General features: G+C 42.9%; 3 protein-coding genes across 4 annotated transcripts; all 3 read right to left on the bottom strand.

Annotated features, from left to right (window-relative positions):
- Nucleotides 1–37,220: 37,220 nt before the first annotated feature.
- On the bottom strand, nt 37,221–41,323 carry LOC111232664 (transmembrane protein 182-like). 2 transcript variants are annotated; one of them, XM_022760286.1, is made up of 5 exons: nt 40,800–41,321; nt 40,092–40,188; nt 39,863–39,991; nt 39,659–39,796; nt 37,221–37,495 (listed from the first exon to the last, which is right to left on the bottom strand). In XM_022760286.1, exons 1-5 carry the CDS (start codon nt 40,944–40,946, stop codon nt 37,254–37,256), a joined length of 753 nt encoding a protein of 250 aa, XP_022616007.1. In that variant the 5' UTR covers nt 40,947–41,321; the 3' UTR covers nt 37,221–37,253. The 2 variants fall into 2 exon arrangements, with proteins under 2 accessions (XP_022616007.1, XP_022616015.1); XM_022760294.1 differs by lacking the exon at nt 39,659–39,796 and having other exon boundaries at nt 40,800–41,323.
- A 563-nt stretch (nt 41,324–41,886) lies between these two features.
- LOC111232655 (actin-related protein 3) lies at nt 41,887–47,192 on the bottom strand. Its single transcript, XM_022760274.1, has 12 exons — nt 47,013–47,192; nt 46,523–46,578; nt 45,770–45,894; nt 45,557–45,667; nt 44,942–45,037; nt 44,357–44,464; nt 44,123–44,266; nt 43,456–43,629; nt 43,241–43,333; nt 43,026–43,151; nt 42,761–42,844; nt 41,887–42,541 (listed from the first exon to the last, which is right to left on the bottom strand). The coding sequence occupies exons 1-12, from the start codon at nt 47,054–47,056 to the stop codon at nt 42,446–42,448; spliced, it is 1,257 nt and encodes a 418-aa protein (XP_022615995.1). The 5' UTR covers nt 47,057–47,192; the 3' UTR covers nt 41,887–42,445.
- Nucleotides 47,193–50,940: 3,748 nt separating this feature from the next.
- Nucleotides 50,941–59,162, bottom strand: LOC111233262 (ly6/PLAUR domain-containing protein 1-like). The gene is made up of 4 exons (XM_022761041.1): nt 59,006–59,162; nt 55,833–55,967; nt 52,807–53,077; nt 50,941–52,445 (listed from the first exon to the last, which is right to left on the bottom strand). Exons 1-3 carry the CDS (start codon nt 59,118–59,120, stop codon nt 52,830–52,832), a joined length of 498 nt encoding a protein of 165 aa, XP_022616762.1. The 5' UTR covers nt 59,121–59,162; the 3' UTR covers nt 50,941–52,445; nt 52,807–52,829.
- Nucleotides 59,163–71,305: the final 12,143 nt, after the last annotated feature.

The raw sequence follows: 71,305 nt of genomic DNA, 5'->3' as shown, positions 1-71,305 counted from the left end.
TTCGTGTCATCTGATTGGCCGGCTTTCCTCACACTCCACCTTCCAGTTGCCGGCTGTTTCGGACAGCGAAAAATGCGAAAAGGAAGTGCTTTATATCGCAGCGGCCTCGTTTGTCGCAGACGAAACGACGACCCAAATGTATAAGATTAATTAAATGAATCATGAGCAAACACCAAACAAATATCCCACACAGATGAAATTAAATGACATAAATTACACGCCATATTTTATTCATAATCTCGCATAGTAACTAAATTCGCCGGCCCCGGCAAGAATCTGGAGGGAATAATATCATCTATACAATAATTAGACTTCCATCCACTTTCCATTGCCCATTATCCAAATATATGAAATATTCTATGTATTTACGCATCTGAAAATTGTCATCCCGATTCAATATCACGGAGCGTTGAATTTAGCTGAAGAGTCATGCAAGCTCATGAATACCCGAGAATCAAGGGAGAAGATAAAAGGCAGAAAGGAAGAGATTGTTGCTTTCCTTAACAAGTCGCGTGCCAGAACACAGAGGCAAGTACATAAAGTAGCAGGGAGCGCAGCAGGGCTAAAGGGATTTCAAAAAAAAAATAAAAAAAAAAAAAAACTAAAGGAGAATACTTCTAACAGGCTTGGAAGCGGTATTACAAATCAGCGAACGCGATTAACGGATATGGACGCCACACGTGCTTCCAGTAAGGAAGAGGAGAAGAGCTCAGTTGAGGTCGTCTCCTCATGGGCTTTCATGTGGGTAAGTACCATCTTGTCTCCATTACTCTCCTTATGTTACAAGTTTTCCGTATTGGAACACATTTATAGTCAGCGTTTGCACATAACAGTTTTCCACTGTTGAAAAACATTACTCTGGCCCTTCATAATTTTTCTGTTAGCTGCGCGGCGTGTCAAAGTGGAAAAGAACTTTGACTGCCGATAGTGCAGCCGATCGCTCAAGAATGCGCCGGGGCGCACCGGCAGGGTCAGGCTCAGGACCGTTTATTCTCGTTGATTCTAGCTGAAGTAACTCAGTCACTCCGATGAGGCAGAACAACATGCGAGTGGACTTTTCAAACCACATCGGGCGTTGGCGAACAATGCGCTTCCTTTGGAACTTTGGAGTTGGAATCATTTGCGATTGGCAACAGGTCAGCGGCGCTCAATAGGGGCCCGAAATGTTCTGGTTACGAAAATTCATCTGCTCCTTTCACATCAGAGTATCTCCGAGGGGCTCAACAAGGGGAACGGGGGGCAAGTGGTAGATGTGCTTTTGGTTGAGCAGCTCCAAACTAACTATAGTGATCCTGTCAGTTGCTGTGTTTGATGGACATCTGAGCCGACGCACTTGTGAAGAGTATGTGGGGAGGTTGAGGACAAGGGTGGGGCATGAGCGGTGAGGAAGGGGGGGGGACGTGGGGGGGTGCAGGGGGGTGGGTGGGTGCAGCGGGGTGTCAACACAGAGACTGATGAGTGTGCGCTAAAGCACTGTATTGAAAAAAATAAACAAATCAGAAAACAATTAAGTGTGAACTCTCATGGAATATTCATAGGCGAGCGAGCCTTTGCGTGGACAAGCCATCACGCACTCCGTCCACTTTTTTTTTTTTTTTTTTTTTTTTTTGTTCCTCCTCTCCATGTCCTGCACACATGGAGATGTGCCTGCCACTTAAATCAAATTAGTCATTAGCAAATTGAATCAACAATTAGAGCAAAAGAGCTACATGGCATTAGCGTCAGTTCAGTCATATTTGTCAACCTATCAGAGCAACCTCTGGAGTAGCTTTTCCTGCGGTCCAACTCCACTCCGGTGCGTTCAAAGTCAAGGCCCGTAGCTCAGGGCAGAAGGCCCCTGCGTCCCTTTTCTGCCAGGGTCACCTAGCATCACTGCAGCTTGAGCACACTTGTTTTTTTGCCAAACTACATTTGTTTTGTTCGCCGGTTATTTGATGGATCCGGTGGCTGCCCTGATCGCCCCTCTTCCTGCCTCTTCTGGATTATTTGTATCGACATTTCTCACTCCTCTCCACCGCGGCTTTTAGTTAGAGGCTGTCAAAAACATTGCTGGCGGAAATGGAAGTATCCTCATTATGCAAATGCTGGGTTCCACTGATGGCATGTTCTGTTTTATAAATTGCATCCCCTTGTCAGAAGTCAAATTGTATTTGAGTAACTTCAGAGAAATTGTCACTAAGATTTCAATTTGGTTTGCCTGCAATGCCACCATCAATTTAGTCAGAACAAATATAGACATATGTTTATTTTTCTACAAAGAGCAACATGATTGTGTTGTTGTGGGAAGCACTTTTCACAATCATATATTATTATATACAGTTAGTATGTCTTGTGAAAGCTTTTGAATAATGAAAGTTGAATAAATTCATTTGAGATTCCGATTTTTTTTTTTTAATAAAATATGATAAACAGCAGTGGTTAGTGTATATTTTTAAATGATTTTCTGCACACAAACTCACTCCCCTCGAAGAGAGTTGACAGGGCATCCTCCAAGGAAACATTAATAATCATGTCCCATTAGAGGTAACAAGAAAACACATTTAGAAGTGATCCTCTGTAAGCTGCATGAATAAGTGGATAATTGTGAATTTGTTGATGCATCTAATTTGTAAATTTCCTTCAAAACTCAGGATTCCTTGTACTGTATGCATCGCTGCAAATCAGCATCACTATAAAGTTTATCACTTATGAATAAAAACCTCATCACAGTTTTAAACTTCGGGGTAAACAAGGGACTCCTCTTTCCTACATTTCCCCCCAAACAAACTTCATTGTAACTTTTCAAATATGATATCAAATATTAAAACATCCCCTTTTTTCATCATGTGAAGTATTATTCTTTGAAAACCTGATTAATCCAGAAACTAATATTTGAGGAAATGAACTTAGTAACCTTGGTCATATAAAAGAAGTAATGCTGAGCCTGCAGTTTAAAACATATAAAAGCAAATATTGGGTTGCGGGATGTCACAGAGCTTCCAGTGTGCAAACAGCCCTGTCAGCACAGGTCAATAGAAATCTATTTAACAGGATTCGATCTGAAACAAAACTTCTTTAACAAGTTTCCTCTGTGCAAAGAGGAATTATCCAAAAAAAAGCATCAAGGGATTTGACTTCATGGCGTTACAGTGTTTATCTGTTTACGTCCTCGGCAACCTTGAGGGTCTCAAACCCGGGGTTTGCTTCACTTACAGGCCCGATCCAAAGTGAAAGCTACATTCAAGTGCCCTCGAAGTGCAAAAAAGAAAAACATCAAAGTCACACGACAAACTCTCAGTTCACTTCAAATTGGCAAAATACGACTCTGTTGCCTGCTATCCTCCATTGAAAAGTGGGAAAGAAACATGACGCCTTAAATCTCTGACAGCAACAAAAATAAATGGCGTCTGGCTATTACTGTAGACAAGCCAAAAAAAAAAAAAAAAACAGAAAAAAAAAAGAGGAGAAAGCGAGAAAAAACGTCAGGGTCGATTTTAATATTCATGAATTTTCTACCAGCTCAGTTCAGCAGTTTCGATTAAGCATTAATTAGGAGCCAGAGGGGAAACCAAACAAAAATAAGGAGCTGAATGACTAATGAAGGTGGTTGAGATGTGGGTAGACTGCCATGCCACTAATGGCTCGGTGTTATGGGTGCTACATGGGCAGGAGTGCCAGTGGTGTGGGCGGCTAGACGCACCTCTGCCCACACCAGAGATCACACTCTGAGAGAAAAAAAAAAAAAAAACACACACACACACACACACTCTGGCCATGGAAGAATAACATACTCGCCTCCGAACAGTGAGCAACCGCTTGCTTTCTCTCTTGCAGTTCAAAAAAATAAAAAAAATTTCCTACAACCCCTGAATTCATGTAACACTTTCCAAACCAGCTGGACAACATTAAAAACATGCATGTTGTGTTGGGGTCGAGCTGAAAAATGGTTTTTCGCTTTGGAGATACGAGGTTCTCGCATTACACCGGCGACACGTGCAGTTAAGTGTTGTGAGGGAAGTGTGCGCATATTGAGTAGTTACTTCACACCTAGAGTAGTAGAGTGTTTCCTTCAAGCGAAAAAGTCATTAAAAAGTTTGAGGCCGCGTCGATCCTGATCTCATTATGTGTATTTTCAAAATGTTGTGTTTAAACTCGGGTCTGCAGTGAGGTTACAGTTTTAAAGGGTTATCCTCGACGTTTTAGAATTCCATCCTTGTAGTTTAGACCAAAAAAAATATATATAAAAAATATTTTTTTAAAATATATATATATAATTAATAATTTCCAGTGTTTTGTAGCAGAGTAATCACATTTTTACTGCTTATATCCACCAATGTGATGGAACATAAACTCATATTATCTCCTGCAGTAATCATAAAGCAAAATATATATGAGAAATTTAATGACTTTTTATATTTGTGGTTAAACACCCTGTCCTCGTTTAAAGTAAAGTGCTCACAGTGATGCTCGCCTCATACGGCGTAAACTCACATGAACCCTAAATGAGAGGGAAGTCTGTTCAACACATTAAAGCACGTTTATCGTCCACCACATCTGCTTCAGAGGAGTTCTGTTTCTCAGTGTTGCGTGCATGAGAACTGGCTATATTATTACTTTTGGAAATGCTGACGACCCCCCCAAAGAGGAACAATAAAAACTTTAACATGATATTTGTTTGGATGTTGTAGTTTATGTATTTGAATTTTGCTCCTCAAAAATGTGTTGAAGATAAACACAGTCACTCATACAGGATGACTTAGATGCAAATGTGTCAAGTAAAACTCTACATTATAATTCAATAGCTTCAATATGCTACATTGTAAAATACTCTTGTTTTGAAATACTTATCATAACAGCAGGAAACTTACCCAATTCTGTATCGTTTTTATGTATTAAATTGAATTTAATGTATTTGTTATTGGATAAGTCAAGATGGATTCCAAGACACCTGATTTGCACTGAAACACCAGAGAAGCAACATTATTAGCACAGGAATCACAAATCATTTTGTCAATGAAAAGCCATTGCACTGCAGATGACAGGACGCAAGAGAAAATAATGAATAATTTCACATAGAATAAAGAAGATTGTGAAACACATGGAAATTATTAATTAAAGGAAGGATCCACCTCAGCATGTAAAGTAAATAAAATAAAATAAATACTTTTTTTCAGTTGAGTGGTATTTTTGCTTGAATTTGTAGGATTACAACCACAGACTATTACTTTTGAATAAAACATTCTCATAATGTGCATTTCCATCAGGTCAGGTTGTGTTGTGTCTAATCAAAGGTTAGATCAGATTATCATGTAAAAAATTACAATAATGAGAATCTTAAACTATAATACAATGTATTTATTATTATTTTACATTAAGCAAAACTGCCCTTAGGTTTATCTAATATGTCACCACTAATGTGAAGCTTAATTATTAGTGTGCTTCATGCATTTACAAGAACACAATGTATATGTATGACTGTGCAGCAGTTGAATATATTCGTCAAATATGAATAAACAGCATAAATATGAATTTGGCATAAAATTTTCATTCATTATTGTCATGGCTCCAAAATGTCAACCAGGGCACAATTTACATCCTATAAATATTTTCCCCTCAATTATTTGTGTATGCTTATTTCCCTAAAATATCGAGTTAAAGTCAAGCAAAGTGCTGTTAAAATATTATTTTCTGATCGCTTTTATTTTTATTGGCACTTTATGAAAACGCATCAGATCACTGGGGGGGTGGGGTGGGTGGGGGGGGTGTATAATCCCCACAGGAAAACAGAGGAAGAGGACAGAGAAGGAAAAAAAAAAAGGTTATCTTTTCTTTTATCTGTTTGAGAAGGGGCTTTGCAGTCTCCTCTCCCAGTAAAACAAGGATAAAGGGAACAGGGAAAAAAATAAATGATATTGTTACAGAGGTATTATCCTTAAGCCTGCCCATGATATTTGAATTGTATTGGTGAATTGTAATCAGGTGTTTTAGCTTAGTGGTGCTGGTGTCCGTGCTGAACGCCTACCATCTGGTATTGGACGACAGTGTGACAGACAGAGGGCTGGAGAAGGAAGGCGGGGGGGGGGGCTGAGAGAGAGAGAGAGAGGGAGGAAGCCCTTATCCAACTGAAAAGCCTGGTGACTTTAGTCTCCCAATCTCTAAATCTACACATTGTAATGTAAGTCCACAGTCAGGAAGCCCAGAGCAAACAGTGTTTGTATGAGCAGATATAGGCTGGAGATCCCTCCAATCATGAGGAGAAAGTTGGTGACGGTGGGGCTTTGTTCACTCAGGGTATGTAAGGGAAAGAGAGGAAGAGAAACAAAGATAGTGTTGAAATTATAGGATTTTTAGCGATCAGAAAGCCCCCCCCCCCGCCACATTATCCCGTTTTCATTATTTTGCTTTCAAATATTATATAGCTGGAGATAATGTTCTTGGAGATGGTTTGCACATAGCTCACTGGAATGAAGTCAGTGCAGCGGGAATAGGTTGGAGTCACAGTTTGTGCTGCTAATTTCCTGTTAGGAAATTTTGAAAGTGGCGTTAAATATGGCTGGATTAACTGGCTGGGGGGGGGGGTAAAGAGGTGCTTTCATGGCCTTCATTTGCAAATATGTATGTGCAGCATGCAAATGCAATGTAGGTTAAAATCACAGTTAAAAACATCTTAGATATGAGAGGTTTTCAGCTGCACAAGACTCAAGAAAGTTCAAATGCTGCAAATTTGTCTGACTGGATTTTTTAAAAAGTCCATCAAGACCGAGTTCAGCTGTGATGCCTCAACTTGAGACGGCTTGACACAGACCGCAAGAAAAAGTTTTTAAAAAATGCAATAACTTTAAATGAACTCCTTCAAACAAAATCACATTTAACAATGTCTTATTTAAATAAGATCATAAATGCATAGGGAACAAATGAATTCTTGTAAATCGATCTTCATGGCATGTTTAAACTGCAGATATTCAAACAAGGCGGTTGAAATTACTGCACATCCCTTGGATATTCATACGCCCGGCCACGTTGTTCCCCCTTGAGAGAAAGAGTGATAAGACAGACAGAGAGCCTCATTTGTATCGGGGCCCGCTGGTTTGACTCCGTGACCCCGGCCTGTCTGATTGAGAACTCTCGTTTCCGACGACGACGCTCCACAGAGGAGAGTCCTGTTGCAGCGGTTCCCTGCCGGCTGAATCACCGCCTCATCTCTCGGCTGCAGCCGCAGCTCGAGTGCCCTTCAACCGCTTCACTCACCGCCTTTCAAGTGATCGAGCGCTGCCAAAAGACAGATCCAGACCCAGAGTGCCCTTAACTGAGAAAGCGACACATTGGTGTTTTTTTTTTTGGGGGGGGGGGGGGGTTTTGGTCGGTTGCAGGTTGTCATCCATCTGCAGGAAAAAGGCATTTAGTAGTGACAGCTGTGGAGCGAATTCCAGACCTAAAAAGGTATTAAGCATCAGAATTTGTAAAATTACACCACTAGATTTTCACAAGGTCACGCTTAGTTTGTTCTCTCACCCCCCACCCCACCCCCCACCCCCCACCCCCACCATTTTGCAGGCAAACTGACTCACCCGGTGCCTCACTTCCATTTGTTCTTATGTAACTGCACCTGAATTGGACTTCATATGAACATCTTATCTGGTCAGCAAGGGTCAAATACAAAGAACAACACTGATTATCTGGCTGAGAGCGCCCTAACAATTAACAAAGGGAGGTGTGTGTGGATGTGTGTGTTCGGTGGAGGGGTGGGGGGTGAAGTTTTTCTTTTCTTTCCCTCTGCCTTGCCACCTATCACAATTCATTACCACAAATTAGGGTTCAATAAAATTGCTATTCAGAGATAATTAGGAGTTGGGTTTGTGGTGGCAGGGTCGGGGAGGAAGGGTGGGGTGGGGTGGGGTGAGGTGGGGGTGCTGGAGGGTTTGGGGGGCAGAGGAAGGGTGAGGTAAGGAGGGCCGCAGCCAGGGGGGGGGGGGGGGGGGGCCTTTCCAACATGTCATCATGACCCAAACCAACAAACCGAGGGTCTGCAGCTGGGGCAAGTGAAGTGAGACCCTGATCTGCCACCGAACCCCCCCCACACACACACACACACACAAACTCCTCTGTATGATGAGAAGACCCGCACACAAAAAGATCTGCACACACACACACACACACACACACACACACACACACACTCAAACACACTCTGTCTCCCCCGTCCTCTCACCTGCTGAGTTGGGAGCTGCTCCAAATTAAACAAATTATTTCAGGCCTCTCTCTCTCTTTCATTCTCTTCCTCCTTTAGAAAAAAAAAAGTGGAGCAACGGCTCACCGACAAACAGTGATCCCACATAAGGACGGTGGCTAATAAGGTTTTGTGTGTGTGTGTGTGTGTGTGTGTGTGTGTGTGTGTGTAAGTGGCTGCCTAAGTGCAAGAGCCGGGGTTATGCCTGCATATGTTCACCAAGCTGAAGGTTTGTCTTTCATTAATTAACACTTTCCTGACAGCACAAGCCACCAATCTCTGCATCTGAGAAGAAGGAGTGAAATATTTGTGGGGTGACAGAATATGCCTGAGAGCAGTTATATTTAATTAAGACACAGATCTTGCATTTCTTTTGTATCACCATTATTCTTAATTAGTTAGCAATTATTCAAACATTACAATAAATTGGTCATTGTCCTGTTCGAGTAAATAAAAAAAATAAAAAAATTACAATTAATAATTTGTTTTTCCATGTAAGGAGACGAAACGTGAACACAGGAGGTTTTCCATAAATAATGAAAAGACCCGCTGATTGAAAACGTTAAAGTGAACCATTAAAACAAAGCATGTGCAAAGCGCTACTTTAGCGCGCCGCATTCTCAATGTTTCATCCTCTTCTCAAGATTATCCTCTTCAGTCAACAGCTCTTTATTCAACAGTGACGCAGAGGCCAACAATACCATCATGTTTTTAAGATTCAAGTGAATCACTTGCAATAAATAAGAGTGTCGTCCCTTGTCTCCTGTTGTTTCTGGGGTTTTCTCCCTCTCTCTCTCTCTCTCTCTCTCTCTCTCTCTCTCTCTCTCTCTCTCTCTCTCTCTCTCTCTCTCTCTTCCGGAGTGGACAAAGAAGAAGGGTTTAAAGTTTGACATTTTAGTTTAATTTTGGGGGCACAGATAAAGCTTTGAAATTAGAATTATTAATTATGAGAACTGTTTTTTGTTTGTCTGTCGACTGATACATCACTGATTAAACCTGTATCCACTTTTTGACTGATTCATGACGCCGTTGGAGTTGAAAGTTTTACATTTTAGCCTGACATCAGGAGAAGTAAGAAAAATTTTTAACTGACTTTATTCAACAGTAAAGTGAAGAAACAAACTTGGTAACTTGAAATAAAACTGTATCGGAAAAAAAAGGTCTTGTCTTCTTAAAAACGACACTAACAATAATAGATATTGTTCATTTTATTTATTTATTTTATTTGTAATGGACCATGTGCAATATTAAACATAAATGTAACCATTTTGTACTGTACCGGAGTAATTGTGGAGTCCCTTGGCAGCAACAATTAAAACATGAGTGCAGTAAAACATAATGTATCCAGTTAATAGCAAATTCGAAAAAGCTTTTACAGTTTTTTGTGTTGTTATCGGCGCTCACTTCCAGCTACGTCTTTCCTTAAAAACACCTAGAATTAATGGGTTTCCTGCAGCAGATATTTTAACTTCCAACATCCACACAAAAAAAAAAAGATCCAAGGGAACACATTCGGCTAATCTGAGAAATGTGTTGCAAACTTAACCCTAAAGGATAGCACTGAAATAAAAACACTCGAGCCTCGTGGATTATCACTTCAACAAGTTTTCTGTTCACTTTCAGGCAATGCTTTGGCTCCTGTTACTGACATTCAGCTGCTCTGCTGAACCTGCCAACTTTAACTCCACTTGTTCTCTCTTATGGCTGTTTGTACCCTGCATCCTCCTCCACCACCTCCTCCTCCTCCTCCTCCTCCTCCTCCTCTCTCGTCTCCTCCAGCTGTCTGCATGCGACTGGCTGTGGCCCCAGCGCCACTGGAGGGGCCGTGTGAACCGGCCAGTCCGGTCACCTCGCATCAGTGTCGGGCTGGAATGTGCGGTGGCCCTGGCTGGGGACACCACTCTGGGGGTTAGTGGGTGGGGTGGGGGGAGGTTGCGGTGGTGGTTGTTGGCGGCTGAAGCCAGGTGCTCGTTAGGTGTGGAGGGTTTGTGGGCGGCGGTGGAGGGGGGGGGGGGGGTAAATGTTGATGTCACGTCCCTGCCACCCATTGTGGTTGGGGGGGACATGGACACCAAGGGACACAGAGAGCCTGTGGGTGTGCCTCTCCAGAGGTCACCATGCCAGATCAGAATCACACTGTGAGCCTTTACTTATTAAGTGGCTTTCTGTGCGCCCGATGGTTAGCCGGTGCTACGCGACAACCAAGCCCGCTCTCTCACAACAAAAAAAGACCCCGGTAAAGAGACACCGGCCCGCTATTGAGACAGCCACTCTGCCGTTGTGTTTGTCCCTGCTCCTACCAGACCCTGTGAACAAATATGGCACATGATACCAGAGGTGTAGCATTCCTTCCCCCTTCTCTTCTCCACTCCTTGTTGAAAGAAGTCCTTTACACACCAAACAGAGCATCGCAGACTCTCTGATCAGCAATTATGCACTTTAGAGGTATTAAATACTGCTGAGGGGGAGGGGGGGGGGCCTCCAGGGACCACCGGCAGTCCGTAAATACACTTCTCTCTGGAAAATGAAAGGAAGAGACCTGCCATTTGTAGACATTATTCATGCATTAAATGTAATGCCTGGGTAAAACAATTATGTCGCATATATTTCAGCTTTATTTACTTGCTGTATCTTGTCTCGTCGGTGGAGCGGCGTGTGTGCACAGGAGATGACAACTCTCCTAAGTTATTTGCCGTGCATGCGTGCACTCATCTGTGTTTATCGGCTGCCTCTCCTGCTCCGTATCTATATTTATCGCCGGCGCAGGTCAGAGATCACCCATTTCTAAGTGGTGAACTGGCACAAAAGATTATCATCAATTAGTATGCCATAATAACTGGGTTCACTTTCGTACTCGCTGTATGCATTTGTCTTTTAAAGTGATCTAGTTTGGCAATCTAGCCGCCTTTTCTGTAATATATGCTAATGTGAGTAAAAACACTTTGGATTGTCTCTGAGGAATAAGAATCCATATTGGGATTCATACCGGCAGCATATTCCATTTCTGGCGTCGAGAAAAGTTCTTCGGCAGCCAGGAAGTCTCACCAACTTCACATGTATTCTTTTCATATTGTTTCTCAAAGTTGTCTCTGTGAGCAGAGCCTGGTGAATAGCCAGAGAGGCCGTTATTCAAACCGGGGTCCTGACACCGGTTTTTATGGCTGAATCGCATTAACTTGCATGTAACTTGACTTCAGCAGCGAGAAGGAATTGTTAATATTCACCCCGAAACTCAGCGCGGGCCTCTGCCAGCGTTGGCTACTCTCAACGTCCTTTCATATGTTTTTCCATGTAACCCAATTCATTCACCCAGCTGCACTGGACGCACAATAAAGATATCATCTGTTAGAAAAAAAAAGAAAATATGCATATGAAAGGAGAGCTCTTGATTTATAAAGCAATGAAACAAACTGTTGAAACAACTTTTAACATTGTTTGATGATAAATTTATGCTACTGCTGGTTTTCAAAGCGTCATTTTTCTTTTTCCTTGGGCATCCTTTTTTCTTTTTTTTTTCCAGTCCTCTACACATAAAAAGTCAACCGTTTGGCCTCAGTGGGGTCATTGTTGAACATCGCACTGTATTTGTGTTTTCGCTGCACCTTCGCTGGAAGCCATTTGGCAAAGTGAGTGTGTGAAAATTGTCAGCAAAAAGCTGGTCGGTGAGAGGAAGTCGTTCAGCCGGGCAAATCAATGTTCTCGTGCCATGTGGTGCAGCAAAGCATTTTTGAAAAAAAAAAGAAAAAAGAAAAGGAAAACTTTCACAGTGGCGGTTCCAACCCGGTTTCAATCTAACAAGACCATATAAACAGGTTCATGGTGTGAAAATGGCTTGTTGGTCTTTACTTGGACGTAGAACGTATGTGCATTTCGACCATCTGGCGTTTTAGCCGCAGCCGGTCCGGGATGCTCAATTGCAATATTTAAAGAGTTTTGCAAAACGTATTTTAATGCAACAATGTAGAAAGTGAAAAATATTGTCAGAAAAATAAACTTTAATAAAGTGTCAAAAAGTATTGATCATGCAACAGTGTGATTTCAAAACTGTACAAAAGTTCTGCACTGCAGTAAATACGTTTAGTTGTGCTGCTGTTTTCATAAACTTTATTGCGTTTGATCAGTTGGGATTGGTCAGTGCCAGTGCTTTGAGGCTTGTCCCCACCACTAGTCAATATCAACTTGATAAAAAAAAATAACTAGTAAAAGTATAAAACAAACTCCAGTCCAAGATCAAGAAACTATAGCTGGTGAACGAGGCCTCTCTCCGAAGTGCACTCCGCAGTCGGTGCACTCCAGCTGCACAGACGCTTGAAGCACCCTGGGCGAGGGGGCTTAAAGGACGGCGCGAGTGACGCAGCGCCTCGGTGGCAAGGGCCGGTGAGGAGAGGGGAAGTGACAGGAGACAGTTGCTACACACTGTCAGGCTGGCAGTGTCACACCTGGCAGCTGTCAATCACCACGCTCCCGAACACCTCGCTCCCCCGATATCGCCGCGGCCGCTGCCAAACATGCCTTGAGTGGTGTCATCCATCCACAGATGAGCACTGGCTCACTCCGACTGCACCCATCCTGTCACTGCAAGTCAGAGAGAGAGAGAAAAGAGGGGAGAGAAAGAGGGGAGAGGGAGGGAAGCATCCATCTATTTACATATGGAAAGGTCACAAATAGCCTGCAGGCACTGTGCTAATTAGAGAATGTGGCAAAAAAAAAAAAAAAACTCCAAAGATAAATTGAAAGACAAAAATGGAGAGTTATCTAAGTATGCTTGCGTAATGAAAGTGGCGATAAGGTGAATGAAAGGAGAAAGGAAGTGGCTGAACCTTGCAAAAGAAAAATTCTTTACTGAAAGCAGAAACCCGAAACAAAAGGAGCGGTTTTTTTCGTAGCTGCTGCACCATTTTGAAACCGCCTGTCGTCTGAGACTCACGGATACCAACGAGCGGGAACAAGCGGCCCGGCCCTCTCCTGTGGTCCCGCCAATGTAGCCTTAGCTCGGTGGTTAGCACGGGCCTCCACCAGTAGACACTGACCATATGATGGTGTTCAGATGACCGGGCGTGTGTGATCTCCCTTAGCCAGATAAGCGAATCAACCTTTATAATTCATTGTGACAAGCTGACAGGGAAAATGAGTGTAAAATTTTATACTTACATGAATTTTTGTGTCAGATCGCCGTCTGTGCACTTGTTTTTCTGCCTGGCCATAGCCGAGGGCTCCTTTCTCCGCGGGCGTTTCACGGACTTTGTTTCCAGGCCTTCAGACACATCGCCCTTCGCCCTAGTGAATTTGCTGATTAATTTTGGATGCTCCCCTTAATTAACACCCCAAAGGAAAGTGTAGATTTCCGAGCCCGCCTTTGCTGCAGAACAAACAAAAATGAGAGTCTGAAGAAGGATGACCTCAGGGAGACAGACGTGCTGATGTCCAAAATGACATTACAGGAGCAATGTGAAGGCCCCGTGATGCCAGGCCTAGACCTGGACATGGGCGATGCCTCAGGAGCTCCCAGGCCTTTTAATCAGCGGCTGGAAATGAGCTCCCTATTAGTCTCATTTCATTTGCTTTAGCGTCGGTAGAGAAGCAGGCCTTGCATGATGCCACCCGACGCTTGAAACATGCTGTTCCAGTGCCAGTGCTGGTGCCGCCTCCGGCCCACGGTCATTAATTGGTGCCACTCTCTTACTTCCAGTGAAATTGGCAGATGACGGACAGGGGGGCGAAATAAAAATGTGATTTCTTTCTTTTTTTTTTCCCCCTCTTCGCAACATCAGAGTGGATTTCACTAATTGGGTTGAATGGCGCCCATCTCGTCTTGTGACAGCCAAGCAGGATGCATGAGAAGCTGCGGGCAGCTTGGAGAGCTCTCACCCTGCCATGCCAGCTCGGAAGACATGCCGGCAGGAGGAAGGGGGGGGTGGTGGTGGTGGCGAAGTTGCAAAAGACACGCTGAGACAAAAGAGCACAGCTAGAGATCGCACGCTCACTTTTCAGAGACCTTGAACAAACAAACTTGCACTTTGTCTCGCTGAGGGCAAGAGGATACGCACATCATCGCTCAACCAAAGGGAGCAAATCAGCTCACAAAAACACAGGGGGGCAAAGTCCTCAGAGACTCTCTCTGCCTCCTTGGCATGTGCATAGTCAGTACATCACTCATTGGGTAATGAAAAAGGTTGAACTGAACACAAATAGCAATGCAGAAGAAACAGGAATGCGGAAAGAATACAAATGGCGCTACAAATGGACCATTGCAGTGCGTTCGCATTTGTATGTGAAAATTTTCCATTATTCCTCAGTTATTTGAACCTTTGGAGCTTTAATTTTCACTCCCTGGTGTTTTTTTGATTGCAACTCTCCTGTCTAACCAATAGGACGTACAGCATTGAGATCACACAAAAAGGCGTCAGGGAATTTACCCTCAAAACGTATGAAATGTGTATTAAAATGCTGCCCCGTGCAAAGCCCAGTGACTGTCGAAGGTAGACATACAGTTTACATAACTGCAGACTAATACAGTGTCCAATTAGGGCCATTAAAAGCACATCCGATCCGCCCGCCTCCAGTAAAACAGACATGGATGTTTGAGCAGGTCGTCTCAGCTCCACGCTGCACAATTGTCCACTTTGTGTGCGCAAGGGGGGAGGGAGGGGAGAGAAAAAAAAAAAAAAAAAAAAAAAGAATTCCCATTACAAAAGGACAAGAAGTGCAGGTGTAATTGGGATATTTGGGGGTGTCCTGTTTCAGGGCCCATCGGAGCCACGGTGAAATGAAGCCTGTAAGACTAGAGCACAGGAGTGGCAGGAGAAGCTGCCCTCTGCTCTCTCTCTCTCTCTCTCTCTCTCTGTCTCACTTTTACTGCACTCTCCTTCCTCTTGCATCACCCTCCTCGCCTCTTTCCCTCCCTTCTTTACCTCCTCTGCTTTCTTCGCACTCCGTCCATTCTTTAGCTTCCTTTGGCACGTCTTCATTTATCGTTTCTTTCCTCTCTTCCTGTATCCTAACAGGACATGACACCGCAGGCCCATGTGAGGCTCAGCCGCCCCTCTCTTCTACCGGGCAATGATAGCAGCTTGATCGGGCAGGTATAGGTAACAAATGAGATCAATTAACGTGTCCAAGAGGGGCACCTACCCGAGAGTCCGGTTGCACTAAAACAGTCTCCTCATCTTTTGTTTCCCTCTGCGGGATTCCATTTGCAACCTCATCACTTTTCCGGCCTGAACAACGGAGCCGATTGTTCCACCCACCCCACCCCCCGTTTTTTTTAATGGAGAAGGCCCAAGAAAGCCTGGCCTCTTCCCCCTGGCAGCCCCGTGTATCTTTACTATCGCGACTCCGACTCGGGAGAGAGAAGGAGGGGGCAAACCTCACCGAAATGAATCCTCGCTGCCCGCAACCTTCCCACTGCCCCGCCCTCCCGACCTCTCTCTCTCCCTCTCTTTCTCTCGTCACCCCTCTCTTAACTTCACAGGACATCAACGAGCTCGATTTGTAGCAAATTTGTTTCTCCAGCTCCCTTTAATTGAACGACTTTGGCGCTAACAAGGAGCTGATTGAGCTCAATAATGGCACTGTTGAAGGCAGAAATGCCAGAGCAGAGGCCACGGCTGGTGCTCCCCTTAAATACACACTTGCCCTGTATTCCAAACTCACACACACACACACACACACACACACAAACCTGTGGAAAGTGGTGTGACAGATTTGAAGAGAAGACGTGTATGAAAGCTGCGTTTCAAACAGGGAAAATGAATCTTGCAGGTATATCATATGTATCTATGACTTCTGCAAAATAAATGTTGACCCGAATGAGATATCAATTCAATCAGTGTTCCAACAGATGACACAATTTCCCAGAGTTCCTTTCACTCAGCGTACCTATCACTTACTGTCCGTTTACACCTCTCTGTCTCGTCAGGGTTTTACCGTCATTTCCAGATGGAGCTTTTCCCCCGATATTCAACATCCTGTCAGCAGGCAAATTGACGGTCGCTTTTTCGTAAAAAAAAAAAAAAATTCATCTCTGCTAATATTACAAGCAGCTTGATGGAGAGATGGGATAACTAAGTGAAGGTCTGCGGAGAGAAATGACCAGAGGTAGAAGCAGAAATAGGTGCAATTATCATGAGTTAGAGAGACGCGGGGGAGCCGGTTGATGGCAACCATCGAACCCCCTGAGCGTTCGTTTAAATCTGCTTGATGAATGTGATGTGCGCTTCTCGTCTGCCCCCTCCTTCAGTCTGTCCACAGCAGTTAGACAGGATTGTTTACTATAACCTTGTAATCAACCTGGCTTGGTTGACAGCTCACCATTACCCCTGATAACAGGCCTGCTGCAATTTGGTCCCCCTGAAATATATATATTAAAAAAAACACAGACAAACACACACACACACACACATGGAGAAGCTGCTCAGGGCCCTTTCTGATGCCTTATTGATAGAGCACTGGCCCTGTTATCTTTGTGCGTAATTTGTTTTCAAGAACTGTGATTTACATTTCAGTGGGATTACACCTTTTAATGCTACACGCCGGCGAGAAGTGGGCAGCCGCTGAATACTCCACATCTCCAACCACAGGAGGAGGAAGGGGTGGAGGTGTGGGGGGTGGGGGTGTATGTGTGTGGAGAGAGGGGGGTTCAAACGATGCATTTCCAAGTCCTCAAGTGGAGAGGATTACAATTACAATTAAAAATCAAAAGGCCTGTGTGTCCATCAAACGACTGCCCATAACCCTTTGTGTACTTACTGCCAAATAATCATGGCTAGTGGAGGGTTGGCAGATGCAAAACGCTTTCCAGCTTAATTGTGGCGTATTACCGGAGCTTGTTCATCGGGATATTATGCAATAAGTGTTATTTCAGGCAAGAATGCAGGTTCTAAATGGCATGCTAATGTGAGTCCCTTGGCAGCGTGATAAAGAAAATCCATGCATCACCATTAAAAACAGCAGCGGGGCCAGTGGCAAAGTTCAATCATCTTGTTTTGGATATCGCCTTGATGTAGCACAACAAGTTCAGCTCGACTCCAGCTGCCGCAGAGGACGTACACAGGTAGCGCGCGATTTCAGAGAGAAAAACGCTAATGCAGCCGAGTACATGGAACAATATTTGTTTGTGTACCACTTCAGAATATGAAAAATCAAGCCACTGATTTAAGCTTTTGTACCGCCAAAATAAGGTGCAACATTATGTTAAAGTGAGCCATAATTTGTCTGCAGATAACCCCAGCAAACTTTAATTGTGGAAAAAATAAAATAAATAAATACAGAGTGACATGAATCTTCACCATTTTGACTTAGAGTGCAATAAACAGTGTTTGGTTGGTGGAAGCAAGTGGAAAATGGTAATAAAATATGTCTGCACAGAGCCAGCGCCAGCTCACCACCCCCTTACACACACACTTCTTAATCATGTGCATTATTTCAGTCATTCAGATCACAACATTTTACATAATTCTTTGTTTATTCATTTTCTCAGACAGTCAGTGAAATTATGTAAAACACACTCGGTGTGTGTAATAGAATGCAGATTTCATGTTTTTCTAACACATTCGCTTACTTGGAGGCAAAGTGTCCCATTTAAATGAGAATTACACTTAAATGTCACATGGGTTTATCTAAATTTATAAACAGTGCATTTATTATATTAAATCCGGTGAATCCTAAACATGGATTGCGGGAGGTGGAATGAGAGACGTGCTCCAAGGGTTATGACTTACTAATGCCTATTTAAATTGTTAACGCCTTGTTCCTTTTTGTTTTATTTACCCACCATTCTCTCCCCAAGATGACATGGCACCTGAAGAACTGCTCTTTAAGTCTTCCTAGCGAGGCTGCCATTGAAACTGAGAGAAACGTCATTTGCCTTTGTGGAATTAATTCAATCATTAGCTGGCAGTTTGAAACCTGCAGCTCCTTGAAAAGGCTGAGATAATACCATACCTGCCATTCACAGTAGCCCAGCGTCTCCTGATAGCCGGCAATCTGTTGCCTAATAATTTTCAGGCCACATTATAATAACAGGAGTCCTGTCCTCATTTAGAGGTAAAAAAAAAAAAAAAAAAAGTGTGAATGCAGGAGGTAAAGAGCCCCTCAAATGTCTTTTTCCGAATGGCAGCAAAACAAGGAGATTATATGGCAGAGGGAAACTCGTTTACCTCATCAGTGGCCTTTGTACGCCTTGAGTCAGCTTTCTGAGGCGAGGATGTTCGAACTCAGTCATCATTTTCTGTCTGTGCTGAGACACAAAGTAGTCCCTCCTCATCCAAAGCAAAGACAATCCTCCACTTTATTATAGATTTAGATATTAAAAGTGAAAACATGATAGTGATTAAACAAATTCCAAATGTTAACCATGCATTTTTTATGACTGAGCTGTAAAGATAAATTTATCTAAATACTGCAATCAAACGCTACTTTTTTTCCCTTTTTTTTTTTTTAATGCATGCACAAGCGAGTAGCATTTCCCTGTCTCATGCATTTGCGTTGGCGCACGCTGTGCACGCCTTCGATTTCATACACACTCACAGAATTGTTTCCATATGGGACAGCAATATAATGGCAATAGCGTACATTAGATCGCTTCCATACAGATGTTCACCTCAATTTCTGCAGCAGTTTGGTCCATCTGTGTTTACAGTGAGCTGCTTAGCACACGCCTGTGTGAAGGGAGGCATATCAAGCATATGGACATTTTACAAAAGGTTACCCTGCATAAATTAGCTTGAATGGCAATCTGTTGAGGAGAGGTGGCTCACTGTGAGCGCTAGGTGGTTCGGAGTAAAAATGGATAACAAAGGCATCTGCTTTTATAGCCATTTATTATAGTAGCCAACACTAAATGACTGTTGATCCAAAATGAGACATCCACCGTTTCGAGAGTGACAGTTGTATTTATTTATTTATTTATTTTTCATATTGACCAGCAGCTAAAAATGAAACCTCAAACTGTGCATCTGGGACTGTTGCAACAACAACAGATTGTTTTCTTTCCTTCAGAATTTTTAATGTTAAATAATGATTAAAAAAATTTACAGTATTCTTTTTTTTATTTTATTTTTTTACATATTTTGGAGCTAATTGAGATTTATAAAGTTTGCCAAATGTCATTCAAACTCAACTGTCAAAAACAGCAGACTAAATAGAACTAACATTAAGAAAACAGAAAAATATTTGTCTTAATTCATGTACTTTCATTTCAGTACTTCTTTTACATCAGCAGTATTTAATGCTTTACATTAAACATCCCTCTATTGAATGTTTTTTTCCTAAACAACCTTGATTGTGGAGGCAACATATGCACAGCAGGCCGAGCTCTAGATTTTTATCACATCTTAGAGTGACATCTAGTGGCTGTTCATCTCATGACACCCGCGAGCCCATGTGTATCCCACAGTGCACCACAGTTCTGTTCAAAGTTTATTTTTAATGCTTTGAAATCTCAACCAAAACCCAATTTTCTTCCATTTTCCTGCTTACTAATGACAAGTTCCTTAGATGGACAATAATTAAACAGACTAAATTAAGAATTAAAATGAAAAATTAGTATAGATAATAGAGGAAAATACAGACTAAAAATAGGCCAATACTGTGTGCTGAATATACACTGCACAATGGTCGTAGCTGTACATCAGTGCAGTTAGGTGCACATATAGACTAAACCTTGAAATATCAGATTAATCTGATATATATGACAGATGTCACAGGTCTGTGATAAAAAGGCCGGGGTGCGCAGTCAAAGAGACGCGGAGGAGAATCATTGTGTAGGGTGATGGCAGTCGGCAGGAACGACTGTAGCGCACCCTGTAACAGCTGAGCTGAAGTCGTCTCCTACTGAAAGCGCTCTGCTGTTAATGCCTTTCAGATCACAGGCCATGTCTCATGAAGATTATTACAAATGTTTTCTCAAAGAAGCTTCCTCCTTGAGAAATTCTCCCTGAGAAATGTCATTTATATACATTTTTAGGGACCATTTTACCATATTTTCCCCATACACCGTAGCTACAACATCCTCCACTATCTCTATATGCTTTACAACAAATGCTTAGTAACATTTTGTACTTATACTCTTCCCCGATGGGTTTTTTCTTCCTGCTGTATATCCCAAGTGCATCTTCTCCCTCAAAAAGCTGCAGAGTTTCCTCGTGGCACAACGCTCTGTGCAGCAAAGCACAGCTTCAAACTCACTCTGAACAGTATAAGAAGAAATCCCTTTTAAAATCTCAACCCACAAGTGCAGCACCTAAGCATAATGCAAACTGCCCTTTCATACATCCACCAACGCATCTAATACATTCAGTCTAATCTGCCTATGTTTGCTCTCATCTGTGAGTTACCTTCATCAGCGTGTGGGTGGTTGTGATTGATTAACAATAACAGCAGCTGACTAGGCAGGAATAATTCACCAAAAACAAAGCGCTCGTGAATCAAGAAGGCCCACGATGAGAGAAGGAAGGAGGGGGAAACCGCCGCTTCCTATGTTTTCCGAGTGTTCTGATGTCAGCTAATTGAAGCTTTGTCACGCAGATCGGGGCGGGGAGGTTCAAAGGCAAATGGCCGTCCGGCGACAACACACGTTTTTTTTTTTTTCGTTTCAGGAGGCTCGCCACCTTTGATGTGTGCTACTTCTTCTGCAGATGCGGCTTTGATACAAGAGGCCGGCGCGGCTGGTTCGAGAGGGCTTACCGGTCACAACGGGCCTCTGGGAAAAAAAGGAGTGGCCAAGTCACAACAGGAGAGCAGCAAGAACCGGACACTAGAGCGCTCGAGTGGCCGAAATTCATATTCATGCAAAGATCACACAACATCACACGTATACAGTAGCTGCAGAGACAAAGGAGAGGTTTCAGCTGAATGAACCTCATCGTCTGGCGGCCATGTTGGTAGGTGTACGGCGAATATACAATTTTGGATTAGGCTGCACAGACTTGCACAACTTTATAGTTGTTTTGGACGCACTGTTTTTTATTCATCCAGAGAAGTTCTGTTGAGCTGTTACACACATTGACACAAGCTATGCAATACTACCACAGTCTGATCTGATGCAGCTGGGGATTCAGGGCCTAGATAAAGGGCACCTTACTGGTGGTAGAGACGGAAGGGCAAGCATTAACCATTTCTTTCGGTTCATGGTCAATATCTTAATGCCTCAGCTACTCCCCTGCATGCTACTCTCTACATGCTTTACTGTATATGGCTGAGGAAAAGCTTTTAGAGGCCCAAAGGAGTAAAACTCTCTGGTATTTCACACTAACAAAGCAAAGGTTAAAGAAAAGTGTGCAAACGAGCAACCTCTCAGATGTATCAGTAGAATTCTTGAGGGGTCTTGACTCCACTTTGGGAACCACTGGCCTGTTTGTTACCCACTGGAGACCCCTATTGTCATCTCAATGCAAAATGTTCATAGCACTATCTCTCTTTCTCTCTCTCTCACTCTCTCTCTCCATTTCCATGCATTCAGGGTTGGTCTAGCTTTACAGTATCCCTTTCATGCGAACTCAAGGCACTTGTGTGCGGACCCTTTCCTAAAGCATTCACAGGTGATCTGTATTGACCAGAGTTGACTAATGCCAGAGGAAGCAATTGAAAGGGAGAGATAAAGAGGCAGGAAGACAGATGTTCCCCCTGTTACAATTCCTTCTCTTCACCCTCATAAATATGTCTCTGGCAGAACTTCGGCGCTTATAACCGGTGACACCCAGTCGAACACTCCCTTTAGTTCTGCAGCGGAGTGTGTAGCAGCCCTTAACTCACCCTTCCAACGTCTTTTCACGGCCGCTCCTTTTGTTCTTCAACATAAAAGGAGAAAGGTCTACACGGCGATGCAGGGAGACACTTTGAATAACACGCAGATCAATAAAGACCATCTAGCATGGAGATAATGTTGGGGAATCTGGAGTGCAGGTCGTTGAAATGTCATCTATAGTGCTCATAGTGAGAAAGGGTTCATGCTGTAGGTCATCCTCGGCTGATTTTGACCATATACGGGTTGAGGTGTAGTTACGTGAGGTCTCTGATACAAACGTTTGCTTTGATGGCGTTCAAAGCTTGGTAAAAACCTCAAGGGTCGGGAATTGTCTAGTAAGTGGAAGGTTGATGGTTTGAGTCTTGAACCGGTTGTAGAAAAACTTGGATCTGATAAGTGAATACTAGAGCCTTAAAGGTAGGCGCTTAATCCGTAGCTGCTCCCCTAAAGTTGCAGAGACAATGTATATAACATTGCGCAACATGCATTACTATAGGACCACACTAAATTGCAACCATTTGCATCTTTGCAATCAAATCCTGTCGTTATTTTGACTTCACATATTACTTATTATCAGGATGCTGCAGAATCCATTTTTTCCCTCTGGTTGACAAGATCCGATTTGATCTTCAAAGAGGTCCCTGCCCTCAATCATCACACGAATGTAAACAGGATAGTAACATCAACTCGTTTAAAGCTGGAACATTGAATTTCGGATTTTTCTTGCCAGAACCGACATCATAATGTCTCCAATCACTGCTTCTCAAGTACATAATAAAGATTAATCACTGCTTTTTTTTATGATCCAAAGAATTTGAATGTATTATTTGTTTTAGTACTGTTCAGTTGTTGCAACCCAGAGGAAATGTTGCTGTGTGTCTCATCGGTCTTTTCCAGGAGCGTAAAGAATTTAGATCAAATGATGTGCACAGAAAGTGGCGCATTTTACATCTGCAGCAACAGTGACTCCTTTATAGTTAAAAGGATTAAGAAGCGGGCGTTCAGCGTGAGCAGGAGTAGTCAGAAAACGTGCACCACCCACAGAAACTCAAGCCTCAACAGAACATCCAAAGAGGGGGGGAAAGGTGAGAACTGGCAAAGCTTTTTCAATGCCGAGCGAACCGTGGGAAGCGCAGGGTAGTAACCGAAAATGGAGACCGAAAAATTAACAATCTGGCGTGGTGTTATTCCAAATCTAAAAGTCAGATCTCAGCCTGTAGGCCTCATAGAGCGTCTGCTGAGGGCAAGGTCTGCTGAGTGCAGAGGATATCAGTGTTATCGCCTGCTCCTTTCACTCTCCCCATGATGAGCTGTGCTGCCGAGTGTGTTGTTGCCTAATTCCCTCTAACTACAGCCCTGTGTAATCACATACCCCAATTAACCACCTCGGCTCCCCGTTTCCTGCATCGTGCCCGCCGCCCCGTCTTCTCGCCACACCGCGTAATTAGCTTTCATCTGAAAATGAAAAGAAAGGAGCACCTCAGCAATTGTGCAGCCACTTTCTCTTTCTCCCCGTCTCTCCCCGTCTCTCTAGCACTCTACTTCTCATATCATAATGGCCTGCAATTTCAATCAGATGGATTTTTATCGCTGACACTAAGAAGGATTGGCCCTCATCCTAGTCCCTCCTTCCGCCACCCCCAAACAAGCAACCCGCCTCATTTGATAGCTTATGCTTCTGAGACAGCTATCAAGAAGAGTCCTTGTTGTGACTGGGAGGTTTTAGTTTGATATTTACAAAGGATTTAATTCCCTTTTTGTGGATGTGTGTGGCATAATGGAAGGATCAGGTTTGACATGTTCCAACAAGGTGCAGCACTAAATTAATTTACATCCACCTGAATGGGAATAAGACAAAATAAATCCGTAGGAGATTTTTGGTGTTAATCATTTAGTTGGTTGGGTTTAGTGGTGAGATTCCCTGATTCAAAAAAATGCTGATCATTTAGGATGCACTTGTCATTTACTTTATTTTTACTTTTACTCATACACTACGGGTGTAATATTTGATACCATTATCTATTAAAATCTTTTTGGGAAAACTTCAATTTCTGGTTGAATCCAACCCCCCTAAAATCAAGACAGGAGAAGCTCTGTTGAGTTGATCCAAAAGTTAAAATACTCATCTGAGTCGCCTTCAGTTATCACCACGCACTCCGGATATTTAAGCTTTATGAGCGATAGCGAACTGATTTCCAACAGGCGACATACAAGCTGTGCTGCTCTACCTCTTGGTGGAGGTTGTTGGGGCTGTGTGCAGCTTCAGAGGAAGACTGCAGACACCGCTCGGGGCTGAAAAAAGCCCATGTGCATTTTCAGGTAAGAAGAATAATTTACCTGTTTTTGATTTCTTCACAGGTAATTCTCCTAAAAAAGAAAAGAAGAAAAGACACTAAAACTGATCATGAATCAAAGATGATGCAGTAAGTCTTTGTAGTAAAAACTTCTGAAACTTGGTCACAGGGCCTGTAATCAAAGTAAATAAGAGAAGAAGTGAGTATTTGCAGACTGGTACCGGTGTGACAGCACATTAAAGTTTGAGTCAGGAGAGATTTGACAGCACAAATTGCTGTTTACATGCCCCGTATCCTGACCTCTGACCTGACTACGCTCACTTGTGCTGCCGTTTCAGTTGAAAGTTCAACTCGCTCTCGTTGTCATTTTTTACTTCATCTAATCATGTGACAAAGTTCTTCGCAGTTGAAACAAAAAGTTAAGTTTGTCACTTAGTGAGACGGCTCACTGTTACAGCGGGAGGCTCCCCTGCAGATGAACAGAGAGATGATATCATTAAGAACTTATCAGCAGCGTGAATGCTCCTCACAGGTACAGTGGTAATGTGACACGAATACTACACTTCGGTTGTCACCGGGAACAGTTCCAGCCGGGTGAATCATTGTTCAGTCATACAAGTGAGCAGCCTGCTAATGATACAGCTCTGACATTTAACACATAATAAGGTGTTTCATCCGCATCTCCTTCAGAGGGCGATTTGCAGGTGGAACAAACCGCAGACCTTTTAGCTCTTAAAAAAAAAAAAAAAAAAACATGGCGGAGGCAAAGACTGTTTGAATTTGTGGTTCTTGCTGTTCTTCTTCTTGCCTCATTCTCCGTCTCTGCACCACCACCACCCCCTCTGTTGCCTCTCAACCTGTTTGTTCTCTTATCTCTCCTTGTCCTGAACAAATCGATGAGGCGCTCGTTAGCCCAGGGATGTTCATCGCTGAGCGCTTGCTCGAAGAAGAAGAGAGTGGGCCTATAACAGAGAAAAAAAAAAAATGCATGGACTGAGGATGACTGTGCACTTAAAACACTGCGTTCAGCAGAGAGGTGGTGGATCTGAAATGTAAAAACAGGTCCACCTGAGGTTGGGTTGGATCTACCGGTCGGTACGCTGGGCCCGGCCACGAGCATGGCTAAACCATATGTGTGTAATGCTACTGTGGTATCTTTAAGTTTGAACTTCCTGCTGAAGTATATTTGTAAAATGAAATTTAAAAAAAGTAACTGGACTTCATGATGAGGCTGTTTTGTCACATTTCATTAAAACAGTAAACTCGATCACCATTTCACATGAGTGGAGCTGGCTTGCAGAATTTCAGAGAAACTAAACATGGCTCCCATCTACAAAGGGGAGGGGAGGCGTTCAGAGCTTGAATATGTAAATGAAGTCTCTTTTCATCATCATTTGTTGTTATTTCAACACAATTTCCACTGAATAATGGTTCCATTTGAGTAGATAATCACATTGGAAAAAACTTTCAACAAGTACAGAACTGATGTCCGTGCCTTTAGTGGGGAGTGATCAAGAGCAGACATGGACAGATAGACACGACGCAAACTACGCTGCTTTTGATATCATTACTTTCTCAACAGCATGAAAAACAATGCTGGTAAACATATTTATGCAATTGATACGCTCTTTCAGTTTCAATAGATTGTGTTTGCAAAGCAATGCATCCATTTTCTATTAGTGCATCTCTCTTGTCATATAATTTATACAGTCTCTTGCCATATCTTATGTACTATACAGAAAAAAATACACTTTTGGAGAGCAACATTTATTTATGAAGAGTGTGTAGGAGGGTTGATCTTGTGTCGTTGGCCTTTGATATCATTCAATCAACACTGACTGAGTGGGCTGCACATGAAAAAGAGCCCCCCCCCCCGTCATCTTTTAAGCCTGTCCAAATCTGGCATTTTTGGGGCATTTAGAGAGGTGCAGAACAGCTGGTCGCCTTGTGCATCTTACTGATGTTCATCTTTTGAATGCCATTTGCTCTCCGTGTGCTTCTTATTGATGCGCTGCTTCACGTGGCAACTTCACATCTTTTTTATGTATATCAGAAAGACGATTATATGGAGGTGGAATTGATTTAAGATTAGCACTCCTACTACGGTGAGGTGAATACAGTTAAGCTATTTAGACAAAAACCACAAAGAATAAGTAATAAGTTAGAAATAAATGATGTTATCTACTGCGTGTATGGGCCACAAGTGTGTGACCGACCGAACACTCAATTCATCCCAAACATGTTGGGTAAGGCTGAGGTCAAGGCAACCGTTATAGACCATAATAACTTTTCCTTTAAATTCAGACCATCAATTTATGGTCTTTAATATTACCATGGCAATTGTGTCCAAGCAAATGTTTCCTTGTCACATTTAATTGAGGATGTAACCCCAGATGTACCAACCCGCATTCGATTCCAGCTAAGGCCTTGTCTGCAGCCACTATCACAGCAAGTAGCAGACCCCTCAAATCAGCGCCGTCTTGGCACCGGAGTGACGGCGACCCTCTCTCGCCTCGCCTCGGAGGTTTGCATACAGAAGAAGAGCTTATCCTCTTAATAAATAAACCTGGAACCTAAAAATCACAGGAACACAGGAGGGATCATTGCCGCACAGCCCTGCACTCCTCTCTCCGTCAGACAGGGATTATCCCTTTCACTTGGTGCGCACGTCGCTAATTTCTTCTGCCAGGTTCAACTCCCAGAATGCACCAGGGAGATTGGCTGTCTCTGCTTCTTTTCTTTCCTCTCCCCCCACCCCTCTCCTCTCCTCGTTGCCAGTCTCTCTCTTGCTCCTTCACTCTTCCCTCCCCTCCATACCTGGCTCCCTGACTTGTTTTATCTCCCTGCTGGTGGGAACACAAACCCCAGTGTTTCTTTCTCCTCATCCTCTTCTTTGATGATGTTTTACAAATTCACTTGGCAGGCTACAGAACCGTATTCCTGGGACTTGAGGCTGCACGCATGTGCCTAAAAACAAGATTAAGGTGCATACCTCTCGTAAAACAAGGTGTTGTCAGCATCTAACAGGTTGAATTTTCTCTTTTTCTCACCTGATGCAATCCTCATATTATGCCTCACAAGACAGTAGGTTCTTTTTATTTAGCAGGGGTTTTTGTTCAGAGACATTTTTTTTCTTTTTTACTCCTCTCATGATAAGTCACCCAGGACAAGCCAAGTAAAAAGTCAGCTGCAGAAGTCTGACTTTCTTCTGCACGTTTGCTCCATCCATCATTAACAATCTAATGTCATACTTCGTTTGAAATACACTTATTCGCCTTGTGGCTTTGAGTTAGACGAAAAGATCAATACCCGTCTTATATTAGTATATTAAATACAGGCCTGAAGCCAACAGCCGCTTAGCTTAGTTTAACATAGAGACAGAAACAGCACAGAAGAAAATAACATTGCTGGTGAGGAAGGTAGAAAGGCACCATCCAATCTATATGTAGACTTCTCATTTGACTCATTTGGAGTCATGGGAGTCTGACTGCTGATTTGGTGTCCGACTGTATCGGCCATGACGTATATAGTTAATCATGAAAGAAAATAGAGCATTGTATGTTCACACCATCAGGTTTATCTCTTTTCTTCACCTTTCAGACGTATGTATTTGTATCCTTTGCGTGTTTACTCAGCGCATCAAGTCAGTCTCTCACCTCCAGGTAATTCTCACACCTGCTGATGAATTCCGTAGTGCAGCACGTTGGCCTATCAAAATCGCATAAGCCAGAGAAAATACGGTAGGTATTCTTGTTTTCATGCTCGCTCAGCAAGTTTTGTTTGGAAGCAAATTGCAAGGATGAGTGAGGATAGAAAAAGATGAAAAAAATAAAGTCATACAAAGCATACAGGACTCTTTTTTTTCCTTCTGACCAAGGACACTGGAAACTTTGGTGGATTTAGCAACATGCAGAGAAATCACATTGTCCATCTAAAACACTTTTATGTAAACAATAAATTACAAGACTCCTTGCATGTGAAGGGGGTCGCTCATAGTGATGAACCCATACTCATAGAGAATTATCACCTGACTCCACAGTTAGCCTTAGCTACAGAGCTTTATAGCACCTTTGAGCTTGGGTTTAAACCAATTAGATGGACATAAACACTTCGACTGAATGCTAATGTCGCTTCTTATCGGCTGGATGTGCAAACAGGCAACTGTTAGCAGCAAATTCACCAGTATCAAAAGGTGATAATATGTCCCTGTTGTGTTCACAGCTTGTTTCCAGTGCCACCAAGTGGCCAAAAAGAGGAGCTGAAGGTGAAAGAATAAATGAAAAAACTAATCAAAAGATATTTTATAAATAAAACAATTTTAGAGAATTAATTGTACTAATTTGTACTGGATCTCAACTGTAAAACAGACATCCAGCATCTACACCTGCTGTACTTTAGTACAGTATAGATTAGATGGCTAAAGTGGCAGGAGTGAATAAAATGAAACAGTGAATAAAGTGATGCATTTTCCATCCACTTCTTCTACAGTGTCACCCACGGCTGACCTGGCTCCCTCACTCTGCCCCTGCCCCCGCCCCCGTCTTTGTAAACCTTGGTCGGTGAACGCAGACGGCATCACAAGTGTTGCCGCCGTCACTGCTGCGGTTATCCCGTCTCCCTGGCCCACTGTGGCGGCGGCGGCGCCTGCCGCTGCTGCTGCTGCTGCTGCTGCTGCTGAGCTGTTTGTTTAGGAATCTGGGCCCGAAAATTGTATTCCATCGACCATGCTCGCTATCAACACACAATTATCTGGGTTAATCATGTGGAACTGTGGCAAATTCACCTGGGGCTCAGGAACTAATGACATTCGCGTCTGGCCCTGCTTTAGTGAAATGGCCCCAGCACCTGCAGCAGGAACACGGAGATTGCCAAAGAAAATTTGGTCTCATTTCGCCCTCCTCAACGCCACCCCCTCCCCAAGTCCAACCCCTCCCCCTCACCAGCTCCCTCCCTTTCTAACCACCGCCACCCTTCCCCCTTTCCAATCTCTCTGTCTCTCTTCCCATTTCCATCCCACTTGGCTCTTAAATTTGTTAATCTTTCAGGTTTCCTCCTCTGCTCCTCCTTTTTTTTTTTTTGTTTCTCTTGCACCTTTTTCTCTTTTGGCGAAAGAGGGACACCCACGGTGACCAAGTCGCACACACCCAATCGCAACACTCAGCCTTTCGCGCCTCTTTGTATAATCACCATATTTCCAGCTCTGCTACCTGTGTAACACCTGAACAGTAGACGGTGAAAAAGTGCGGAGGTGATATAAAAGACGAAGATGATATCTCGCGACAAATTTGTGACTTTGGTTCCGGACAGACAGTGACTCGTGTTCTCGCTGTATAATTAAGAAAGTGATTGAGTGCAGTCAGCAGGGTGTTGATGCTCTTTCTCCATCACTCTCTCTCCCATGCGCTCTTTTGTCTTTCCATAACACACAGACACACGCACACACTCAATCATACACACTGCAGAGTCATTTCCACCAACTTAGAGGAAGTAGAGGAACTCAATGCTCATAATTATACATCAATACAAACATATGTTTCCCAATCACAGATGCCATCCATGTGTGAAATGGGTGTCACACCGTTGGAGGTCTCATTATTTGTGAAGTGTGTGTGCGCGCGTGTCTCAAACACTTTGGATACCACCCACACCAGTCACAGTGACTATGTAATATACCACCTCTGCTGATAATCTCAAGCAGGGCTTTTGCATGCTGAGCGCACCGTACGCCGGATTCTATTTCCAAACTATTCTCCTTTGATACGAGGCGCGAAAAAAAATAAAATCGTTCATTCCTCTGGGAATGCGTCGGTCAGTGTGGACGGATTTGTCATTCCATTGGATGAGCCGCTCGTTGGGCTTCCCATTCACATCACGCGTGCTCTTCACTTGTCTTTTGGCGAGGAATAAAGACAAATGCGGTCGAGTCGTGGCAAAAGTTGGTTCTTAGAGGTCATAACTGGGTTTGACCTTTGATTTGAAATAAAAAATTGTTGTTTGCTGTGTGAAATTTGGGCTGTAGTAAATACAAGTTAGGAATATGCATCATTTATGCACAGTAGCGCCTTTACTGATATGTACATACGAGTGGATGGAGTGCAGTAGTCTTAACGGCCTGTTAACGGCGTGCTTTATCAGTAAAGTAAAAGAAAAATTAACCCTCTATTTCCTAATAGGCGAGATATGATTTTGGTGTCGACGCCCGACTTCCATCCTATTAAAGGCTTTAGATCATGTCACCATCCGATGGGAGCGCAATTTTACAAAGTGAACAGGGCTGATGGATGGTTGGCAGCCAAGCACGGGTGCTGCCATTTTTTCCTCGACTGTGTTTGCCCGTGGCGCAGAAAATGTAGCCCTGTGAGAAGCCTTTGGCTCAAGGCACACGATCAGCATCAGATCGAAGGCGCCAAACCTGTGCTACCCTTGCACCTTGAGCCCCCACCTCAGCGTGACAACAGCTCCCGCCGCTAATCGTGCGCATTTCCAAAAATGACCGTAGAGTTAAATCACCACCTCTGAAACAGTTTTAACAAAACACTGAACCTTATAACCGGCCCCATTAAAAGCCGGCCTGGTTGCATTACACTCCTCTGGTTTTAACTAGGTGTTCCCTAATAAACTACTGAGTGTAAGTTGTAAGTTATTGCCATTTGGAGCCGCCTCGCTGAGCTTTAAATAGCACCGTCTGCTCTTGTGTCTCGAATATAAGTGGATATGTTTGCACTCAGACACATTTCTTTGTACAAAAAATATATTCAAGGCCATGATTGTAGGGCTAATTGAAAAATGTTCACCAAAATAATCAAATTTAAAGCTTAAGAGTGCATTCGAGCCCACATAAGAAGCAACATCAGGGGCACACGCACACGCACATACACATATACACACACACACACACAGGGGGAGCTTGTCTTGTTGCTGTGGAGTCCGTGACATGGTTTAACAGTCTCACAGGATCCATAAAACGCCCCCGAAGGCTTCATATAATCTCTCCTTTTTTTCCTGCTTAATAGGAGATAATACAAGTGCGCACCCCGATGAATCAATATGCAACAGCAGCTTTAGTTTGATAATTAATACCAGTGTCGGAAATAGATTTGTGATTTGGCAGGGCAGGTCTGATATGACTCTGGTCTCCCCTCTCTTTCTCAACAGCCAAAGTCCCCGTTCCACTCCGTATCCACATCCCATTGAACTAATCTCATTCTTTTTTTTTTTTCCTTTTTTTTTTTTTCTTTCAATAGCGCTAATTCTTTGACTAAAGCCTGTTATCTCATTAAAGGCCCCGCGATGGGATTCGATGGCATCCTGACATCTGTATTCATTCCCCTCAAAATTAGTCCTGACACAAATTTAATGAAAAAAAAAAAAACACTCAGAACAGGGGAGATTAGACATCATGCCAAGAATCACAGAAGGGAGGGGAAAAAAAAAATCATCTATTTAGTTTTGGTTACATTTTTGGAAGGGTGGATTAGCACTGTTCCTTTAGCACCAATAACTCCACTACCTTCATGCGTTTTCACTCTTTTACACTCAATCCATAAGTGGCATTGAGATATCGAGGAGTGCGCCGACTTTGCTAATGGTATTTTAAGGGTGTCTGCAACACTCAAGCAGGTATTTCGATCACATGCTCTTAAAAAAAAAAAAAAAAAAAAATGTAAAGAATGGTGAAACAAGACAAAGAGGCCCTCACCCCTGGCCCTCAGTAGATAAACTGAGTATGCACGGTAAGTGGATTTCCCTCTCCCATCAGCAGCCACCTAACTTCCCACCCCACCTCTCGCCTCCTCTTCATCTCCCACTCTTCCCTTATTCCACTACCAGCCCCAACGCCCCCCCTCCTCCCCCCTTGCTGCGCCATCACCCTCGTCAAAAGCCTGTGTCGGTTGCGGCGCTGATAATTCCCTCTGTTTGGAAAAAAAAAAAAAAAAAAAAAGATGAAAGCGTTCATGGATGAAAGAAACTTGGATTTAATCTTTCTCGCCGTCTTTCGCTCTCTCTTCCAGTACACGGTGTTGATCGTTTTCTTCGGGAAAAAGGGGCGAGGAATGAAGGGGGGAAAAAAGGCAAGGAGAAGGTTGCGGGAGAAATAGATGGGAATGAGTGGGAGAAAAATAGAAACAGGGTTAAGCCCATTTAGAGCCACCAAGCCCAGGTGAGGCGAGGTTGTGGACTAGTTCAATAAGAATCAGTTTACCCTTCCGAATGTACACACAGTGACCTGATGAAATGGTGGCCGGCAGAGGGAGAGGAGAGGGAGTGAGGCCACAGATAAAGAAAAAGCCATCGCTTCCACCTGCGCCTCATTTGGCCCTCGCCACGATAAGGCCTTCAGCTTCCCAGGTATCTGTAGTCACAAGGTAAGAGGCCTGTCATAAGGAGAGATACCGCGGAGAGACTACAGAATGAACTGAGGAGCGGAGAAGGGGACAGGCACAGGGGAGGAGTGGATACGGTGTCGTATGAAAATCGTATGAAACGAGACAAAGAATTAATTGCTCAAATTGAATCCTCCTGATGTCATCCTTTTTTGCCAGACACGGTGGGTCTGAGTTCGAAAGAAAAGATCCACTCCAGACGCAAGCAAAGGGGGGCTGGCTGAGCCACTGCATATACGTTAACAAGAAGATACAATTTGCACGATATTAATGTGAAACTGCACATATCTTATGATTAAATCAGACAGTAGGACTTGCAATAAAGAAGCTTTTTTTTTATTATTATTTTATCTGAATTTTGATCTCAACCATAATATCTTTTTATTATTATAAAAAGGTGCTATATGGAAGTTTTCTCTGCTGCTGCATATGGCTTCTTGCCAGGAGCAGGTGGTGGTTATGGTTATGGTTAATAGGTTTGACGTATTACACATCCCTCCATCCAACGCATGGCAGTATGTTACAGGACAAATCCACTGTCTTATTTGCTGTAAACCGCACAAATAATAAACTATTTTAGCCCCGTTGTTGTGTATTTATGCGTTACTGGCACTCCCCTTCTCTCCAGTGGACCCCTTAAAGCTGCAGCACACGGTTTTGCTGGAAGATTTTGCGATGCAACGTCTTGAGAATTTTTTTCTTATTGTACCCGGGGAGTCAGGGAGTACAGCACCCGGGCCGCAGACCTCATTATCCCCTGCCGACTGGCCTGAATAGATGAAGAGCGAGGTGGGGAGAGGCGAAGACAGACAGGAGGAGAGGATGGTGGAGAAAAAGGTAAGAGAGGAGGACCTGACAGCACAGATGTTAGAAATTCAATCACCTGTGACTCAAAAATGATTTCAATGAAGAAAAAGAATAGGGCAAATTACAGAAAAGATGAAGTGGAGAATAAAAGGAGGGAGAGAGGCTGCTATTCTTTGCCCCAACACCCAGAGAACATATGCTGTCATAATAGCATTCATTATGTAACTTTCTACTTTTCCATAATTGCTCATTTAGATATTGACCTGCAGTAATTTGAAAACTTTGAAATGTAGACAATAGGTTACAAAAACTTCCTTCTTGTTCGTAAATTCAATTTCCAACATCGCTTTTGTAAATCACAGCTTTTACGGCCGCAAAGAATGACACATCTCAGTCCAGCTGTTTACCGTCTTTGACTTGCTGTTGAATTGCTGTAAAAGCATAGCGTTGGCCGGAGGACACCGGCATCCTCCCAGGAGGCACGCGCGGCAACAGTGGAGAGGTAGGTAGGTAGGTAGGTAGGTAGGTAGGTAGGTGTGTGTGTGTGTGTGTGTGTGTGTGTGGGGGTGTTTTTCCAACTCTGTAGCCCGCAGCACCCCAGCCCCACTTTGCCAGCCGGGTGCAACAGTGGGGGTGGGGGGGAGTGGGGGCATACGGCAGCCGAGCATGGCTCCGGCCAGCTCAGGCTCATATGTATGGAAAACACAACGTCTGGAGAGGGAAGTCACAGGGGGTCATGCTAGTCAGAGAGGCAGCCCGAGGTCCTGGTGCAGGTTAGAAAGGTCTTGGTTCGGGAGAAGAGGCTAATTTCTTCTACTTGGCTGAGCAAAGGCCTGAATAATTGCGCCCCCTGGGTTGGCCTCTGGGTAACATGGAGGTAGAGTACACCAAGGAGAGTGAACAGGGGGGGGAGGGAGGGAGGACCAGGAGAGGTGGTGGGATATGGTTGCATCCAGCTTTTAATAGATGCTCAGTATGTTTCATTTTATGTTCTGAGAGTAGAAAACGTCCTTATACATCATTATTTGTGTTTCATACGACATAATGCGCCTGATTCAGTGGGATTGTAGGCATACATTAACCTGAGCCTGCCTGTGTGCTCATTACAGAAAACACACACGGGCACCATCAGCGCAGCAAGCAGCATGATGAGATTTCCACATCAAGCTCATTCAGACGCCTTAGTTGCACAGAAAGAAAAGAATAAGGCCTGTGAACTGTGATTTGGGTGAAGTAGAAACTAAGTCACATTATACAGTTGCAATAATGACTCTATTTTCGGGACAAGCTGTAAACATTAGCACATTATCATGGGTAGATTAGCGGAAGCCGCCCTGTATCCGCGCCCTGCATCTCCTTCCAGCTCCGTTTTCCTATACGTCAGTGATCTACAGATGCCTTTTCAGTTTTTTTTTGAGCCATAATTTTTTGCGGTCAATGGATAAAAACGATCGTGTGTGATGCCTGACCCTGCAGTTCCCATCGGCTCCACGAAGCTTCATGCAGACTATTACCTCATCGCTTCATATTTACGACCCACAGCTTTATTGATATCGACCACATCTATTTGCATGTCGCTGCCCGTTTTCCAGCTGCCCGTTCTATCATAGCGCACATGCAATTTTTACAACAATAACTTAGTATTCGAAATTCAAAACAATGGGTTGTTGATTTCAGACAGAAATTGACACCATATTCCAAACTCTTTTATTACTGCAGCCCCCAAATAGAACAAATGTAACTCCCAACTAGAGGAATTCAATTAAACTTTGTGATTAATGTCTTTAAAAAGGCATAATAGAGATGAATTGTGTCTTTAGTCGATGTCTTTGTTGCCCCTGTGGTAATTGTTGCGGACAGCTCTATCTACTGAGGACAAAGACCCAGTGTGATGATGTGGCTACTGGTGGCGGTGCATGAGTCCAGGAAGGGGGGGGGGGGGGGGGGGCTGACAGCTACAACGGCACCACATCCGCTGTTGGAGCCCAGTAATGAATCTGCCACGATCCTGCTCTCAAAAGATTGAAACCAAGTGATATGACTGGATCTCCTCGTAGTTGGTGTAGGAAATAAAGATCAACCCTTTAAAAAAAAAACAACCCATGACTGCGTCGGCGGCGGCGGCGGTGGCGAGGGAGAGGAGGTGACAGAGATGTTCAAACACAGTGAGGGCCGGGGAAGTGAATGTGACATGCTCAGGTGTAATTATACTCACCTTGTTCGCAGCGGAGATTAAGAGGAGAAGGTATGGAGAGGTGCAGGAGCGTCAGACATGAAGGAATATTGAAAGACTCGCTGATGAGCAGTGTCAACTACCCCCCCACCCCCCACCCCCCCTTTTCCTTCCCTTTCTCTCCCTTTTGTCACTGTATCATCTCAAGGTCTCGTGTCTGTTTGCCTTTTCCAATTATCAAGGTGTGACTGCGGGCTTCCACCCCTCCAACCCCCCCCCCAAATATAATGTGAACTGTACTGAACTTGAAGAAAACAAAAAAATCATCTTCTTTTGTTTGCCAGGAAAATTACAGTTGAATTAATTATCACATACAAATTTCCCTCCTGGTTCCACGCTCAGCAGACCTAATCTGATGCAAACACTGCAACTTTTGCATTTCTTGCTTCTGCCTTGTCGGACATCAATGTAAAAGGACTTGTGATGAAGTGATTTTAATGAGGTTAGAAAACAACGCTATCCTGAGACAACACTGTCCTCTGGTGGCTGTTGTGCGTTTTACACACACACACGCTGCGAGATGTCCCCGAAGTGGCCCTCCTGTCAGAAAATGGATTATGACAGTCTAATTTATTATCATCTCCATCCCTCTGACCCAGTATGTCAGCGCTTCAACCTGATGTCCTAATGACAGGCAGGCCCGGTCACAGTCAATCTACTCAACCCTCCGGCATGCAGGCCGGGAGCCAGTCGGGCCTCTTCTCTCCACTTTTGTCAAAACTGATTCATCAGTTGTAATAACAGCAGAGTGAGAGTATTGGAGTATTAATCACAATGGGATCTGTTAAATAGATTAGAAAAAATCATTTGTAATGACCAGTTTCTAATTAAGGATTCCAATTATCGTCACTGACAGGAGTACTCGGATGGAAGAAGTCGGATCCACATTTGTGACTTTGGTGATGACTGAGTGACCCCCTGACAAACACACTGTGTGGACACTACTGTCTCGATTTTTCAGTTTCTGCGGGTGGTGTTCTTAGTCTGTAAATAAATATAAAAACATCCTTAAACATTAAAACAACTCAACTTCTCATTGAAGACTTTAAACATCAATATTTTACACTTTTCCTGTGTTTTATTTTGAAGTGTTGATCCATAAGAAGATATATTTGTGGTTTCAAGAACCAAAAACCATCTCAGTGTACTTTTACATCTCCTCTCTCAGGCTTTCTCCCTGGAGCTCTAGTAACAACAGGTCAGTGAGCCAATCAGAAGAGAGGAGCGTCTCTCTCGTGGCTGAAGAGCGGTCGCTGCTTTTTTGTGACATCACAAAGTTAGAAGAGTCCTGACGGCTCATTTTAAGGCTCAGTTTCTGAATACAGGCTGTGTGCATTTCTCTGTGGACTGAGCGCTTTGATACTGTCACTGTATTATAATCAAAATAGATATGGAAATCTCCCTTTATACAATATGGAACCTTTAAATAAGATGATTTTATGGGGAGTGTGTGGTGGTCTTGGTCTGGAGTCCATTAGTATTTCAAGTTTCAATACAAAAACAAAATGTCTATTCTTGATTAAGTGAATAAACTCTATATTTTAGAGGGAAGCACAGAAAAAAAACAACAACAGGTGTTTAAAGTTCAGGAATTTTGTGTCTTTTGTCTCGCTGGCTGAAGACTCCGGCCAACCAGGATGAAGAGCAGGCCGGCCAGCAGGCAGAAGAAGACGGCTACCGGAGCCAGGAGGAATGAGGGACCGTGCTGGATGCTGAGATGGAAGGAGGGGCAGCTGGAGAGGCTCTGATGGAGGGCAAACTGCTCCAGAGTGTCCAAGACCTGGACCCACATCAGATACATCAGCACCACCGCCAGCAGACACAGGCCTGACGGACACAGAGAGGCAAAAAGGTAGCGACCGTTACTGCCAAGATTTAAGATTCAGTCCAAATTGTCACATAATTCTGATGCAAAAATATTTGCACAGCTTGGCTCAGAGTCAGAGGCGTTTGAGAGATTTTCATGTCTTATTTCTGACAGATATCAAACTATTTTTTCTCTTGTATGATGGTGCTCTCTTGCATTAACACACTGTATTTAAAAAAAAAAGAACTGGAAGCGGGTCATGTGCTCCCTAATTTCCGTAGCATGTCATAGGCTATTTCTGTATCAGGCCACCAACCAGAAGGTTAAAAGTAATGAAAACTTTTGCTGTTCTTTTCTTTTTGTTCAATATTTTGTCAATTTCATTCAACACAGCTTTTCCCCACTCTTTAATCCTTGACTGTTTCCTGTTCGTCTTGCTTTGTTATTGTCGTTGTATAGTCCTTACTCTGCAGGACAGCTGGAAACCTGTGTTTTAACTGAGCCGGCGCCACAGCAGGCGATTGTTTTCTTTGCTGGTTTTACTGCGGAATAATAAATTATGATGTACACATGACGACAATCGAAATAAACACAAAAAACTGTTTTTGTTTGTGTTAAACGAGGAAAGGGATCTTCCTCTTGGCTGATGTTAACTTTTCATTCACTTCTTTTGGTGGCTGGATGCCACTTTTCATAGACTGAAAAAGTTTTTTTTTGCAGAATATTTAAATGGAAACGTGTATAAAAACAAAACCATCCATTAACATGCAATTATTGTCACAGGCAGCCCTTAAATTCCCACCTGGGCTTTTTAAATTAATCTGTCTGGGCATATCCTGCAATGTCTCTCACATCAGGAATGTTTTCAGGTGAATGTTGGCTTGAGTAATGTTTTCTCCGCGTGGGTACGAAGCAGCACGTGTGATTTCTGCTGAGACGGGAAGGTATCGATTACGGATGATGGGAGATGGGATTTTCTAAAAGATTACTGTCAACGTCCCAACGACCGTCTACAGAACATCGACTCTCCTGAGTGAAAGGAAAGCTCTCTCTCTCTCATACACACAACTATCAGACATGTGCTGCTGCAAACTGAGGCCCTTTTAAGAGCTGCACCCAGCTGAAGGCGATGATCCTAAACGAGCGAGCGCTGCACACCAGCAATCAAGCACACGAACAGGTGTGTGACTATTTTCATTTATTTAAAGAGAAACTTTTTTTTCCCCCCTTTTATTACTGTTTAAGCTGAATTACATCTAAAAAATAGAAAAATAAATATATTAGCCCCAAAGCCTTTTTTTAAAATTGGATTTTCATTTCATTTAATACATTAATATAATTAAATTGTATTTTTTCCACACAATTAAATAACATATGCAGTCACTTTAGATATGCTCTGCTCTCCTCTTGACAAAAAAAACTTACATATTGTGTTTTAACATCTTAGACCCATTTGAAATGCAGAAAAAACATTGAACAGAACTTGATGTTAAATTCTTCTAAATTAGGATTTTTTTTTTAGGGGGGGGTGTATAAAATAACACACTTGGCCAAAATCTGCTACACAGACCGCTAAGGCGAGCGTTTTGTCGACAATGGTTGGAGTTATTTTCGTGACTTCGACACACAGTGTTTTAGGCCATGGAACATGCAGCCACACTTCACATTACATAAACACACTCAGTCTAGTGTATCTCTAATGATCCGACCACCGGCTGCGTCCACAATGAAGGAGACCCCTCCACTTCTTGAATTACTTTATTTTATTTTACTTTATGGTCTCCTATTTTAATGCCAGGATTTCTGCTTGGTGACTTGTGTGTAACGGTTTTTTTGGAGGTCCAAACTAAACGGACAAACACCAGCCTCCGCGGACATTTGTTAGAAATGTATGCACCCGGGGGGGTTCAACGTGCTCTCAACCCATCAGTCGTACGTCTCTGACCTGCTCTCCAGCCCCGAGAGCGGCATCATTAACCTTAATATTGACATCTAAAAACATTTCGACTCAGGTAGATGATTACGCTTCTGTTAGAAGTCAAATAAAATCAGTAAAGTTTCAGGTGCCATTCATGGGTCTTGTCCACTTAAACAAACAGCACCTGTGTTTGAGCAACTGAAACCAATTAGGCTCAATGACAAACCAACGAGTGGAGCCAACAGCAAAGCACATGTATCCTTACCACCACAAAGCTGAAGGACTCCACCCACTTTATAGAGCCTGTGATTGGTCAGTGGGCCAGCACAGATGGCGAAAAATCCGCCAACGACGACAGCCGCCACACCTGCGACCAGAAAGATGCTCCAGAAGGTCCTAAAAACTGATGAGGAGGAAAATGAGACCTCATACTGTACTGTCATGTAAAACATAAACAAATAATACCAACCAATGGCAGAGTGATGTTCATAGGGTTCTGGAGGTAAACTGTGTGGCTCCTCCCGCGATCTCACTGGCCCATGAGCAGGAAACGGGAAGAGGAAAGCGGCCTGGCAGACCCTCGACGACGGCTGATTTACTGAGAGTTAAAATAGAAAAATGTTCATCAGAAATCTTTGTGCTGCTTTCATAATTTCATCGTATAAGTTTGAAACAACCACATAGGTGAAGGTTCTCACGGATCCAAAGGTCCCATGTGGAGAAATCATGGGAAGTGACCATGAAGGAGCACCGCCAGAACAGACCCTCATGAAAGATCCTCACATTGTTTACAGCCTGGTAAATAAAAAAAAAAATTAAAAATAAGTCATCATAATGTTGAGGGAAAGAAAGAAAAATCCAGACTCAACATTTGTCCGCAAACATGCTGCAGAGCTACAACAGCAGTCTGCAGACTTGCCTGTAAACAGGCAGTGTGTGATTGACGGTGTGAAGAGACAATGTGCATTCCTTGAAATAAGACTCTACCGTTGTGCAGTGCTCCAATAACTGGACAACAAGTCTGATATGTTTGTATTGTATTGACCTTTGACCTCTGCAGCTCATGTTGACTGTTAAGGCAATATTATATCTGCATTTGATAAAGATGACAAATGCACACTGGTATGTCTTTTTCTTTTGTGTGAGCCTTAATGCTCAAAATTTCTGATTATTGTTTTTCTAATTGTTTGTAATTACTGCACTGTATGTTTGTTTACACACCAAAATTTTCAATCTTTTGCTTTCATTTTTATTATTTATTGTTTCCCTAATGGTTTCCAATGCTGTTTTAATGAATGTATTTGATCAGTCGTTGTTTTAAAGGTTAATATGCAAAAATAAAGTCGTTTAGCCTGGTGTGTTCAGAGTGCCTTAGCGTCGTTCTTCCCCTCTCTCAGGCCACTTACCCCACCTCTGTCCTCTGGCCGGCTGCAGGACTCTGCGGCCAGCAGCCAGTACTCTGTCCCGCAGGACAGCAGCATGAACAGGAATCCCACTGCTCCGAAGAACAGAGCCAGGAAGAGGAGCAGCTTCATCCTCTCAGCGGGAGACATGTCTCAAGTCTGTTGGCTTTTTCTATCCACTTTTCTGTTTCAGCATTTGTTTCTATAGTAAAAGTCTGTTTTTCCTCTTTCTTCATTCATTTCCCGCTGCCCGTCTTTGCTTCCAACTGCATTTCCATATTGAAATACACTGTAAAAAAATCCTGATTTACTATATCCATGTGTCCATTACTCTTCTGCTGCGAGAAATAAGTTACCATCATGACAAACACAATCCTCTGGACAGTGTTTCCCTTGCCGTACTGACCAATCGGGTGCATGAAGTAGTCGAATGAAAATAAACACTTGCACCATGTGTTGGGTCAGTTGGAGGGGGATACAGTTACAGGGGGTTTTCACTCTCACAAAAATAGCTCTATGTTGAAAATAGATGCCCTATTTAACATAGAGGACATAGTATTCCCTGCAACCCAAAACATAACCATGTCATTCTTGAAAGAACAGAAATTACACCTGTAGAAATATCTCCTTGGCATTTATTGGAATGCCAGCAGTGAAATCCAGATTTGGTACAGTACAAGGCTATCCAGTATAACTGAGATCTAGGCAACAGTGATGGTCCAACAACAGTCATTCAAACTGCAAGTTCATATATTAATACCACTTTTTTTTTTCTTTTTTTTTTTTTTTCCTCTCCATGACAGGTTGTTCAAGAGATGATTAATACAAATAAAAAAGGTCAAAGGAAAGCGGTGACAATCAGTCAGAGTGCTGCAGGAGAAAAAGACGACAGGACGCGTCTCAGTCAAACCTGGAACAAATTATTTGAACAGATTCTTAAAAGAGGTTTTTTTCTTTTTGTTTTTTAATGACTGACTTATTTTCATCTAAATTCAAATAAACATTTCTTCCAGGTACTGAGGGACATTTAAAAAAAAAAAAAGAAAAAAAAAGACACCAACAAAGAAGAAAGAAAATCAGGAATGGTCAGTTTGTCTGCTGATTGTTTTTTTTTTTCTTACTGTAACAATGTGTTGCATTTTTGCACCAGTTTGATGACTCAGCGATCAAAAAGGTGTTTGATTCGATGACGTTGGTGGAGGTGATCTAGCTAAGCATGTCTTGCTTCTTGAGACAACTCCTTAAGTTTGCATTTAACATATAGCAAGAACCCAACCCTTATACACAGAGAAGTGCATTTTATACAGGACTCATGTTGATTAATTACATATTACAACCCTGTGAGGATAGAATAAGTACATATACGAGGCACACAGAAATTAAAGATTCATCACCTATTATTAACCTACTTGCAGTAAACATTTTTATTTGAGGATCCTTTGGGCTGAGTCACCTCTTTCCTCTAATTTGCGAGGATATTGCCACTCTTTTGGCAGTTTGTTTGGTCCACTGTCGCTCTATCCGAATGAACAGGTCTGTCGGAGCATCCGTGCAAAGGCTCATGGGACTTCCACAGCATGTGAGGTCTTGCGCCGCTTCCTTTTTTTCCGTTTTCCTCGAGGCCTCCGCCGAACGTGCCCCCGCGGCGCCTAAGACATGACTCCGAATACGGGGTTGTGGCGGCAGATGCTCGGGCCGATCTCCTCGTAGTCTCTCTTAGTGTGGCACACTTGGTAAAACTCAGGCTGCGAAATAAATGTGAGAGCAACAGAAGTTTACTAAAGTCTGGGGCCGCATGGAAAAACTTTTTTGCCGTTTGTTTCTGCTCAGTTTTGTTCAAGTAGAAACTCTCGGAGGTTTCTATATACAATTATTTGTTGATATCAAAAATAGATTTTAAAAAGCTGCAGGAGGAATGATTATGTGTTGTTAAAGGGGCTGAAAAACGCTGTTTTGATACTCACAGTAGACGCCAACATTGATCCTCCGAACCAGACGGCGTACCTCTGCATGTGGTGAGTGATGACTTGCACGTCAATGGGTTTGGGCTGCAAACACAGAGATTCATACTCAGTATTTTAAGACAATAAAAACGACTTCCTAGCTAGCTGCCTATTTTTTAATTACAGATCTGTGCAGTCAACATAACAATATGTGAAACAACAATGAAGCCTGTATAAGAGGCTTGTGTAACAACAATCAGACATACTTTTACTGCATTTCCCTCACCTTCAACTTGCCGCCGCTCAGCTCTTCGCTTATTTTCAGTCGTGCGTCCACAGTCCTCTTGAGGTCCCTCTGGAGGCGTCTGCCAAAGTCCCTGAACATGGTGGAGCCTCCGGAGAGCACAATGTTCTGTGACACAAGTACATGTTCAGAAAAAAAAAAACAACCTTTTGTGTATGTCATGTGAGCGTGAGTAGACGCGGAGGGGATCTGTGTACCTTGTACAGCGGACGCCGGACGTCGATGGGACAGTTCTGGATGACTTCATCCACCACCTCCGAGATCGGCTGGGTGAAATCTGGGTTGGCAAACTGGACGAGACAAAACATTCACATTTATACACTTGCAACTATTGACCGGTCACGTCTCTCCTTCAGGGATCGTCATCTGTCAGCAGCAGCAGCAGCAGTGTGAACTCAACAATCTCACTGACCTCAGGATGGAAAAAGATCTCGGGCCCGAGGAAGCGTTCGTAGCCAACATCGATGGTGAACTCCTTCTTGCTGATGGCGTTCACGCCTGTGTACTGTTTGATCCACTTGGAGCCGTCTGTGTCGTACTTGCTGAACTCCTTAACAAGGTCAGGGCAGACGTAGCTGAACCGCTCCTGGAGAAACCAAATAATATAGTGATACGCAGATATTATGAGCGATGGGAGACAGCTGTTTATTACATACTGTTTCATTTCACAAGTTTCTGTAGCTGCACTGGCCTCTTGTGGCCAGACTCAGAAATGCATGACAGGGGAGAACATCATTTTCCACTATCATCTGTTGAGGGTGTCGCTTCCTTTTATGGCTCCTTCTTTTTGCAGATTTCAATACAGAAACAGAGCATGACTCAAAATGCAAGAGCACAACATCCCCCTTAAGTGACCGTGCTGATGCTGTGTGGACTGGAGCGCTTCTGCTTCATGCATCAAAACCCATTTTTAACACCAACAGTTACCACATATGAAATATTTCTGTGAGTTTTATGAACTTCTGGTACAGACCTTTCTGCAATTTTTCAAATCTACAAGGTACTGAGTGTTTCGTTTTTTTTGGGTGGAGCATCACATACTGGCAGCGTTTGAGGCCAATGCAGGAATGAATACTGACCTTGACAGCTTTAGCCGTCTCCAGAGACTGTTCCGGAGGTATCCCCACCTCTCGCTCCCTCAGCAGCTGTTGGATGAAGTACGTGATGTCTCGACCAGCGATGGGGATGTGCTTAATGCAGCTACCGATGACGTAGCCTTCGGCCTGGAACACAAGCGCGCACAAGTTTAGGGTGGAGAATGAGGAAGGAGCAAAAAAAAAAAAAAAGGAATAAGAAAAGAAAGTGACACCTACCACTGGGATAACGTGTGTGACTCCGTCTCCGCTGTCGATCACAGTCCCCGTCAGCGTCCGCTCTCCAACCTGTCTGGATGTCCAGGAGGCAGCCAGCGCCAGGACAGCCTGATGCAGAAAATATAAACTTTAATTTAAAAAAAATAAAGCTGTGATAAAAAGCAAGGAGAGACAATCAGAACGGTAGTATAGATTCATTTAACAAACTGCCTCTATTAACAGTGTGGTACGGTTTCATACAGGATTCATGCTGTAGATTTCAGAACCACAGAGTGACGACATCGTGCAGGATTTAAATCAAGAGGAAATAATCAAATAGACTGTGAAACTTAAAAAGAAGAAGTGAAAATAGACATTTCCCCATTAAAACATTTGTCTTTAAGAAGAAAGAGCCCACAGGTCTGGGTACAACTAGCTGTGAGTGCTGTAGTTGTAGGCATTTGTTCGAACCAGCCACAGTGATTAACTGATTCACATCTTAAAAAAAACAAAGCTTTTCAGCCAATGTGTTTGGTAAACGGATTACAGGTTTGCTGTTGGGCTCTCTGGCCTCTTTCTGGCGCTTCAATGTTTTTGGAAACGTACCTGAACAGCGATGTAGAGACCTGGGACGTTGAATGACTCAAACATGATCTCTGCTGTGTACTCTCTGTTTTCGGGTGTATTCAGTGGAGGCTCTGTCTGGAGAGGGAGGGAGAGAGAGAGAGAGAGAGAGAGAGAGAGAGAGAGAGAGAGAGAGAGAGAGAGAGACGCAGAGAAATGATGTAAAACGCTATTTGACATTTTATGATTTTGGAGAGCTTAAACACAAGACTTAACTTCAGTTACGCAACAGAGAACGAATGAACTTTGCCAGGATTAAAATGTCCAATACTCCCCCATAATCTCCATATCCTTACACATATGTGGCTCAAGATGAAGTGCCAGAACAGTCAGTATTAAATTATTACTGCTCCTAACTGTTGACAGAGGGGAAACAGACTGCACTGTGTCTGCGCAAAGGCTAATTTCATATGGCTAGAAGAGGAGGGCTAATTCAGAGAAGAGCAGTTTCTCTTTACACATCTTCTGACACATTAAAGCCCTTGTCTCTTGTCTTGATTCCATCCTTTTTTTTTTGGTGCTGCCTTGATCCCAAACCATAGCAGCTTCCAAATGTTTTCAGTAGGCACAGCCTCCTGGTCTTGGTCCTGGTCTTACCAAAAGAAAGTAATGGTCTTCAGGTTCTGCCCGCAGATACTTGAAGATGACCTGCTCCATAAATCTCTCCATCAGGTCCCAGTCCTCCACTATCCCGTGACGAATGGGCCACTGGGAAGGAGAAAGGACAGAAATCGGTGTAAACAGTGACTGCAACACACAGGGGGGGAAAAAAAACACACATCTGACTCAATTCATCTCTTCTCTGTCCACCTTTGTTGCATATGATGGTTTGTCGATGGCTTCATCTCCGATAAAGAAGTCCAGGTCGTCAACACCCTTCATCATCCGGCGCTGGGCCTGGTCTCCGACCTTGGCTGATTCTTTGATTGCGATACCTGAAGATGATAAAAAATATATATATACATGAGTGTTTAACTGAGACAAAACCAAGATCACAAATGCCTTTTATACAGTAAAGTCAACTAATATAACAGTACTATCCTGAGGTAGGGTTAGGCAACATGCAACACAGAAAGAGCATCATTATCATATTAACGGGAAGACCTTCTACTAACATTAAACTAAGTTCAAGTACAAGGTTGGTATTATTCTATATCTCTCTTATTCTCAACAGATTCTCAAGAGAAGACCAAAACCAACGATGCATTTGTTCATCTCTCAGCACTTTCTCACTTCCCTATCCTGTCTGTGACATGCCAGCCATAACCCACTGGCTCCTTTTCAGGTTACAAATGTATGATTCATTTTGTTAAAGCTAAATATTTTTCCTAAAACTGATGGACACTGTAATAAGTTTCTGTTGATCACTTAATCAACTAATTGTTGCAGCTCTACTTTGTTGTGTAAATTTAGAAATAAATATCAATGTTAAAACAGAGCCAGAACAGTATAAATAACTGTATTACACATTTGTATACTTACGATAAAATTAAGTTGCAGTTATAATAACGATAATTCCATGAAACCAAATTCTTGTTTTGGTGATTTTAATAATTTACTTACATGAAGGTATGATGAACTGTGGTTCTGTGTTTCCTGCATAACCAAGCTTTGTGTACCTAAAGAAAAGGAACAAAATGAGCATACATGTTTATTTACAGTTCTTTCCCTTTGGTTAAAGTGTTTACTAGGAATTGTAGACAAGGAACAGTCAAAATAATCTGGATGATCCGCTTTCTAATATGAGGATTATCCAGGAAGTAACATTAGCTTCAGTAGCTAACAGTAGCTAAGTGCAATGATTAAGCAGTACTGGGAATAAAAGCACAGCAAATAAAGCAGTCGGGCACTTTGGCGTGCTCATTTGTAGCATTAACTCTGTGTTTACGGACACAATAAGAATAGAGAAGTGAGCAGATGCAGCTAAGTAACGTTAGCAGGTTTTAGACTGAACAGCTAAACAACACAGGGCGTTAGCTGAAGTTTGACAGCCGCTTATGTGGTCAATGAAAGCCAGGCTAACGCTAACTAGCATTTCATTTTTCTCACTTACCCTGTGCCACAGTCAACAACACAAGCCGGCAGCCGACCAGCCATGCTTGCTCTCCTTTAATCTACTCGCAGGTAAATATATCAGGCGCTCGATATGAACGGATATCTCAACAGTAACCGGTTTAAATCGCAGCAGCCTGAATGAATAGCACTCACGGCCGATACGGGAACGCTTCCGGGTTCGGTGAGATTTCTTCTAGTGCAGCGTCAGCATCTTCCATGTCACAACACTGCCCCTAAGTGGATGGAGACAGTTACTGCAGCCGAGGAAAAAATTCAATTGTAATATTCAGATTAAAATTTACAAAGACTATATGTACTTATATAATGATAAAGGCTACAGTTTAAATATAAATAGATAAATCATAATAATAATAAATAAATATATACTTAATTTCTGATATGTTTTTCTGGTTCAAAGATTTAAAAAAAAATATAAAACAAATTTGAGTTGTGTTTCAGGAATATTTTATTTGCCACTTTCTCAAACAACATCTGCAGTGAAATGCAGGTTGACATATTCTTAAGTGCAACACATACTAGTCATTCAATTAAGAGTTAAAGTAAGAATAAGAATAATAAGGGTAAAATGTTGCTAGCAGCTCTGTAATTTTTTCTTTTTATAGTGGTTTTCCATTGAACAAAAATAGCAACCAACCTCATCTCACCCTGCTGACTCCACCAGATGATATCAGTGATTTAGGTGCCATCAGAGGCCAGACAAAGTGGTCCTCACCCTCCACGACTGCATGGAGGGCCACTGATAAAAACGATATATGAGCAGGAAGGAGCTTTAGGGCCTGAATCTGGCCCCATAGTGCCTTAGCACATTAGAGCCAATCCTAGAGCCTGAGAACATTGGCCCTTTGTCCTCGGGCAGACTCATCACTCACACAACAGTCACTTCACCACACCGAGTCTCCTCGAAAAGCCCTTGGCTCTGCTGCTCCTGATAGAAACAGCCCTAGTCTCCCTCTCTGGCCCAGGCCACTTGATGGAAACTCTATCGAGAGCTGTAGGTGAAACAATTTGTTTCAGCATTGTCAGAGCCGAAGCAAAGATTCACCAGGAGCCCGCTATCAGAGGACTTTCCTTTTATATCACAGAGACAAATGACACAAAACACAAGTGGTGTCTTTTGTCCTGTCTTTTTAGTACAACTGAACATCATCGTTGTCTCATAATGATACTAAACACATAGTATCATTGGTCCTAATAGATAAACAAATTACTGAAAAGAAAACGTGATGAATTCTCAGTCTGACGTCAGCCTTGGATTTTAATACATTTCTAATTCATTTATTTCATCTAACAGAATGAAATAATATAAGACAACATTAAACAGTGTGTGAAAGTGCTTAATCTGCCTCTGAAGGTGTTTCACATGGATCGAATGCTTTTGGAAACCTTGAACTTTAACCCTGACGGTATTTTAACTTCACAAAAAAATCTGTTTCTCTGCAAGTGCTTGATATTCCTGTGCATCACTGCTTTGAATACTAGAGGGCACCATTGCTCTTGTTTTTGAGCCTTACACAAATCATCACGAGCCAGTGTTTCACTCACTGTTGTACACAAAACACAATCATGTGTTTCTTGCAGTTCAACCTCACCTCCTCTGGGTTTAATCTTTGTGATCCCTCTATAAAACATCCTTCTTGGAATGGAATAATCAGCGTAAAACAAGGGATTTTTTTTTTACAACCGTGATTCAAGCCACTTTATTTTGCAGGGTCCTTGCTGAGGTGCGATGCATTTAACACTATAGTCTGATGCTTGTTAACTTCCCCACAGCTGCAGATTAATATCCTCTCTGCACCGCTGTAACTTTTGTGTTTACTTTTCTTTATGGGCCCTACTTAGTGAAATGAAGATTTGTGATACTGCACTTAAGCGGATCGGAAGTGAAAATAAAGTCTGGTGAAGGATCAGCTTATATCAAGTTGACTGCTGAACCAATCAGATTTAGGATAATTGTGCTTTCCTCAGGCTTGATCCTATTCATACCCAATGTAATACGTTTAATGGAATTTAATAGAGTTTCATTTTCATTTATCTATTTAATCAATAACAAAACTGGGCGTATTGATGGGTTAATACATTTGGTTCATGAATAATAATTAGAAAAAAAAAATGAGATTAGATCCATTTAAGAGGGATGGGTCTGATTCACTTTAACTTTACACAATGTGCAGTATCTATACAGCCGGTCTGAAGGGAGCAGGCCCTGTGGAGGCTTGTGATCTCCTCTGTCCTCTGTTAGTCCTGTACCTGACACAATTCACCTCCCACAGCAGAATAGATAATTTCCCCCTCATTTCCGATACACTTTGCCGACACAGTAAACAAAGTAGATGAGTTGAGGTCCCTCATCAACTGAAGTATTTCCACTGCCAGAGCCCTGATATGAGTGCGTTTGCATGCGCGTCATTAGAGCGAGGCAGAGGTGGGCCTTATTATTTTTAATAATCTCCTGTTTTTGCTGCTTCTTAACCCCAGGAGATCTTCATTCAGCACTTCCCCTCTCAGTCCTGACTCCTTCCACCACCACCTCCACCACCTCCATCTCTGTGTTGAGTCCCATTAATGATGCTCTGTCATGCAGGCTCACCCTCACACTGCAGGATGCTTTTGCTGCTGATATACCGCAGAGTTTAAACTATACGTAATTGAGATACAACCGGCTCTTAACATCATTTTAACAACACCAAAGTCATCAGATATCACCGTGTTAATGATTTATCTGTTGCACAAAGACTGTAAATGTCACTGCTGACTGCAAGTTTCATCCGGTGGGAGCTGCTCTATTGTGTCTCTAACAATGCACCGCTGCATTGCTAGGCAAATAATTGAAAATGGTTATTTGGAAACACTATTGTGGCACTTACAAGTCAATCATCTGCAGCCGGTGACACTCACCGTAGACACAACTGGACTTTTAAATTCCGCTTCTCTCTTTAAGATCGTTAGGAATAATCACACGTGCAATACTAGCTCACCAGATAAGCAGCTAACAGGGTATTTTACATGCTGTGTATGTGTGTTTTTGCTGGGCCCAGCAGCTATTGTAAGATGGGTGTAATACAGAATGGATTATGTCTAATCTGAACTCTCTGCTCATTCTGACAAAACCTTAATCTCCTGTTTCATATAAGGCTTTTATCAGGTTTCAGTGCAGCCTGGCGGTGACAGCATTTCAGCAACTTAAAATGCACACAGCATGCACCTGCACAGCGAGACCTTCGAGTCAATAATGCATACATCATAGCACACGGAAAGCTAAAAGTTGGGGAAATAAACACAGCAAATGTATGTGCATACTCACTTTCAAAACCACAGAGGAGGCACAATGCACAAAATAATCAATAGATGAATAATTGAGTGATGGTAGCGTTGCTAAAGTGTGGCTAATTCAATAAAACTCCCCGTTCCACGCCGTCCTCAGCGCGGCTGTGTGAAGGTTAAAGACATGGAGAAAGCATTTAGGCCCAAATAACCTCTCAGAGACCACCAGCGGTGGAGGATTTCATTTCCCAGAGAGTCATATAAAGTTGCCCCTCCCACCCCACCCCTTCAAAGCCCCCCAAAACTCACGTATTAATGCTGAGGTGAGGTGAATTCTAATGCTAAGCTGTATGTGGCTTTACTTGCTTGGTTTTATCTTGAAGAAAAAGGTGTAGACATTGCAATATCCCATGTTTGGTCAACTCAATCAGGGAGGGCCCCATTGCTGCAAGTAAAATTAAATCAAATACTGTTCCTGTGCTAGAACTCTGTCTCCTCCCAAATTACAGCTTCCTTTCAAATCAACTTTCCTGGACATAATTAGAAAATTACAGAGCTGTAAAACACAACAAATCTCGTTACTGACTGAAAACATGACGGGTCCATTTTTCTGCGACATTTATTTACATCACATATCAGCAGATTACAGCGTCACTCTTCACAGAAGACCGGTCAAAAACACCGCCATGAACGTTAATCAGATGGTCCATCTCTGTCCGTCTTCGCTTCCAGAATTTCCCTTCAATAAGTTTCTTGAATCTCGGTCAGTATATTCTTTTTGATATGAAAACAACATCATGATAATGTGAAGTCAATAATCTGAGTGAAAACATCAGGACAGGGCCTTGGGTGCGATTTTCTGCTTGATCTGCTCTTGACCTTTTAATCAGACCTTCATTTGTGGCATTGAAATACCATGAGAGAATGTGGCTGTTGTCACTACGTATAAATATAATACTGTACAGACTGAAAAACAATAACGGAAGCAGTAAAATAAAACTTCATGATACAAATAAATAGGCAAATAAATAATTTAGCGGGATATATAAAGGCATAAATTTCCTAATGCCCACCTGAACATGGAAATACGATCCATAAGTGAAATTAGTTTTCAGTGGCGTAGATTATAAATACAGTATTTGGTCTAAAGCAGTGGCTACATGCATCAATTTCTTTGATTTGGGCATATATTTAACTGTCTTAAGTTATATAAAGTTAAAGGGAAATATGGCTGAAATCACCCTGAAGAGAATTTAATTGTGCTTATAGCTTGTTCTTATACTGAACTATATTAAACTTTATAATTCACTGTAGCAGGTGTTTCCGTGTAAGACAGTTCAATAGCTCATTTCACAAAGTACTATAAGGAATATTAATGTCTCTTTAATATTTCTACAGAGCCTCTTAATGTGGCCGAATTAACTCAACCAGTTTTATGAACAAGGGCGAATAAGCAAAAACACAGAAACCATTTAAGCATCCTTCATATTCACTGTAGCAAAGTGTCAATCAATACTGTACGGCAGTGGGAAATATGCATATATATATATGGCAGGATGGTGTGCTGCAAGAGATCTCAAAGTGCCGTCCTCATCATAACATACGAAGAAGAAGAAGAGGAAGAAGAAGAAGAAGGTAAGTACAGTTGGGGTTCCTAGGGTCAATTGTGTTGTAATCAAATTGAAATAAGAAAAATCTGAGCAATAACAGCAAGCATCACCAAGAAATAAAACCAACAGTGCTGTATCAAACCATAGATCAAATAACGCCCACGAAACAAAAGCTTCAAAATATTATTTTCTACATTGAGCTCTACCTGCGTCCTTTTACAGCATGTAATAACCAGAAAATAACTTCAGAGCAGCTTCTTCACAAAACGCTCCACTTCACAAAAAGCAAAGAAATTGAGAGATGCCTCGCGGCAGACTGGATGGTCCTCTCTCTGACAACAGGGGCGATACATTCAGATGGCTCGGTGTGTCTCCAGTCTCCGGTTCAGCAGTGTCATTCTCAGCGGTTACGGTGTTACATCGATCTGATTCACTGTTTCTCGTGATGCTGGGAAAGATACAAAGCCAGTGTGGTGTCCGAGTCCGCTCCTTCAGTGTATCGCAGTCAAGTGAGTGCAGGTCCAGGCTCCAGGGTGAACCTATGACAACAACAACAGCAAAAAAAAAAGGACAGGTTATGTGTTCACTCAGTCTTTAAAAGGCTATAATGCTAACCCACCAGATTTGGAGGTTGATGGACCTGCTTTTGTGCATGTGCGTCATGTTGAAACAGTAAAGGGCCTCAAAACTGTTGCAGCAGTGTTGCAAGGAGAACCTAACATGATTTGACCTTAACCCTGCAGGATGACAGGTTGCTAAAACTTTGTCTTTTGATTTCAGTTCACAAGACTCTAATTTAGTTCTGACTGAAAACCCTGATGAACCGAAAATCAAAAAGCTAACAAAGTGAGGTTTTCTTTTCTTTTCTATGGTTTGGACTAAAGATGAATAAAACTGTACAGCAGAATCACGGCGGGGACCGTCTACGTCAGCGGGAGGAGTGTCGGCGGCAGCAGGAGAAAGGTCAGGAGGAAACGAAGAGGCCCGTCGGTCTGCAGGTTTGCCGTCGCCGCCGAGGGGACGGGCCGCTTCCTCTTGGGCCCGTTGCACAGCGGGGTGTTGCAGCAGGAGATGCAGACCGAGTTCAGCCTCCCGGTGCAGAACTGCTGGTAGCCAGAGGAGGCGATGAGGCAAGCCCCGGAGGAGGCACAGGACTTTCGATAATGTATTCCTGCAAAAAGGAAGAACTGTCATGTTGCAAAATATAACATCAGACCGAGAGAGGCCGTGATTCATTCTTCCCCGCTGTAATTAGATTGCTTAGATTGAAGATGTAACGTATAAGAGAGCAGTGTTTTGGGATGCTGCAGCATTTTATTGCTCTTTCGGGTTACAGAGCGATTGACTTTCTGTCTTCTCTTATTAACTGATGCTTGTCAGTGTGCTGTATGTTACTACAATTTGTATGCTTGTATGAAGAAAAACAAACTCATATTCTGTAGTGCTGCAACTTTTTTCTTTATTGCACTCCAGAGCCGTAGACTCTCTTATCGAGCGTTTTTTGTTGTGTGCTTCTTTGGTATGTTATAACAGAAGTTTTATCATTTTTGTAGCAGTGCTGTTGTGGTGTTTATCTTGTGTTTTCCTTTTGTCTGCAAACTAAATGTCCTCTTACTGGAAAAGAAAAAAGGTTCTGATGAAATCTAATTCAGATAAATTCAATCTCTGCGGGGCAGAATGTTCCATTATGTGGAAATGCTTTTATTTGACAAAGGAGGAGAAATCCATACAACTGAATATTTTCCTCTATGATAGTCTTTGTGTTTGTGTTATAGAAGCGTACAGAAAAGCATCAGCGCTCTGCTACCCTGTCAAGGCAAGGCATAAAACCTTAAGTGCAGCAGATTCAATGTCAGAACATCATCACAACGCTAGTGTCACAGGCATCCTATTACAAAATCGCGTGTCCGAGCATCAGGCCACATGTTTCATTCATATATAAAGTGGTCACCTTGACAAACTGGCTACTGGTGTTTTTTTGTTTTTTGTAAAAAAAAAAGAAAAAAAAAGACAGTTTCCTCTAAACTCTAAAGGAAACAGTCGATTCGACGCCCTACAGACTGCACCATTTTATTTCCTGTAACACAGAGCAAGACTAATCTAATGTCGTGTCAGTGGCAGCTGAAGGAAATCTCCTCCTTGAATAATGAGCTGAAGGAAGTGGTTCAGTGAGATGGTGTATTTTCTTTTGGAACAACGTCAACGCGACACCAAATTGCCTCATATGAAAATGAGCAGGAACATAAAAACAATCGATGGATTTACATTTGTCCGTGGAGGTTTATAATGTGTAGCCTATGTTTTGCACAGGGGGGGGGTAGGGGTGGGGGTGGGGGGGGGCGTTATACAGTGCAGGATGCTTTGTGGAGTCTATCCACACAACAATCGATGCCTCTCTCTCTGTCTTTGAAGCTGGGCANATCTCCTCCTTGAATAATGAGCTGAAGGAAGTGGTTCAGTGAGATGGTGTATTTTCTTTTGGAACAACGTCAACGCGACACCAAATTGCCTCATATGAAAATGAGCAGGAACATAAAAACAATCGATGGATTTACATTTGTCCGTGGAGGTTTATAATGTGTAGCCTATGTTTTGCACAGGGGGGGGGGTAGGGGGGGGGGTGGGGGGGTGCGTTATACAGTGCAGGATGCTTTGTGGAGTCTATCCACACAACAATCGATGCCTCTCTCTCTGTCTTTGAAGCTGGGCAAAGGAACAAAAATAACAGATAACGACGTCTGTTACGCTGAAAATCACAGGAGATTGTTTTGACCTAGTCAGTCTTTTCTGCTGGGTTAGTAAGTTAGACATACAGTATGAGGAGGGAGACAAAAAAAGGGATAGTTTGGTTTCCTTGGTGAGGAGTGCAGGTGCAAACATCACCATCATTGTAGTTTGTAGACTGTGCTTGCATGACTTGACAATAAATGTCACTTAGTAGCTAAAAATCTTTTTAAAAGTGAGATATTTTGCTGTTTTCCAGACATTGTTGTTTACGACTGCGTCTCAGCTCATCCCAGTTGAGACATCAGTATTCAATATTAATTGTCTGTCCATTTATCGGGAAAATTGCGGATGCTTAGTGGACTTAATAATGTTGAACACCCCTCATCTAAATGTTAAAGATATAAAACCTAATGCTCGGAGGTCAGCTGCCTTTGAGTGCTGTGTTCGGCTCCCTCTGCAATTCCCAGGCGGTCACTTTTCGTCCACAGACAAATAAGAACACTAGCTTTCTACTTGGATACCTTCGGCTGGCCTAGCCTGTGGACTCGCAGCCTCAACTATCAATCTTCGCTGAGTCTGTCCTGGATCCCATCAAAGAATATGAAAACCTTGAAAGAATATACTCCCACTAAGGATGCATAATCCTCCAAATCTGTATTTTTAATGATAGAGAATGAAGAAAGATGGAAAGATCCATATCAGCTCTAAAATACATTCGGCACGATTGACAATCATGGGATGCACTGTATGTGTCAGATTTATGTGTGTACATGATCTTTTTGTCATGCTTTTACTTTACTAATCATGTCCTTCCTGTTTCGTTTTGCAATGGAAAACGATGGGAAAGCGTAAAAACACTTGCACTCGGCATAAAGATATATTGGAATCTGTTTTAGAGCCATCAAACAGACAAACAAACACACCGGGCTGTGTGCTTCACATTCTAGCAGCAGAAAGTATTATTTAAAATAAACTTCAGTAAAACAAGGGGTTTAGCATGAACAGTAATAGCTGCCATGGCTCAAAAGTCAAATAAAGGAAAGCCACTTACAAAATATCACCCTTCAATGAAAAACCCAAGGACAAACAGAGGTGCAGCAACCTTCTCTCCCTGCGTGCCGACCTTCACACCAGACCAACCCTGCAGCATTTACGCTTTAAACAAGAAGATTCACATTATACAGCACACTGTCACTTACCATCAGGTTTGACCAGCACCTCCTTCTGGCACATGTCCTGCACGTTGACGGTGCAGTTGACGATGTACTCTGGCGTGGAGCAGTCATTGTGCTTCATCTCCTCACACTGGTAACACTGGATCTGAAGGGCATCTCCTGCACCACGGAGGAGGAACACAATGGCAAAATATACGCTCACTGCTGTTTTTTATAGTGTTTTCCCTATGGAATTGTTTTGATAGACAGATAATCAAATAACAGTTAAAGCACAAGTCAAAATGGGTAGATACTCTGGATAAAACCCATCCAAGCAATGATGTCTAAAATACACTTCATCGGTGAGGCTTCAGGAGACACGACAATGAGTCCTGATGACACAAGGACTGGATCCAGGATTGAGCCTTGTGGTACACCACAGTTGATCTTATATTTCTTAGAGGAGGGTTCATCGAGGGCAAAAAAAACAAAATCAAAAAACATCTCTACCTGTGAGGTAAGATGTAAACCACTGAAGAACAGTGCCAGAGAGGCCCACATATTTATATAGTCTGTCTATGAGAATATTGTGTTCGTCAAAATGCAGTTTGAGGTAAGAAAATCATTCCACTGCTTAAAAACTAACTTCTCTAAACAATGGCCTTCAACCAGGGCAAAAGACTCCAGAGCTACCTCACTAAAACCTACACCTTTGAGATGAGGGTGTTATTTTTATATTAATATTAAAACGCATTCAACATTCTTGCTTTCCTCTGCACTAGATCTGCAACATCTATTTCCTGTATTCTCCCTGCTGTCCTTTCATGACATCATTCTTCTTTGGGAACATATCGAGTGTATTAACAACAGCTGGTCACATTATTCTTACTCGACATATTTTTCTGAACATTTCTTATCTTCTCTGTGTTTTCTTCGAGTTGAGCAGCAGCCGCTTTTATAGATTCTTCTGTTGTCTGAGTGCCTTTGATGGTGTTTCAGCCTCAAACAAGGCTAATGGCGCTACACGAGAGTGCAGTTTCACCTTCTCTTTCCTCTGTACATTGATGTGAAATCACTAGCAGAAGGGCATATGAGCAAGTCTTTATCCAAGTCTGAGTTTTGGTGTTTCTCAGCTCTTTTATTGTCTGTGTTGTGAGTGTCAACAGAGAGGTTATAGATCAACACCATGAGGTGAGAATAAGCTGTAAAACACACATCATGGAAGCACAGAGTGGTCTCTTTAGACTCCCCTTTAACCCATGTATTTATATAGGTGATAAAGCTCCATTTCCAATGCAAACAGGCAGACGAGAGACTTGATGTTCTCTGTCAGTGCAGAGGTACTTTGCGTGTATCCTCATCTCCTAAAGTGGTAAAAAATGTGAGTGCCTCACTGCAACAATGTCTTCTCATAAAGATAAAGTACAGCGCTTCTTGCAGCTTTTGTAAATTTCGTCTGAAGCTTTTAAAGCTGCAGAGAAGAGCTTTTCTTATTACCTAAAGCCTCATGGCGATTCTGAGTATCTATTGTGCACGTGCCCTGACGAAGGAGCAAGACATCTGCAGAAATCAGGATACGACATCTAGACTGGAAAACGTGCAAAAGAGTCAGTGTTATGCTGTCGCTGTTGGTTAATATTGACATTTTAGTGCCATTCGTGTGACTGTTACAGCTGGGGAAATGGAAATCAAATGGTTTATAGCCTTGGGAAGAATTTCTGCAGATCATTTTTTTTGCTGTGAAAAACCCAAATGATGTATTTCCACTGGGTGCACATTGGTAAAGGTGAAGTCTGTCCATTTTTATTGAACCTCTGAATGATTCTTTGCAGGAAGCTGAGGGAAAATGAAAATCTCAACACTATATTAGCTCACAACAGTTTTTTTTTAATTACATATGTCAGTGTTGAATTCTACCTGTCAGGTTCACTTAATTTTTTAATAAGATATCTAGCATCGCATTCAGAGGACATTCCTGCCCTTTCTCTCTCTAGTATCCCACACAGGCTATTCATCCCCACTGGCAGATATTACTGGCGTAATTATTGAAATGGCACCAATCATTAATCTCAACTCCAACAGCGCCATCACACACAACTGATAAAGGTCCACATATAACATCACAACCCCAGCTTAATTACTTTAAACCAAGCAAATGGCTGAAACTTCCATCCATCATCCGGAGGGAGACTCATGAAACCAAGGAACTCATTTTTGGGAATATCTGTCATGCTGGAGGGAAAAACCCAGCGCCTGAGCTCAGCTTATCACTTTTAGAAAATTGCTCTAAATCTATTTCTTGGTTCCATGACAGAAAACAGGAGCTGATAGGAAAAATAAACTGAATCATTTGCCACATTTTGCACCCAGGTGCAGAACAATTGCAAAAGCAATATCTACTGATCACAGTCCCGTTGACTATAATCACTATAGGGACCACAAAAGAAAATAATAGTGAAAAGAAAATCAGACACAGGTGCAGGAGCAGCTCTGGAAACACAATCCCATTTCTTAACATGAGCGCCAGCCACTTCAGACAGAGCGGAGAGCATCACGAATAAAGATCCCTCATTCAAAGTCAGCACATGCACCTGAGAAATAGACAGAAAAAAGCTCATGGGCAGCTGATAAATACGAGTAGGCTATTAACACTTTAAGGGTGTCATACTGGCTTTGCATGTTATCTCCCTCTGTGCCAAAGCAGCGCAGAGGACTCCGGCACGCTGCTCCCTTTCAGTGCGTAAAAACGCGTAAAATCACCAAAAACGCAACACGATTGCCAATCGCTGCCTGTTCTTTTCTCCGTATTCCTTAAGTTTCCCCAAGTGTATAGCTGCGTAAAACCAAACAGTAAATGTCTGCTTTGTGTTCAGATCTGTACATCTGATCTCAGGCACAGACATGCAGAGAAAACAGGCAATAGTTCTGTTTTCTAAATGTGAAGGCATCAAAATAAATTTGTAAACACTTTGGAACAGTGTATTTAAACTGGTATCGTTTATTATATTTGTTCCATCGATGCAGTACAGGAACATAATCAAAACCATATTTGCGCATTGGCATTTCAGCTCTGTTGCGCACGAATGTGAATAGAAAGGAGGTATTTCTTCAGCACATAACGCAATATAAGCTTGTTTTTGTCTCATCCAGACTCCAGACTGTGCCATCACACACCGACTGACGCGGGGCTGCAGTCATCCTCCCCAACTTGCACCTACCTGCGTCGAGAAGGACTCCGAGTAAAGTCGCAAAAACCAGAAGACGCATTCTCTCCCAAATGACGCTCGGAAGGGAAACATCAGACCAAACGGGCTCGTTCAGACGCGGAGGCATGGAGGACGCACCGCCGCGGAGGAACCCCGGACACGGATCCGCTCATCCTCTCGGCTGCGCTGAGAGGAAAAAAAAAAAAAAAAAAAAAAAAAGAGAAGCTCCGTCAAGTGAGAGGGATGAGCTCCAGCGCAACTGGAGACGGAGCCTGAGCGCAGAAATCATACAGCGGACCACGTGACCGCGGGACCCACAGCAGTTTGTCTTCATGCACTGATGCCAAACAAATGATGATAATGTTCCTGTGGAGGCTTTTAGCACTTCATGTAATGGGTTTATGGCTATTTCTGGACTCCTGTTGCTAATAACTGCACCAATAACATCTGTATGTAAAGGCTTGGGCGCATCTGTGACTGACCTTTACACTGTCATTAAAATCTTCCTAAAAGGATTAAAGTTTGTGGCAGCTACTTATGGTGACAGTGTGACCCGTTCATTAACTTTACATTGGTTGTCTTTGAGAATGTTTTAGATGTATTAGTTGTGTTTTTTTGGTGTTTCTGTCATATTAACTATGAAGTATTTACGTCATATTTTTGATGCTGTGTACTGAACAGCACATTTCATGATTCATTTATTTCTAAAGTATCGCTCCTGTACAGTGGTACTCACCACAGCCGTGACTGTTGTTTTATATTAACCTCTTCTGCCGCCTGTGTCTCTGTAACAGATGAATGGGAAGCTACACTGAGTCATTGTCTGTAATGTTTGACTTATTCAGCCCTACAGGCAGTTTTATTTTTTTGACCTAAACTCCTCCTCAGATCACAAACACAAACACAAACACACCACCAGAAGAATGTTGCCACTGAACCTTGGCTTCTACCATCTAACATCTGCTGCTGCTGTTTTTCAGTGTGTGGTGTGATCAATACAATATATTGAATGTATACGGAGTGATGCGGAGAGAGGTCGCCCGGGCGTGCATGAACTAATTGCGTTTATTTATAAGCACATAATTGCCCATCAAGGGAGTAATGGCTACTAATCCCTCAGCTGCAGCGAGCGGGCTGAGCGCTGTGGCTGTCGCCGGCTCTGAGCCTCGGTCCCCCCGCTGACAGACTGTGAGTGGGACGCGGTGATTACACGGGATGTCTTTTCTCCAAACCTTTATTTCCACATTCAGAGTGGGTGAATATATGAATGAATCACCTGAGTGACGCACGTTAATGCATGTATGCATGTCCTCCTTGTGTCACTCAAACACACGCACAAATAAAAACACACATACACACACACACACACGCGCCTTTCAGCTCAGGTTGAAATAGGAAATAGTTTCTCATATTTATTTAGGAAATAGTTACATAAAATATAGCATTAAAGTCTAGTGTAACAGACAAAATTGCACACAGTAATAATAATAATAATAATAATAATAATAATAATAACAATAATATTAATAATAATTACCAAAGTAACACTGCTGGTAACCATTTCTCTTTACAAAGGAACCAGGAACATTTAAGGAGAGAGGTGAAGCATGACAATCACACTACAGTCTGACAGTACAAAATGTGGGTATAAATACTGGACATCTAGAAAAATACACAAGTCCTCTTCAGACTCTCTTCATACAATATTAACAGTTTCATAGAAAAATTGAAACACAGTCGGCTCTGTTGATTAGCACCAGCTGGTCAAATTCCAGAGAGAAATTTGGCATAACATCAGCCTAAAGTTCAAATATGTCTTTAAAATAAAGTGATAAAATATTTTAGTATTAGCTCTTATTGATCAAAATAAAGACATTTTTTTTATTTTTAAAAAAAAAAAACAAGAACTCCTAATGAATTCCATTAACAAAAGACACATGCCATTTTCAAACAGCAGACTTAAAACCTTGGTTGAATGATTGGCAAACAATTTACATCTTTCTTTTTTTTTTTTTTTTTGTTTTATTTTTCCCGTTTGCATATATCAATCAGCAATGCCCATTCTGATATTAACTTATAGCAAATTTTATATACAACATAATATACAACTAGGAAAGGAAACTGAGGTTTGGAGAGTTCAGGTTTGCTGTGCTACATGAGAGGAGAAACTAGACTGTGTGGACCATGGAGTTTTGTATCAGGAACTTTAAAATAAAAGAAAAGAAAAAAGAAAAAGGAAAAGACTACTGAGTGTTATTTGTTTGCGTCAGCGTTTTCCTGATGGCTGTATTTGAAGTCGTACAATCTACATTAGTCCAGTATGTTCCCTGAGCTACCAACAATGACACTGCGTGCGTTCAAGCCAAAAGGTTGGTCGTTCTGCTGTACCTGCGCATCCGTCGCACACCGGAACAGCATTACATTAGTTCGTGTACCACGTAGAAACACACACACACACACACACGCTTTCAGCTGACATCGTGAGATAATCTACTGTTAGCTGAGCGGTGATCATTTTCACCACGAGATCGGCAGAAAATGATTTAAAATGAACTGAAACTGTTGTGATATCTTTTATAAAATTTTGCCCCGGCAGACAAAGATGAAACAGGTTTATTGTTATTATGGGGTGGGATAGGTAATTTTTTGGGGCAACTTCAATGGGCAATGTACTTAGCAGCAAAACATAAAATGACCCCTTGGCTTTTAATCTAGTTTCCTAGCCAACAAGAATGCAATCGAAGCATCTGTATACGCCCATATTGCCCATCGGTGCCGCCGCTAGAAGGACGCCCTGCTTTATCACTGCTAATAAATTCACTTTACACTCCTTACAAACTTTGTACAGTATTTGTTACAGTGCAATGATAAGAAGTTCCCCAGCATGGGAGAAGAAAAGACAAATCGCAATGAGACAACAGTGTGTATTGCTGTCCAGTCCACCGCACCCAGAGTCAAACTATTAAAAGTCCCGGTTTGATGTTTGGGTTGAGGTTTCGTCCTCGTCTCCAGCTCCACTAAGTGCTTTGTGTTGTGTGTAGGGAGGACAGGGCTCCTTGGCGTATGGGGCAGGGCTGTAGTCAAGAAGACGTTAGTCCAGTATGAGCTGCTTTCAAGACCGGACTGCATGGAAATCCACTCCACAGGCCTAGTGTGTCAGCATCCAACCAATCAACGCGTGGAATTAAGAGAAGAAGAACAGAACTCAAAAAAAGGCAGGAAAAGGTTACGGCCGAGGGCACGACAAGATGTCAGAGTGGCCGTAAAAAAAAAACAAAAAACAGAACTCAAGACACGGACTGGTTTCCTTCACTGCAGCCCCGCTCCCCCCGTCTCTCTGCCCCTACACGTCATTGGAGCCCTGACTGGTGCAGGAGGAGAAGCTGTCGTACAGCGAGTCGCTCAGGGAGCCCACCGGATCCGCCCCGGGCTTGCTGGAGAAGCTGGAGGAGGGGGGCTCGTCCACCTTGCAGCAGTCCTCCGCGCTCTTCCCGTCGGCGTGGCCATCACCTCGGCGGCCCATGTCCGGGTAGAGGCCGCCGCCGCAGCCGCCGCCGCCGCTGCTGCTGGAGCTGCTGTGATTCAGCTTGTTCAGGGACTCTAAGGAGAAGTCGAGGGAGCCCGGCTGGTTTGAGCTGACGGGTGTTTTCTCCTGGGGCATCTCCTTCTGCAAAGGAAAAAAAAAAAAGCAACATAGATCAATAAAGAGCACAGAACGTAAATTCAACACGATTTGCTGCATCTTGATGAATGTTAAACGCCGCACTGTAAACACAGCATTTCCCCTTTCTCCGCTCTTCTGCGTTGCTTTGACAGATACACAATAAACGCCAAGCAGAGGAGTGAGTCTGACATTGCTCCATGTAACTCATCTGGTCTGCAGTGTTGAGCTGCGAAGCGATGAGACTGACACCGCTTCAGAACATGACACTGATCTATATTGAGATTTTTATCACGCTCAAGGACCGAATGTTTGTCTTGGGTGTTGGTAGATGTGCATCTCTGGGCACCTGGGCCCACCCACGCTCCCTGTTATATTAACTGCATTGCATGATGCCATTCTTTCTTTTGTACAGAATGTGACAGTCTGCTTTACAGATTAGCATAATCAGGAAGGTGTTACTCGAGGGGAAAGCTGCTGTCTGTTAACGCTGCTTCAACTAACAGGGGACGCTGCAGCCTGAACGCACCGACTGCTAGACTGATGACATGTGCTCGGGAGTGGCGGCTGTTTAGAAGGTATTAAAATTGAAAAATGACATCACTGTAGGTCTTATTGTTGGTTCTTTCAACGGCTCCCTGACCTGGTTAACATTCATTTTCACGCCACTGCTGATGAAACAATACCACACACGAACCCTTAAAAATAGTGGCTTGTTGTTCGTGGTGCACCAGCTCTCTGAGTATTCTACATGATTTCTACTGTATGCCTTAAAAGGGCACTTCAGGGAGCTTGTTACTGTGGTTCAAGTACTGTGATCAGCATCAGCACCTCTCCTCAGAGGCTGTAAACAGCAATTCGAAGGCTTGGAGCAGAGCAGCTATCTGCACAGGTATTTTTTGCAGGGGTAAGTACACAGAGGAATAGCTGGAGGGTTCAAGGAACCTCAAGGGACGTTCAAAATCTGGACCATTTAGTGTTTTGCTGCGGGGTGTATCTCCCCTCAGACCTAAGCTACTCCATACGAGAAGCATGAACACATCAACATGACTGCATCGGTAATACAGATCTGAGCAGTAAAAACTTCTACATGTTGCTAATGGAAACCCCCCCACCCCCCCACCCCCAAGGCGTTCTTTGATGCTAAAAGTTGCCAAGTTTCTTAAGTCGCTGACCTCATGATCAAAATGCTAATATGCCAGAAGACCAAATGCAACATTCAGAAGGTAGGCTCTACAAGTTCGGGTCCATGCGAGCTTTATTCCTCCATCAGGACACTTGCTGTCATGGGCAGGAAATACTGTCTGCATAACGTCTCACTGCGAGGACCAGCGACAGATTTCTTGTGTCTTGTTTTGTAAGGCTCCCTTTAATTTGAAGAAATTGTATTCGCATCATTTCAACAACCTAAATGAGTTACTGTTGCGGCGTTGTGAATTATGTAGACGCAACTGCCTGCGATTGTGACTTTACAGTTTTTAACAGACTGCAAACACCTGTCTAGTTCTTTCCGTCAGAATATTCTCTGTGAGGTTTGGTTCCTTCCAGAAATGTGTGTGCATGTGCTGTAATACGCTTTTCCCCTAACCTGCCACGCTCTCTGCGTTTTCCACAATTCCCTCTGACCACAGTGAGTTTTTGCATCCTGCTGTATGTCAGGCTGCAGAGACTAAAAACAACAGCGCTAGTTGTTTTTTAAGTCCTGGTTCCTCATGCGCCTGAAGCTTTGTTGGTTTCCTCTCCTACCAGCTTGCTAATTGCATTCACCTGCTGTCCTCAGGTGTTTTTTTTTGGGGGGGGGGGGGCTGGAATGAAACCAGCGGGACTCTTAGCCCACGGGGGCCGAGTGTGACAACTGTAGGTACTGTACAATAAAAATCATACAGCTCTGTCTTGCAAAATGTCTCATGAGTGCACAGAATTCATGCTTTACTGAGGTTTTTCATCAGAAGAAAAGAAAATAGTTTTCAAAAACATTGAAATCTTTGTCCGAGCTCTGTGCAAACACGATCAAACCGAGCAATTATTTATTTCAAATTGTGTGCAAGTATAATAGAAAAATTCTTCTTTGCATTATTTAATTCACTTTAAAACTTCAGAGGTTGAGCTCAAAAGCTAACCCCCCCCCCCCAAAAAAACAACCTAATCATATCAAAACATGAAGGTGTATTTTGATGCAGAATCAACCTTACACCCTTAAAATCCCATCAAGCCACATCAACGTGCACCGGTGTGACCTCACCGAACAGGCACGGTCCTAATGAATTTGTAAAGGTGAGATCTGGCTTACATGTGATATGAAATGTTGAGCAGGTTTTTCTTTTGCAGGTGTGGTTGGTGGGTTGAGCCCAAATTAAGCAGCAGGTGTTGAATGCTGATTAGACGTGTTTAAATTTTTAGCTTAACATCCACACGCTGCTATTCATACCATCACTACTTTTTATGTCATTGTCAGCCATAAAAAAAAAAAAAATTGTTGTTTTATGGCCTCGGGGGGGGGGGGGGGGGGGGGGATGAAAGAGAGTGTGACGTGATGTGGATCACTGATTACCGGAGCTGTGTGACAGTGAAAAACAGTCTTTAGGTCCCGACTCTCTCAGCCAACCCCTTCTCCCTCTACATCTCCTTTAGGTCGGGAAAAAACAAGAGGAGAAGAAAGAGGAACGGCTGTGTTATCGCTGATTGGATTTGATTTTGGAAGAACACAATTACCAGCAGATCGAAGCTTCCCCGGTGCAGGAGCTCCTGCACATAACAGAAGCTTTGGGCAGACGTCTCGGCGAGAGCTTCCCACTTGAAAACACGAGGGGCCAAATCGGCAATTGGTTCTGCATCACATGTCAGTAATGGGATGTCTAAACTTGAATTCAGTAGACCTGCTCGCTATAAAAGCTTATTGAAAGGGTTTTTTTTTTTTTTTTATTGTGACTTGAACCAGACATGTTTTCCCCTTTTTCTCCTGCTGTTCTGTATTTTTCTGTCTTTACCTTGATGTTTTTTGACTTGTATACATAGTTTTGCAAAAGCCATTCAGTGTGATTACCTCTTCTTATCGTCTTATTGTTGCCCCTGGATTCAGATTGCCTGACTGAAGCCTTGCATGTACTGTACTTCAGCGCAATTTCATCTCATTGTTACGCTGATAATAGCTATTACTGCCGCCTCACATTAAAAACGTTCAACTCGCAAAACACAGCGTGGCTTTTGTTGAGAAACAGGAAATGCAATTAATTTAGCGAGAAATAAACAAACAAACAAAAAAAACAAAACAAAACAAAATGCATCTTCAAAACTTTACATGGTCATTTTTTCTTCCACGGATCATTTTTTAATTTATGCCGTAATGGAAGAAGAAGGAGAAGCCACAGACAGCTGTTTGCTGTGCTGTAAATGCACAGGCTGTTGGCGTATTTACCACAACGTAGCTGCTCTGTGCGAGTGTAGACCCACGCTTGATGTCACCGTGGTAACCACAGGTGGCGCCGTTATCAACCAGCACTGAAATCTTAAGCACAACTTAAACAGTGTTGGGCTTGATCTTTAGCTTGATGACATCGTTTCGGCGGATTCGGACTGAAAAGTTTGCATTAAGCACAAACTGAGGCACAATAAGGAAGAACAGTGAGAACTTGTATCAATACATTTAAAAGTACGCAGATTACACTATGTTCTATTACCAGTGAATTCCTATAGCAAGGCGTCTTCTGGAGGTTTGCTCACTATCGAGATGGGGGGAGGGAAATTGGAAAAACTCGCATTGTTACTTTTCATTGTCGTCCGGAGTCTGAATCTCATTCGCAAGACAACGCCGCTCACGTCGTGTCCGTTGATATTGCATCGACTAAGGCTGATGTGTCATCTTTGACGTGAGGATGAGCGACGGCAGTTTCTTGCTTTCTATTCCGTCTGACTCCTGCGCCTCGCTGGCTAGCAATGCTATCAGTCTGACAGCAACTCTAGAGGAGCACATATTCCTGCTGCCGATATTTATTCGCACACTGATATTGTTATAGTTTTGATTATCCGCTGGCCCTGTTTCAAATTACAGCTGAAATGCTCCCTTGCCTTGCTATCATCGCTCAGGGTACCGAGCTCCTCCCGCGCCGGAGGAGATGCTGCGCATGCTGATTGGTTGTTGACTGGTGTTGGACCCGGGTCACACAAACCCTGGGAATCTCCCTAACTTCAGTGATGCTACGCCTTTGCTTGTTTTAATGTTATTCCCCTGCAGCAATCTCTTTCTCCTTCATAAAGACAAAGGACGGAAAGAGGAGGAAAGGAATGAAGAAATGAGAAAAGTTCATTTGGGAAGGGAATTCAAGCCAAACAAATGGAAGGACAGAAGAAAAGTGTTTCGAACAAAAGCAGGAGAAGTCAACTGAGAAGAGCAGCCGAAGAGAGTTGTACAGGAGAGACAGAAATAGAGAGAGGCGAAACTGAAAGGAAGACAAGAGAAGACACGTGGGAGAAAGAGAGACTCAGAGGAAGGAGAGGATAGAAGGAGAAAGGGGGCGGAGGCCGCCGTTAGCAGGGCTGTCAGGTGCTGTCAGGATGATGAATGGGAGGCCAGCACGGGCTGTGAGGGCTCTGATGGGAGCCGCTGAGCTTTACATCACTCTCCTGAGTGTTTGTGAAAGGTTATTAAAGGCGCTTAAATCACCGGGCTCTGACACGGGCCCGCTACCAGCCACAAAACTTCCCCAAACTGCGGCCGGTGACAACGTCTCCTGAGTCAAACGCGACAAAAAAGGAAAGCGGTCGCGTAGGTATGGACGCGAGCGGCGAAGGGGTGATGAGGTGACGCGCGTGCCGACGGATTGTCTTTTTCAGAAGAATAATATAGGGTAAATGGGTTCAACAGCACTCATCCATCATTACAGCTGGTTCACAGCTTCAGGAGAAAGGTTACTGTTGAAATTAATACCAAACTTTGCAGGAAAGTATTCGTACTTATTGCATTTAAATATTTACTCATAAACATGCAGAAATCTTAGTGAGACATTTCGGTTCGAACGGAGTCTCCAAAGTTTTTTTTCCTTACAAACAGTGAACAGGCCTCTCACTACAGAGGGGTGATTCAAGCATTTCCTGAAGCCAAGTTCAACTTCTTCTTGATTATACAGCACCAACGCTCTTTATTCATTATCGTTTGAGATACAGACACCCATCTCTGGAGGTGCGCCACTTCTATTTGGAGACAGGTTGAAATACATTCTGACTGCACTAGCAGACTGTTTCACTTACTTTGCAGAAAAGAAGGTTTAGGCCCCAGGTATAGATAAAAACATGCATAAAAGATAGCTTCAGTAAGTGTTCGGTATCGGGGGGGAGACAGTTAACTGCACAGTAGCAGGGGGTGTCCACATCATTTTATATGCATGAAATAATTGGATTTTATTTCCCACATAGAAGCTTCTTTCACTGTTCTAGCTGGTCATTTATTTGGGCAGTTAAAGCAAATTATGTTTTATAAAGTGATATTTTTAGTGTAAAATCTAAATCTATAGAACTAAAGAACAATATTAAGGTATCATATAATCACTGTATCCATGTGTAAATAACTGTTTTCTTCAGTACAGTCCTGAGTGCCCCCTGTGTGCTCGAGCTAATGTTTTGACAGGACAGGCAGGAGATGTGGTTGTAGTGGGAGATGAACTCTTGGCCTCTCACATTCGCTGCAGTCCCTTTAAGCAAAGCCTAACCCCCACCCCCCACCCCCAAACCGCCCTCACAAATCTGGCCTACCGCAACCAATTAAATGACAGACAGGTTTGAGGATGAGATAAACAGAGCTCCGTTTGTCACGTTCCGCCTCTTGCGTGTCACTTAACGGAGTCGTGCTCGCAGCTTTGGTTGCACGGCGCCGCGTCGCCCGATGACAGCGCCGCCTCTCCGCCGGGAGTCGGATCAGAAGCCAAACTCTCTCTCTCTCTCTCTCTCTCTCTCTCTCTCACGCGAGTCCCTGCTTCCTGTCCAAGCGAGAGCGCTGAACTTTGCTTTGTTAAACAGACACCCTGCCACATCCAATCATATAAAATGGAATCTTTTTTGCTTGAGGAGGTCAGATGGTCCAGACAGCTACGGCAAACATGGAGCTTAGAGGGATTCAGTCTTGCTCAAGTGTTTCCCGAGGACACTTTAGCAGTGTTTCCTGGCTGACTCACCCCTGGTCTTCCACCTTTCCTTGCAGACATCTGCAAATTTGTCATTTTCTTGTAAATAATGGTCAAATGTGGGCATTTTTACACATGCACAGGGAGGCTGTCAGGTGTAAGTATTATAATTAATAGGTGCAAATCCTTTTATATATAGTTTAGATCTGATCTCGGTGTTAAATTCCAGGATTACGCCAGAGGTCAAGAATCAAGAACACAAGAATAAAATTCAGTGTTTTTCCCCCACCGGTCATGCATGATTGTTTTTTGAACTTGTGTCGAGTCAGACGATTTCTTATTTTTTTTTATTTTTTTCAGAATATGGATTTTTGTGTCAGGCTGTGTGTTGGGGCAACAGCAGCGTAAGAGAGTAGTGTTTGGTTGTCCCCTGGAGCTCGGCCATGCGGGCTGGAGGCCATTTCATGGTCTCCGATCCTCATTTGTCATTCAGCAGCGTTAAATATTTGTAGGCAAATACCCACTGACACAAGAGGAGGGGGGGGGGGGCAACGCGATCGAAAGCAATTAGGGCCTGCTCTCTCTATGAAAATCTACAAACAATTCCAACGCTCCAAAAAGAAAAAAACCTCGGAGTTGAGAGAATTTTCTCTCACGCCTTAGGATAGTATTTTTCGAAGTTGACATTGCAACTCAACAAGACTCGCTTCGACCGTGTGAGAAGTCTGCCTGCTGAAAACCTGGACACACGGGAATGGTAAAAATTCAAATTATTCATCTTCACTCCTCTGCCGCAGGGAAGGGAAAATTATGCAAACCCCTACGACAGTGTGTGTCTCAATCCAAGGAAGAGTTTCACTGAGGGCAGGTGCTATTTAAATTTTTTTTTTTTTTACTCGCACACACATCTACACCTGGGAGCTGATTTATTCTTCAACAATCAACACAGGGCATTATCTCCTTCAGATTGTATATTGAGGTGAAACAATCAATAATAGACAAGCTGAGAAAACAAAACTTGAATATATAAGCATAAAAGTTTCCCTCTTATTTACAATAAACAAACACTTCAGGGAAGAAATGAGCTGAATGTTTAGTATCTGAATAAGTGCCTTTGAATATGTGAGCCAGAAATATCACAGGCTGCGCCGCCTCCTGGATTTCATAGGAGGGTGTAATGGCCAATAAAATGCTTGATCGGAATCAGCAGCGTAGCAGTAAAGCATCTTTTAAGAGTAAAACCGATGGGTCGGAAACAATGAGCCGCGTTAACACTCACACTGAGTCTGTCTCCTGCTTTGCCATCGAGGGATGACTCCTTATGCAACAGGTTGTACTGGGAGATCCTCCTGCTGTCCTTCTCCAGATGTGAGAACATGTCGTGTTGGTAGTAGTCCATGATCGACAGGGACGTCTCCACGCTGCCCCTCTTCAGGGTCTCCTCATTCTGGTCGACTGTTAGTAGAGATACATTTGTTTCAGCAGAAAATAATAGAGAGAAAAAACGGACGGAGAGAAATGAAGTATTTATTTTAAAAAGGTTTCATTTCAGACCTGAGTCGCTCTTCTTGGTTCTGTTGACGAGGGTCCTATGCGGCGAGTCCAGAGCGCTTCTGGTTTCCTCCAGTTCGGTCTCGGTGTCGCTGCTGCTGCTGCTGCTGCCCGAGTACGTGCACACTCGCAGGGCTCTTTCCTGTTCACAGTCACAGAGGCAGAGTCGTCTTCAAATACAGATATATGAAGCACTTTCAGGAAACGCAAAACGAGCACCGTTAGGTCGATGCTGGTGTGAAGAATAAAGAATGAAGAATGTGAACAACAAAGAAAATCAAACAGTAAAAAAAAATAATAATAACCTCCCTGCAAAATTCATTGGAGCAGTGCTTTGTTTTCCAGCAAATAACACAGAGAATAACTTCACTTTTAAAAGGCTGCTCTATATCTAAGTCAAAACATACCATACTTTTTTTGTGACCTCGGGTATTTAGATGTTGTTTGGCTTCATAAAAATGTATCTATCACTACAGACATAATAATTTGTTGCTGTATGTTTACCAACCCGGATAAAAGGACCATATCCATTCAATACAATCATTTTTACTTTGAAATTGTATTCAATTTGGGGCTTTATTTATGTGTAATATGTCAATTTGGAAACATTTCACACAGATCTGTGCACACTAGAATGTAGATGACTTACACCGGGCATATCATAGTCCTTGGTCTTCATCTTCCTCTCCGTTTCTTTCTCGTTGTCCTCCGTGGAGACGTTGCTCTGCGGCGCACAAAGACTCAACCTCTTTGTCCTGATTGCATCTATAAGTCAAAAGAGACAAAAGAGAAATGAGTCATGAGGCGTACAGTAAATAACAGAGGCCGTCTCGTATTCGCCACGTTCACCCCATGTAATGCATATAGATAGCGGCGAGAGGAAAACATCATTTGAATTTCTCTAAAGTGACAATCTCTCCTCGGGCAGACGGACTGATGAAACGCAGGATGAGCACATCTCGCACGTCCATTCAACCAAAACCCATC

The sequence above is a fragment of the Seriola dumerili genome, unplaced genomic scaffold (assembly GCF_002260705.1).
Source record: "Seriola dumerili isolate Sdu_G_001 unplaced genomic scaffold, Sdu_1.0 BDQW01000018.1, whole genome shotgun sequence".
Taxonomy (NCBI): domain Eukaryota; kingdom Metazoa; phylum Chordata; class Actinopteri; order Carangiformes; family Carangidae; genus Seriola; species Seriola dumerili.
Note: the sequence above shows the minus strand (reverse complement) of the source record. Positions and strands in the feature narration are given on the sequence as shown.

What these genes read in the sequence shown, in the direction of transcription:
- LOC111233262 (XM_022761041.1), bottom strand. Translation starts at nt 59,120, where the DNA reads ATGCCTCCGCGTCTGAACGAGCCCGTTTGGTCTGATGTTTCCCTTCCG. An exon ending in CGGAGTCCTTCTCGACGCAG is followed by an intron (nt 55,968 to 59,005) that starts GTAGGTGCAAGT and finishes TCCGTGGTGCAG; the next exon opens with GAGATGCCCTTCAGATCCAG. An exon ending in GGTGCTGGTCAAACCTGATG is followed by an intron (nt 53,078 to 55,832) that starts GTAAGTGACAGT and finishes TCCTTTTTGCAG; the next exon opens with GAATACATTATCGAAAGTCC.
- LOC111232664 (XM_022760286.1), bottom strand. Translation starts at nt 40,946, where the DNA reads ATGTCTCCCGCTGAGAGGATGAAGCTGCTCCTCTTCCTGGCTCTGTTC. An exon ending in GGCCAGAGGACAGAGGTGGG is followed by an intron (nt 40,189 to 40,799) that starts GTAAGTGGCCTG and finishes TTTATTTACCAG; the next exon opens with GCTGTAAACAATGTGAGGAT. An exon ending in AGTCCTTCAGCTTTGTGGTG is followed by an intron (nt 37,496 to 39,658) that starts GTAAGGATACAT and finishes TGTGTCCGTCAG; the next exon opens with GCCTGTGTCTGCTGGCGGTG.
- LOC111232655 (XM_022760274.1), bottom strand. Translation starts at nt 47,056, where the DNA reads ATGGCTGGTCGGCTGCCGGCTTGTGTTGTTGACTGTGGCACAGG. An exon ending in AACCATCATATGCAACAAAG is followed by an intron (nt 45,668 to 45,769) that starts GTGGACAGAGAA and finishes TCTCCTTCCCAG; the next exon opens with TGGCCCATTCGTCACGGGAT. An exon ending in GTCTCTACATCGCTGTTCAG is followed by an intron (nt 44,465 to 44,941) that starts GTACGTTTCCAA and finishes TTTCTGCATCAG; the next exon opens with GCTGTCCTGGCGCTGGCTGC.